The 60,948-nt window shown below is 36.8% G+C and overlaps 2 protein-coding genes across 3 annotated transcripts; both read left to right on the top strand.

Moving 5' to 3' along the window:
• The first annotated feature begins 334 nt into the window (after positions 1 to 334).
• Positions 335 to 50,334, top strand: BRWD1 (bromodomain and WD repeat domain containing 1). Of its 2 annotated transcripts, XM_030469340.1 has the most exons (41): positions 335 to 603; positions 790 to 848; positions 1,061 to 1,090; positions 1,283 to 1,342; positions 4,453 to 4,603; positions 5,811 to 5,909; positions 6,467 to 6,627; positions 7,243 to 7,464; positions 9,461 to 9,561; positions 11,121 to 11,191; positions 12,407 to 12,507; positions 13,716 to 13,756; positions 15,265 to 15,363; positions 16,741 to 16,891; positions 17,483 to 17,617; positions 19,152 to 19,280; positions 20,475 to 20,700; positions 21,396 to 21,581; positions 22,294 to 22,477; positions 23,300 to 23,390; positions 24,262 to 24,402; positions 26,345 to 26,430; positions 27,134 to 27,329; positions 28,316 to 28,432; positions 28,540 to 28,647; positions 29,010 to 29,134; positions 29,243 to 29,325; positions 29,753 to 29,864; positions 31,673 to 31,734; positions 33,644 to 33,799; positions 34,081 to 34,201; positions 34,446 to 34,571; positions 35,215 to 35,290; positions 36,479 to 36,523; positions 37,166 to 37,312; positions 38,031 to 38,183; positions 38,436 to 38,605; positions 40,493 to 40,728; positions 41,821 to 42,000; positions 42,469 to 43,446; positions 47,099 to 50,334. In XM_030469340.1, the coding sequence occupies exons 1-41, from the start codon at positions 537 to 539 to the stop codon at positions 48,244 to 48,246; spliced, it is 6,930 nt and encodes a 2,309-aa protein (XP_030325200.1). In that variant the 5' UTR covers positions 335 to 536; the 3' UTR covers positions 48,247 to 50,334. The 2 variants fall into 2 exon arrangements, with proteins under 2 accessions (XP_030325200.1, XP_030325206.1); XM_030469346.1 differs by lacking the exons at positions 335 to 603; positions 790 to 848; positions 1,061 to 1,090; ... (4 more) ...; positions 7,243 to 7,464; positions 9,461 to 9,561 and adding an exon at positions 11,059 to 11,062.
• Positions 50,335 to 51,561: 1,227 nt separating this feature from the next.
• PSMG1 (proteasome assembly chaperone 1) lies at positions 51,562 to 58,649 on the top strand. Its single transcript, XM_008497201.2, has 7 exons — positions 51,562 to 51,707; positions 51,864 to 51,964; positions 53,391 to 53,542; positions 53,935 to 53,997; positions 56,337 to 56,535; positions 57,297 to 57,433; positions 58,474 to 58,649. Exons 1-7 carry the CDS (start codon positions 51,586 to 51,588, stop codon positions 58,546 to 58,548), a joined length of 849 nt encoding a protein of 282 aa, XP_008495423.2. The 5' UTR covers positions 51,562 to 51,585; the 3' UTR covers positions 58,549 to 58,649.
• The last annotated feature ends 2,299 nt before the right edge of the window (positions 58,650 to 60,948 follow it).

Below are 60,948 nucleotides of genomic sequence, written 5' to 3'. Positions count from 1 at the left end.
TCCTCTCCCCGCCTCCCCTCCCCCTTCCTCCCTCCCTCCCTCCCATCCCGGGCGTGCCCGGCGCAGGTGGCGGCGGCGGCGCTGTGTGGCTGGTGGCGCGGCTGCGATGGCGGCGGCGGCGGCGCCGCTGAGACTGCGCTAAACGCCAGCGCAGGGGAGGGGGGAGAGGAGGAGGAGGAGGAGGAGGGAAAGGAAGGGAGGGGAGGGGAGCCGGAGCGCGAGAGCGAGCGAGGCGTCCGGCGGGGGGGAAGGGGCGGGGGCGGCTCGCGCCCGCGCGCGGAGGGGAAGGAGGGGAGGAGGAGAAGAAGAGTGGAGGGAAAGGGAGGGGGGGCGGTTGGCTGTCGGTTGGCGGTGGGGGAGGGGCGGCGCTGACAGGGGCTATGCCGAGCCGGGCCCTGCCCGCGCCTGGCGCCGCTTGAGCCCTAATCCCTGCCCGGGCAGCAACGGCCGCCGCCAGCAGCGAATTGTGCCGAGCGAGCGAGCCAGCGAACCAGTGAGTGAGTGAGTGAAGTGGCAGCCGCACGTCCGGGGCAGTCATGGCTGAGCCCCCGGCCTCCTCCAACTCCGGCGGCGGCGGCGTGTCCCTGCCGCTCATTGAATCAGGTAAAACCGCCGGGGCGCGGGCGGCCGCGGGGCCAGGGCGAGAGCTATCGCCGGTGCCGCCGCTGCCTGCCGCCATCTTCCTGACCGTGATTATGAATTACAGTCACCCCGGGGGCTTCCCCCCCTTCCCCCACAGCACCAGCCAGCTCCGGACTCATCCCCCGTCTCTCCCCGTGTCTCTTGCAGAGCTCTACTTCCTCATAGCTCGGTTCCTGACCACCGGGCCCTGTAGGAGAGCGCTGAAGGTGAGTACGGGAGTGCCGCACACTCACCTGGGCGTACTGGCTGGCACCCCTCGGCCATTCGCTGCCGCCAAGAGTATTAAAGGGGAGGTGTGAGCTGCCGGTCCCCTTATTCCTCCCCCCCTCCCCTCCCCGATCCCGTTCGCGGCAAGAGCCGCATGAGAAGCCAGAGGTTTACTCGTCCCCTGACTATTTTTTTACCTTTTTGTCCGCAGGTGCTGGTGCAGGAGCTGGAGCAGCACCAGGTCTGTGTGGGCTCCGGTGAAATCATCTTTTGATGTAGTCAAAAGTTTACTTTACTTTAAAAGTCATTCAAGTTTCGTACACTCTACTGTCTAACTTTTCCCCCTCAACATACATTGTTTTGGATGTGATGTATCTCTCTTTCCCCTTTAACCACTGCTTTTTTTTTTTTTATTTTTTTCCCCTTCATTTAGTTGCTTCCTAAAAGGTTGGATTGGCAAGGAAATGAGCATTATAGAAGTTACGAAGAATTGGTGAGATTTTTTTTTAATTAATTAGATTATAACATTATGTTAGACCCTTTATCTTTTAAAGAAGGCCCGGAGCTTTACCTTCCAGTTTCTTTCCGGCTCTGTTAAGACACTGGAGTTGTTTTGGAAGGGGCCTTTAATTTCTTTACGTTAGACTAACAAAAACGCAAGTGGTGGTTTAAATTCAGGATATTGTTTACATAGCAGAGGTGGAGCTTGGCGTTGTGCATTGGTACATGCCACTGCCTACATATAGGGGAGAACCAATCTGAAGCAAGGTTTCATTCCACAGTTTCATGAGCAAGTTTGTTACGCGTGTTTTGATTTGATGGTATTTATTTTCTGGTTGGCTTCCTTCATCAGTCCCCTTCAACAGATTAGGAAATGAAATCGCTGTTCAGAAATCAAGGGTTGGCAGTTCTGGTGCCTGAGTATGCTCTTTATCTCTTGTTACTCACTGGTCATGGCTTTGTTTCTAAATATCAGAACGATATGAGTGCTCTCTCAACAGCACATACTTTATGCCTTGTATGGCTGATACTGTTAGCTTTAAACTTGTATCCATTTCAGAAAGAAAGGCAGTCTTTCTCTTGGTGTTATATTTTACTATTTCTTAAATGGCAAAATAGATTTGGCAGTTGAATCTTGTGAAGTGATGGCCTGGTGGTTCCTGCCGAGTGTGGTTTTATTCTTCATTCTTTTAACTCATCTTGGTTTGTTTTTTTTGTTTTAGATGCATGCTTATTCTTGCTTTCCCTCCCCCTAAGATTCAGGCATTCCAGGTTAATCAACTGGCTTATCCTTTACCCATCAGTTAGTTAGATTCTCTTGTCTCTTGTGTAACACTTGAAGACCTCAAAATCATATTTTTATAGAGAAGGAATGATTTAAAAAAACAAACCAAAACATTTTCTTAATTTTTTAAATGCTCCTTAAAATGATAAGCTGGATTCCATTTCTTGTCAGTGTGGTCAGTTGAGCAAATGCTTCAGATGCTTAAATTAATGCTTCAAGTCACTAAAAGTCCTAGTCTTGTTAAACAGGAATAGTTTCAAGCTCTGACTTGAGTTTAAGAAACATGAAAGTAGTATTAAGTTTAAAAGGATTGCTTGAGTGTTGGTGTTTTGTTTTGCTGTGTTTTTTGTTGGTTGTTTTGGTTTGGGTTTTTTTTGAGATCTGACAGTAGTGCAGTTTTGTTTTGGTTTTTTACTGTGTTTATTATGCATATACAGTTGTCACATTATAATATGTGCTGCTTGTATCTCTTTCCTACATATTTTAAAAGAAAACTCTGTGGAGGTTAGCAGTCGTGCAGAATAGCCAAATTAATATACCAAAGGTTTTATTTTCTGCTTTTGAGGGGCTTTGGGAACTTCTTGTCCCACTGGTCTTGCTCTAGATTTTTAGAGATGGCAAGCAAATGCATTCATGTGATGTGATTGTTTCTTTTCCTCTCCGTTCATTATGGACTTGGAGTAAGACTTTGTTCCCCAAGTATGAGTAAAGTAGTGGTATAGTAAACTAAATTAATTGCAAGGTTTTGTATGCATGCTTCTATCAGGGTATACAGTTTAAATATGTACTTCTTGATGATGGCATACAAACAAGATGGTTTATAGTTCTTGGCATAAAGCATTATAAGCTGAGCTTTCTCTCCTGACTTTGATCTGACGCTCTATATCAATTCAAGAAGCAAAATTTATAAAGAAACCATGAAAAAGTACATTTTGTGGTAACATAAGATTCTCAGTATCAACCTTAAGCATCTGGTGAGCTGATATTGCTTGGATTTGTTTGTCTCTGTTGTGATGTTAACAATTTCACTGATACTGCTGCTCCCTCCCCCCCCCTCCATGCCCTCAAGAATACAACTGAAACCCCTGCAAGCTTTACATTACTTGAATTTTTATTATTAAAGCAAGTATTAGGCTGTGGCATAAATCATACATTCTCAATACTTCATGTGCATTTTTTAAAAACCAGATCTTACACTATAGCATATGGTATTTTTATTCCCACTCTTGTGATGACAAGATCAGCCTTTTCAGGGCTTTCCTCACCTAAGTTAAGTCAGTAGGCTAAGGGAATAGCATCACGAGCACAAGCTCGTTCTACCTGTGTTATGAGCTGTGTGGGCAAGAGGCCACATACCTGCCTTGGTGTGGCCCTCTGCCTCTCCTGGATGTACTGGCTGGTAATAGTCTGGCTGCTGAAGTGGCAATGTGGCTTCTGTGTCTAACTGGTTTTCACACAGCCAGATCAGAGAGAGGAGTAAGCATGGGACTTCTTGTGCCTGCTGATTCAGACCTCCTCAGCAGTTTAAATATATGATTCTGAGGGTTTGGTTTACTCAAGTCTGTGTAAATTCTACTTTGCATATTTAAACTTTGGTGTTACTGTGATTTATAGATGGAGAAGGATTTTTTCATTGAACTCTGGAAAAGTATAGAAGGAAAAAAATAATCAGAAACTACACACATCTCTTCTTGACTGGGACATCTGAGTGTCTGGGGGGGTGTAGTTTTAACATTGTTAGATGTAGATAGTATGGGACCCTTCTGGAAGGGGTGAATGATTGTTGTGATCCTTTTGGTTTCAGGAAATTGGGCAATCTTAAATAGTACTGGTTCTTAAAGGAAGCTATTTGCAGAGGGATTGTACTCAAACCCAATAGTTTACAGTTAACTGAACAATCACTGTGTGACTGACGAACTAGTTGCTTAAATTATTGTGCTGAATGACAACAAAATTCTCTATGATCTTGAGTTATGAGGGTTTGAATTTAATTTTTCTATTTTTAATAGTTGGGTGAATTGGGCAAAGACACTTATTCTAGGGTGCTGCACAAATGGGTGCCATATGTGTGAGTATTGCAGGCTTTCAGTAGTAAAGTATTTAGGTGAAGAGAGTAATTTTACTGCAGTTATTTTTAGTACAGTTCTCCTGTTGTTTCAGAGTACTCAGTAGATTACAGTTTAACAGAGTTGATTTTGGGCTTTAAGTTGAACTTTAAAATATTGACGCGATGTTTAATATACTTGTGAATAATGATGTTTTTAGCTTCATCTGTTCTGGATGTACCATATAGATTTTAAAACTTAAATTTCTGTCAGGTGCTGTCCAACAAACATGTGGCTCCAGACCATTTGTTACAGATTTGCAAGCGTATTGGCCCCATACTGGATAAAGAGATACCACCCAGCATTTCAAGAGTGAATTCCTTACTTGGTGCAGGGAGACAGTCATTGTTACGTACAGCAAAAGGTATGTCTTTTTATTCTTTGGAATGGGATTGATACATTTGCATAATTATATGGTGAAAACTTTAGGAATACTTGAAAATGGTGAGCTTTTACCAATATTGGCCCCCATTTCTGTGCTGTGATCTGTGTATTAATATAAAGGCATAACTATATATTGATTATTATGGAGAGAAGGTTTTAAGTTGGCATCACAAGAATTATTGTTACTCTGAGTGCTCAGGCTGCTGAACCTGACCAGTTTTCAGTGTTGCTGCAGTAAAAAGAATCATCAGGACATGGGTGCTACTCCACTTAGCATCTGCCAAAGCTTCCAGTAGTCTGTTGGCCCATGTTGATTCTGAACACAGGTAGCTGCTGTGCTGTGTTCAGTGCAAATGTGAGACAGTAACACCAGCTTTCTGAAAGGTTTCTGGCTTAATGCAAATGACAACAAAACTAGTACTTGTGAATTTGGCTTTGCCCAGAATTTAAAGGGGATTGTTGGCAATGCAATGACTTATGCATATGCTTTATTTCATAGAGTAGATTTTAGCTTTAGATTTGTCTTTTTGAATGTTTCTTGGAATTGGATGCTTATGTTTGTAGGAAGTTATGCTGGGTAGCTAGATGCTATGGTGTGGGACTTTTATGGGATACTACTTCATTTCTGGTTATCTCTCCTCAGTGCTTTATATGATGCACACTGAATGAAAATGACTGTTCAGCCATGACAATCAGGATTGCAATTATTTTTGCCTGACTGTGGCAAAATATGTCAGCATGGGAGTATTTTTTTTAAGAATTGCAGAATTGACCAGTTGAAAGGGACCTCAATCTAGTTATATGATTTCATTATAATAAATATTTAATAAATAATACTTATGAATAAGTATTCATTTGAAAATTTTAAAAAAATCTTAAATACAACTGAGAACAAGAAAGAAAAATGCAGTTGAGAAGTTTTTTGCTGCAAACTGAAGGGACATCACTGCTTGGAAATAATCTCAAAGTCTGGTGGCTGGTTGTGGGATTTTTTTCCCTTCCTGTTACTTTATTCAATGGATTTTTCTCCCCTCATGAAAAGTTTTGGGGAATTTGGTGTTCTGCTTTTTTAGTTGTTTCAACACTGTGTTTAAGATCACCTGTAGGTACGTTACTGACTGTGTTTTGGAACTGCAACTGTCTTTTAACATGTACTTAAGATGAACTTCAACCAGTTGGTTTTAAAGATTGCAGGAACACTGTTTGGAAGGGCTCTGCATTTGCTGCTCTTCACAGAGGAAGACCTCCTGAAATTCCTGTGAACTATGGGACACCCCCAAATCTTGGTAAGTTCTTTTCAGCACTTGTCAGTGCTGCTGTGAGCATACAGTGCATACCTTGATACTGGCCTTGCTACAACACTGAAAGGTGCACCTCAGAACTGCATCTGGAGGCTTATCTAGAGAACTTCATATGACTTCATTGGAGTTATGCATTGGGTACAAAGGTCTGCTTACAGCAGTAGAGACAGCAGCCCCTAGATGACATCATTTTCTTTTATAAAGCCTTTGTATTAAGTAGATAAACCTACCAAAAACACTAATTATTGTTCTTTGGATAGAAGGACTCTTTTATGATTAGAGGTACAGAAAGCCATGGGAAAATAAAGGTAACATTAAGAGCTTCTTATTTAGAGACTAAAGTTTTGGTTGGAGCAGATTTAAAATACTGTCTTTTATAGTGAAAATTGCAAATACAAAACCCCGTGACTTTATGAAATCTTAAAGTCATTTCTAATAAGTCCTTAAATAAAGCATTAAATGGAAGTTAAGTAAAATCATGTTTTAAAATAGACCTGCTTTAAACATCCGTATGTTCATTCTTTGATTTCTTTGTGTCTTAGTGGAAGTACATCGAGCAAAGCAATTAACTGGATATGCAAAATTCAGTACTTCGTTTCCAGGAAGTATGTATCAGCATGTCAAGATGCACAGACGGATTCTTGGCCATCTTTCTTCTGTATATTGTGTTGCATTTGATAGGACTGGACATAGAATATTTACTGTGAGTTGACAAAATGGTTCCAAATGTGAATATAGTTTTAGATGGATGCACGGAAAATAACTTTGAAAAGCACGTTATGCTAAAACTTCTAAAGGTGGATATCAGTGGTATTAAAATGTGGTTGATCAGCTCCACTGCTGTACTTAAATAGAACACTTTGATGTAATTAAAGGGTGGGAGCATGTAAGAAATTATACTTAGTATCTGGTCAGGTGTTGGCATGGGTGATGAAGCTTTATTCAGTGATATGGTTTGATACTAAGCATGTTCATGTTCTCTATAAAGCATCAGAAGAGAGATTGCTTTTACAGAACAGTATTTTCATTGACCTTTAATGTAGGGAATCCCCTCAAACTTATTCCAGACTTTTTGTATCAAATAGTATAGATTGTGTTGATCATGGTGCAACCCTAAACTTTAAGTTAACGCTTGTTTGGGTTTTTTTAATGTTGTTTGTATGACTTTTTCTTTCAGATTACATAGCATACAAAGTTTTAAGTAGAAGTGTAATTTAGCAAGCTTCAGAAAAGCACAGATACCTTCTTTAAAGGAAACATAAAACTTCTATCCTTAATGTATTGGGAAATTCTTACTGAGAATAGTGTTTCTTTCTAGGGCTCAGATGACTGTTTGGTAAAGATTTGGTCAACCCATAATGGCAGATTAATGGCCACGTTAAGAGGACATTCAGCAGAGATTTCTGATATGGCTGTCAATTATGAGAACACTATGATTGCAGCTGGAAGCTGTGATAAAATGATCAGAGTGTGGTGTCTGAGAACTTGTGCACCAGTTGCGGTTCTCCATGGACACACGGGATCCATTACCTCATTACAGGTAGGTTGTTTTGTGTTTTGGTGGTTGGTTGGTTGTTTGGTTTTGTGTGGTTTTGTTGTTATGGGTTTTTAATGTTTCTGCATGTTGAAGTACAAATAATGTAGATGGGTAGTAAGAAGCAGCGAGTCCACCAAACTCCAAATTTTCACTTGACAGTGTGGTATAGAAAGTTTGAAGATATAATCAAGTAGCAGAAAACAAGAAATAACATAGTCAAAAAAAAGGTGCTGTTGGCACCTGACTTCAAAAGTTAAAAGTCTGTTTTAGTAGTTGGATTTAGATTTATGGGATACTGTAAGACTAGCTAACTATCAGTTTGGTGAGAAATAACCAGTTTCCTTGGCTGCTCATTGAAATTGTGAAAAATAGTTACATGAATGCTCTGCACCAACAGAGCCTCGTATTTTTTGTGTTATAACTTCATGAGAGGGAAGGTTGGTACCTTTTCTTCTGTTTGTGGGGAAAAGTACTTTGTGGTTGCTGTTCCTAGGCTAAATGCGAGGAACTGATGTTGTGTTTGCCATGTAGGCTGGCACGTGAAGGGCAAATAACTTTTCTGTTCCTGTCAATGTGGTTTTCACATGACTGAGATGATCTCTATATGACTGCCCATGGAAATATTAAAATCTGAACTTTTAAATATTTATGTAAAAAATTGTCAAAACCACAGGAGAAAAAAACCCCAGTAATTTAAAAAAGTTTCCATGCCTCCCTGAAATTCTTGAGTATTTACTTGAAGATAATGATGAGAGACCTTCTTCACCTAAAAAAGATCACTACCTGTAGTAGTTGAGCTGTTGGAATCAGAGTTTCTGGGAAATACCATGTCCTCCTATTGTCTGTTACTGGAGATCTGATATGCTGGTTTACATGGGTGTGTGTTCTGATCCAGAATGTGATTCTTACAACCTCTGTGACATGGATATGTCTCTTAATCTCAAAAGTATAACTTATTGCAAAAGTGTAGAGATGTTGCATTAATTGTAACACTGCATTTGTAAATGTAATGTTGCATTTAAATTTGAAGGCATTGTGTTTCTTTATGTGCTCTTGATAGTCCTTTGGATTTGGTCTTGTTTTGCCTCAGTAATTCTTTACTCAACAGATAAACTAGTAGCTTATTATCCAGATTTGCTGTGTTTTCTAGTAAAACAAATAGGCTTATGTTGAGAGGTAGAGTGGCTACCTGCCAGCTTGTGAAGTTTAGTATAAAAAAAAAATATTGTGCAGTTTTCTCAAAAAAAGCTGCCTTTGATAGTATTCTTCATATTTGCAGAATTTCTGTGGCATTCATTGCACATTTTCTTTGTTTTCTAGTGGCAAAGCACGTATTTGTGGTGTTTCTTTTATTGTAGTGTTGTGGGTTTTTTTAAGTTCTTAATAATACTATAATTGCAATATGTACAATTTATGTGGCCATTTCTAATAGCAGTAATAATTGATGAACAAGTTAATAAACTTGTGACACTTGTGTTCTGTACAGTATTATGAAGGGTAGCTGTGCTCATAGCATCAAATCCATGTCTTAGAGAAGCATCCACAAGGACTTCCTATAAATTTGTGTGTACTGGGTTACACATGCTTGGGCTTTCTCATAGATGATGCCCTGCTTAATTATAGAATTTACTAAGTAAGCCTGTATAGTGAAACTTGAAACTTGCTTCTGTTTTTGCTTTGTTTTGTTTTTTGAGGGGGGTGTCCTCTGCTCATCACTTCATATGTTGACAACATGTTTAGTGAATGATTGTGATTAGTTAAGACTTCAAAAACAAAGCAGTGAATAAATTGATTTTATGCAATAAATAATTAAAACATAGACTATACACTTACTTTGAAATGTAGAGGTTATTTTGTAAACATTAATAATGAGAGTTACCAACAAGTGCATTAGCAGTTTTAGTTGAAAAATCCAAAGATTCTACAGTAATGACTTCAGAAGTTCATAAGCAGTTTTTAAATATCTGTTTCTTTATGTGTCTGATTTTACTTTATTTAGTTTAGTCCAATGGTGAAAGGCTCCATGCGATACATGGTCTCTACTGGTGCAGATGGAACTGTTTGCTTTTGGCAATGGGATACAGATTCCATGAAATTCAAGTACGTAAATAGGTTGCTGATTGATTCTATGCTGTATTATGCTTGTTTATCTAAGTTGAGTATTTTCACTAGCTAAAAACAATTGTCTTTTTGTGATAATAAATATGTGTGGAAATAATCTGTTAATTATTTTAAAATACCATCAGTAGGTATATCCTTTACAAATTTACTATACTGTTGTCCTGGGAGATTAGTCAGGAAATACATTAACGTCTTATTACACTAGAGGTAAAATATGAGGCAGATGAAATTGCTGGAAACATAAATATGTTGGAAAAGTATAATAGAGTTTTTTGTTTGTGTTTAGTTTTCAATAATTGTGTGATATTAGGAAGTTTTTTACAGATTTTCCATGCAGAGTATGGTCAGGATAGGCTTTAAGTTTTCTCTATGTGATTGTCATTTATTTGTGCCAAAAAAATTTAGATTATTTGCAGAAAAAGTAAGATCTGAGACAATCATTCTGTATCTAGTATTGTGCCATATAGTGGTAGTTAAGTATAAAATGATCCATTTTACTTTACACCAGCTTTAAAAAACAACAAAACAAACAAACAAAAATCCCACAAAAAAACAGCTAAAAAAAAAAATCCCCAGAAGGCAGCAACCAAAACCCCAAAACTAGATTATTTTTCTTTTTATTCAGATTTATGATCTTAAGGTAGTAGAGTTGCAGCAAGAGCTATCAAAGGCATAGTTTCGTCAGGAGAATCTTTTAAGGCTGTGAGTTATCTAAAGAAAGTGTTCAAACTGAATGTATAATTAATTATTCTCCTAAAATTAATTTAAAGGACTGTATGAGATGTAAGCAAAGTTTAAGCATGGGCTTAAGTTTTAGGTTCAAGTATTGGTAGATCTCAAAGCAGCACTTCCAGGATTTGGATCTCTGTACTAAGTGTCATATAAGCACAGGAAATACTGTTATACCCGAGGTTTCCTTTGATAAACAGAGAACACTCCAACAGAAAGGTGGTGGAATAGTGGGTAGAAACTTACAAAGCTTTTAAGTGGCACAGTTTGCTGATCTCTCCTTTTAATGAAGTTGTTTGTAGCTAACTCCAGGGAGGTTATGGCCATGTCAGCATGAAGAGTGTGTACGTGACTTGTAGAACAGGAAATCAGTCTTTTAAATCACCATGTACAGAATGTTGAAAAACTTTTTTTTCTACTTCTGTAAGTTTTTATGATTTTGCACATTCTGCAGTAATGGTATTTACCAGGCTTTATTACACTGTTCGTGGCTTGTAATTTGAGGGTAAGAGTTCAGTACAGTGTGGATGTGTTAGGGAGGGACTAAATCATACTGAAGGATGAGAGAGAATAAACATTCTTTGGCATGTCACCTTATGTAGCAACATGTTGCAGAAAAAGTCAGGCTGTGTGGACTTAAGATGTCATTTGTGTATGTATACAGATGTTATTGTACATATTTATGAAATACCTTTTATGCAAATGTTTGAAGAAATATACCTTTATGTTTTGAAACATTGATGAAAATCAAGTTTTGTGTGCTATGTCCTATTTCAAGATTATTTTAATTTTATTTTTTATTTTTAAAGCAATCGGCCAGTGAAATTTACAGAGAAACCTAGACCAGGAGTTCAGATGCTTTGTTCTTCATTCAGTGTAGGTAAGTATGTGTAGAGAGTTCAGCACTGTGATTCCTCTTCTCTCCTTTGATACTCTGGTTGTGACAGCTTTCAAATACCCAAAATCAGCAGCTGTGTAGTAAGTAATTGTATATATGAGTATTGTTAGCTCATGACATAATGAAATAATATGACACTTGCCTTAGCTAACACTGTAAGACTGTTGAACTAAGTGATACTATTTTCCTTTTGCCATTGGTGATTTTACAAAAGTAAAAGTAACCTGATGCTTCTTTAATTTTTATGCATCTTTACTGTTTTTTTATTTTTCTTTAATTCCTTAGTATAAGGTCAGGGATTTGCAAAATTAGTTCCCTAAGATATCGGCCAGCAGCAGTGGAAGTGGTTACTGCCAGTAGTTGGGGCCCTTGATTCTGTGTGGGTTGAGATGATCATAGATGATCATAAAGATGGTCATAAAGATAACTTCTAACTTAGGAATCCACAAATGTATCTGTAGAGGTGCTGCATTCCTGGCTTGCAGTCATCTCATTCTGATTTGGGTGACATGAGGGAAGGCTTACTGGTACCAGACAACATGAACATTAGAAGAAACTTGGGATTTCCAGAAATAAAATAGAAATCAAAGTGTAGCTTATTAACATTGTCAGCATATAGTTGTGTCAGGGTTTAGGTTTTTTTGAGGGTTTATTTGCTTGGTGGTTTGGGTTTGTTTTGTTTTGTTTTGTTTGTGGGGTTTTTTTGGGGTTTTTTTGCCTCTTGGCACCTGTAAATGCTCTCAGATCTTGGTATTGCTGCCACCACAGCTAGTGGTATACTCACACTGGTTTACTTCCCTTCTACCCAGTTTTGAAGCAGTTTACAATCCACAAATGAGACCTATGCTACAGTGAACGAGTCATCTAGATAATTCTGATGATGGCTAGCCATATTCACCATAATCAAAGCCTTCTGTGTTCAATTAGTAGTGTTAGATGTTTCAACATTCCTCTAGTTACATTTTTTTATCATTTAACACTCAGTAATCTACTTATTATGCTATTTATATTTCCTGTATCTGAGAGAACTTTCTTGGGGTTAGAAGGCCGTTTACTTCTAATTTGTTTGTCAGTGGAAGACTGTAGAAGTGACACTCCCTAGGTTGTTTTTTTGTTTTTTAAAAAAATGAGGCGTCTCAGAAATGTTGATCTGCTTTAATTCTACAGTAGCTTAATTATTGCTTGTTTTTTTTACAGGCGGTATGTTTTTAGCAACTGGCAGCACTGACCATGTCATCAGGATGTATTTTTTTGGCTCTGAAACACCTGAGAGAATAGCTGAATTGGAAAGTCATGCTGTACGTAAGAATGCTGCAAACTCACTAACAGGATAAACTTGCAACTTAATACTGCTTGAAGTGACTCAAATTTAACAGTGTTTTTTAATTGAATATTTTTAGAGCTTTTACTGAATTTAAGGGAGTCAGAATGTATTCAGAATCTTTTCAACTGGCTGTCATATATTTCTCTCATTTTAAAGCATGTGGTTTGCTCAGTTGCTTCCCTCTTACTCTGCATGCCCAGCAACCCACGTTACTATATGCAGTGTACAGGAAGTAGGTAGACTGAAAGTGTGGATTTCATTACTCAGGTTATTTACCACTTCACACCTGTTGTGTTAAGTCTTTAAGTGGGGTTATTATGTGTCCAGAATTTCATGTCAGTTCTTGACCTTTGTTCATGCCAGCAGTGATTGTGAAAGCTACTTTACTGCTTCCACGTAACAAAGTCAGCTTACTGGCTTACCGTTATTTCCCCGTGTGTTTCATGTAACTTATGCTGTCTGTACGTGCTTTCTTGATCTAATCTGTAGGAAAAGATTTTCTTACATAAAATGCTCTCAGTTTTTATTTGTGTACCTAGTCGAGTAGACTCGGTGTTCTAAGGAATCTAAGGGAAGCTTGGCTTACATTCATGTGAAGGAGGTTGAGTTGGATTTTTTTCAGCACTTGATGCACAAAGAATCTGTAGATTTATTTGAACCCTTAAAACCCTCTGAGTGGCAGTTCTTAAAAATACTGATAATTTTATTTGCCTTATGTTTTTGCTAATGCTGAATCTTAAACCATTAAAGTGTCAAGGCTTGATCAGTATGTATTTTGTATGTAGGGAAGACTTTCAGCTCTGAAGATAAACTGATCTGAGTGTGTTATCTGCTTTTCCTATAGTGATAAAATTAACTAATAGTGTATTTAAGTAGGAGCAGGAACATCAGATTCCTCTTGGCTGTAGTTGGCTTAGGATATAGGAAATGTATATTCAAATATGAGTTAATTTGCTGTCATGTTGTCAATGGACAGTTAAGTGGGACATTTTTTTCAAGCTTAAACGTGTTAATGGTTAGTGAATTCAAGTAAGTGTTTATTGGGATTGGGTCATCTTGCAGTTAAAACTGTTAGTAATATACAGTATGCAGGTTTTTCATTCAGGTTTTACTAAGCTCAGTTGTGTAAAAAATGTGTGTCCTATTAAAATAATTTCTAACAAATTGTGCTTTTTCTTACAGGACAAAGTTGACAGTATCCAGTTTTCTAACAGTGGTGATAGGTATGTTGAAAGATGCTAAAATGTTAACAAACAATACGTTATTTTGGAATAAAGAATGTATTATTCTAAATGGAGGTTTCCAGTAAGAAAATTCTATGTATTAGGAACTAAAAATTTAGGCTCATCCAGGTGACTGTACTTACATTTCAGCTCCCTGTCTCTGTTGTTAGGCAATGTCTTCGGGCTGGCTGGGTTTTTTGTTTACATGGAGGAATGTTACCACTTCTTAACATACCTGATATATTGTGGCTTCATAAACCTCCTCCTCCCCATTCTTTCCTTTCAGATTCAGGAAGTGCTGGATCAAAATAGGGAATGGGAAAACAATGCAAATTGTCTAAAATGAATTTTAGTAATTTTAGGTTTTTTTCCAGTCTGCTTTTTTTTTTTTTTTTTTGGGAAATTGACTTAAAAATTTTACTGCTGAATTAGGGGAAGGAATATCATGTAAAGCCCATTTGTACAATTTCACTCAGAGGACAGAATGGAGTCAAAATTGATCTCTGATTTGCCTGTCATTATTGAAGATTGAGATTTTAGTCTTCAGGGTAGACTTGGATCTGCAACCATAATTTGCAGTGTAATTTTTATTGGGTTTTGTCAATCTTCTTGAAAGCCAGATAACTTTCATTAAGAACACTAGTAATTTACATTCAATTCAGAAGTTTTAATTATCTTCCTTTTAAATGTGTTTAAAAATGTGTTAGGTTGCACTGGTCCATCCATGTTGCCTGCATTGAAGTACCCCCCAAAAAACCCAAAACTTTAATTTAGTGACACTTCTGTGGAAGATGTTTAAGATTTATAATTATTAAAATTAATCATAGCAAATCATGTCTTGATACAATTAGCACACAAACCTTTTTTGTGGGAGTCATATCACCTGTCTTTCAGGGTTGTGATTCATGGACTAGGGGAATTACCTTTGTATGTCTTAAAATGTTTCAGTTCCTCTCTCCAGGATTTCCATTCTGCTGCACTGATTGTTCAGCAGTTTGTGAAATGAAAGTGTGAACTGCTGTGGTTTACACCTTAGTATCTGAAAGTAGACACAGCTGTGGGTGGGAACATCTCAGATGTTTCTGTGATGATCTGGTACTGCCTCTGCTTTGGTATCTGAACTCTGCAGTTTCAGAATGGTTAATGGGGTTTTTTGTTTGGTTTTTTGTTGGTTAGTGGGTTTTTTTATTTTTTTTTTTTTTTACATTGAAATATTGTAATTGAGAAGGAGTTGGAGATTAACTTGTGAAATGAGCTTAACTTTGGGACTTTCTTCTCTGGTGGATTTAGACAGCTTTATTCATTTTTTCAGTTCAGAAAAACTCTTCCTTGGGCTTCTGCAAAAAAAGTTAATAGATAACTGCTAAGAATTATCTTGCACACAAATTTAACGTTTCGTTAATATCAGTTTTTCATTGTAACATTTTAAATTGTGATAGCATGTTAACTCTGAATATACTTGAAAGCAAATTATTTTGAAGATTAACTATTTTTAAAACTTCTCCAAGGTTCATAAGTGGCAGTAGAGATGGAACAGCTAGAATCTGGCGTTTTGAGCAAGCGGAGTGGAGGAGTATTTTGTTGGACATGTCTGATCGATTGCCAGGGTAGGTGAAGTGTTCCTTTTCTGTTGTGTTAAGTCAGAAAGTTTGAAAAACTTAGCAAGCACACTTATTTACATTCAAACTAGAGCAAGGCTTAGCAGTTTTAATGATCAAGTAGTATAGTATTTGTGGGAATGAAACGAGTCTTCTGGTGACATAGTAACTTGCTAAATTTTAGTTTGTCCTTGAATGAATGCATAAATGTTTATATAGCTTTCAAGTGTATACTGTACCAAATTAATTACATTTCTTTAAGGAACAAAAGTTGACAGGAAGTGGCATAAATCTTTATCTCAATTTCAGTTGGACACCTGATATGTGACAGGAGAGACTTTTTTTGATTAGTAAAAATAAGGTACATGATAATCTCTTCTAAGAGAGATCATGACAAGTAATAAGTAGGTTTTATCAAGAACTGATCTTTCTGATCACTTTTATATATCCTTTTGTACTTTTAAAAAGTGTTACTAGTGAAATATGTTATGGAATATGGTTTGAATAATTCATTACAGATGAAGGTCAGGGTATTATATGGCACTGAAGGTTTAGAGGATTTACAGTAGTACAGAATGCTTAGTCAATTTTTCTAGACACTAAGCAGAAATGAATTTGTAGGTGATCAGATGAGTGATAGGATAAACACAGAAAACAAACCCTGACTATAGTAGTTGATGGGAGGGAGATTGCAAACTCTTTTTATCATGCAGCCTTTAAAAAAAAAAAGTGATTTTACTAATAAAGGAGGAGGTATTAATATTTGATATTTGACGGTTGCATCTTTCTGGTTTAATTGTAATTGTGAATAACTGTGAGAGTGTCTTTGTAAGAGAGGCTACTCTTCGAATACAGATAATACTGTGTGAAAGTGTGTTTCAGAGAAAGCTCTTGACTAAGATGCTAACAAGGATGTGTTACAGTATCCTCTAAAGGAATATTTGGGAGAGAAACATAGAAATTGAGGTGAATAAAAAGTATCCATAATATGTTGTGACTAAGAAAAAAGGCTTAAATGTAGATGTCATCTTCTGTAACCGTTAGTTGAAGAGCTCCTGACTGTAAAAAATAAAATTGTTTTGCAGGAGTTTTTTTAGGAGTCTAATTGTAGAAAAGATAAGTCTCCATGAAAAAAGACAGCCTTTTTTTGCCTTGCCTCTCAAATGGGAAAGATGTTACTATGTCCAATGTAATAAGTGCACTAGACATCCAGATTTATTATTAATTGTTCCAAAAATAATGTTTATGGACTATGGCTTTAAAACAAAATTAATTTTAACTTTTCTTCCTTTGTGTGCTTGTTAATATGGGAAAAAAAGTTGTTTTTCTGTATTTTGAGATAGAAGTTGGCAAAATAAAAATATCTCATTCCTGTTCAACTTATAGTGACACATGTTCAGAAGAAGACAAATTTATGAAGCCCAAAGTAACCATGATAGCTTGGAATCAAAATGATAACTATGTTGTTACGGCTGTCAATAATCATCTACTCAAAGTTTGGAATTCCTATACAGGACAATTGCTGCATGACTTGGTGGTATGTGATTTTACTTCCTTCTTGAAGCAGAGGGCCTCCCTAGAATTGCAGTGATGTGCATGTTGAGTTCATCATTAGGTCTGATTTGTCTTGAAGTTTCTTTATGAATGAAAATGTAAATAAAGTGTTTCTTGGATTATTTTTTTTAACCTAAGCTAGCTGCCTTCTCCTGTGTTTGAACAGTCCTTCCCCTAGCTGCTCTGTTGAACTTGCATGTCCTGTGACATAATTAAAAGGTTTTGTGCTGTAATGTATTTGCCCATAGAATAATTCTCTGTTCTATGGCAAAAGCTCCATATTTCTAGAGTTCTTGATTGAATCTAGAACATTATTAGATTTAGAATGATCAAAAATCTTTCTGACTGCCTGAAGTTTTGCCCTGCTGACATACCACAGGTAGACACCCAGGTAGATAAACTATGGAATTTGCTAAATCCATGTATTTTTGAAGGCAGCTTGTAGGGGACTAGTTTTCCAGAAGTCTGCGTTTAGGGACAGGCTAATGCAGTGCTTTAGTCTCTACAGTAAATATCCTACTGACATTGATTAATGTCCTCTTGTTTGCACTTGATATGCAATTTAAAATTCTAGGGGCATGCGGATGAAGTATTTGTCTTGGAGACCCATCCTTTTGATTCCAGGATAATGCTGTCTGCGGGTCATGACGGCAACATCTTTATATGGGACGTTACCAAAGGCACAAAAACAAAGCATTATTTTAATATGGTAAGACTTTTTAATACTCCTTTTGTTTCTTAACACACAGCAGTGTGTTCACATTTTAGTGGTGCCCAGTAATAGGGCAAGGAATAATGGGTTTAAACTAGAACATAGGAAATTCCACCCCAACATGAAAAGAAACTTCTTTACTGTGAGGGTTGTGGAGTGCTGGAACAAGCTGCCTGGAGAGGTCGTGGAGACTCCTTCTCTGGGGACTTTCAAAGCCCACCTCTCTAGAGGTCCCTTCCAACCCCTAACATTCTATGATGGTTCTAGTTTAAAGAATTGTTGAGAGCACACACCACACCCTCTGTTCCTTTTGGGAAAAAAAGACCCCACCAAAAAAATGAACAACTGGAGCCCGCCAGAAAAACAAAAAAGCAAAAATTTAAGTTCATTTTTTTTCCCTGGAGCTTTTACCTTTTACTTTCTTGGTTATTGTAATGGTAGGTGCAAAGGGACTAGGAGCCAGTTTTTAACAGTTAAGTGTGTCAGAAGTGGGAGGCTGGGATTGCCTCTTATCTGCATCCATTCTCTGCTTTAATCAGATGCCTCTGGCTGGACCTTTTGCCATGCTGAGTCAGTTCACTGATCTTCTGCAAAAGCATTTGTGGCTTCCTTCCACTGCTGCTTTCTTACAGAGTTGAACCGAGTTTAATTTGGTGAGGGGCATCTTGATAAGCTTCTGAAATAAGGAAGTTAATTATGAGAATTAGCACTTGGGTGTGAGGAATGTGAGGTGTGGTGGAGCAGAGCAGGACTTTGCTTTCATCACAGTCAATGTCTGAGCTTTTTAATCTTGACCTGTTGTAAGGTGGTGTGAATAGCTAACATCAGGGCTTTTCCACTCTTTGGTACTGAAGATATTGTTGCATCTCATCTGTAATAGTAATTTTCCTTAGCTGAGATCAGGTGCCATCTAAAAAGACTGAAATGTCTCCTTTTAGACCATCATTTCAAGAGTCATATGGACATATATTTGTATTCTCAACTGTCATAAAAGTTACAATATTGTTACCATGAGCATCAGTGTACTGGGGCAGTTCTTAAAAGCTCCCATGACATTTGCTCCATTTGACAGCTCCTGATTAGCACTTTAAAATGGGATATTTTCTTTGAAACTGAAGTTATCACTCAGTGTTTGTACTAGTTTTTAAATCCTTTTCTGGTTACAGTTGATAGCAAAGTGATTTTTTTTTTCCTTTAGATTGAAGATTCTCTGTGCTTTTCTTGAAAGTGGTTTAATAAAATCAGTGTATGTTAGCTGCATTTTAAGCAGTGTACTAACAGCTAAAAATAAAAAAAAGCTTTTTTTTTCCTCCTCAATAGTAAGTTTCCATATACTCACTGCATCTTTTAAAACTGTGTGATTCACACATCAAGGGGAAAATAAATAAACTGAAGAAAAGATATTATTTGTGTTTAATAGAGGTTTTAATAGATACATGACTGCTTTTGACAGTAATTGATTTTTGATTGCTTTATTTATTGTTTGTTTAAAAAAAGATTGTCAGTTTTGAGTTTCTTTCCTTCAATCTAGATTGAAGGCCAAGGACACGGTGCTGTTTTTGACTGTAAATTTTCACCGGATGGGCAGCATTTTGCATGTACAGATTCTCATGGGCATCTGTTGATATTTGGTTTTGGCTGTAGCCGGCCTTATGAAAAGGTAAGTTCAGCTTTTTATTAGAATTGCTTATTCAAACTTGTAACTGGAACTTGTCATACTCGTTCCTCTAAAACACCAGATGTAAAAAATTTTGTATGGTTATGGGATCTAAGTACAATGGTTTCCTTGATGTCTGTGAGTTCCCTTCTATGTATGGTCCTGGCACAGCAGAAACAACCAGTGTATTACAGTCTCTGGGGAGTAGCTCCCAAGAACTTTTCTGGAATCCATTTTTATCTTCCAGACAGCTAATTTGCATGTTAATTGTTCAACCTCAAAATTACTTTTACTTCTAATTTCTGAATATAGCACAATGTTTAAAGATTGGAATGTAGCGTAAAGTTTGTTGAATTACTACATAATTCACAAAAAAGCAGACTCTATGTTAAGAGTAATTTGCTGGTTTATTTCAGTTGTTTAAAGCTGTAGTTCTTTAGGCCTTTGGTTATGTAAACCCAGAGTCACTGTAGTAGTTTGGATGAATATTTACTTTTGCTTATTTTAATCAGCACTGTCAGTTTCAAAATGTTGGAAATACGTGCATGGGATAAATTTTGCTTTTGAGATCTTATCATCCAGTTCCTTTTTGTTTGTTTTTTTTTTTGATAAATGTGTGTTTCTGTTTTGAAAAAATTATTTTCATATTGTATGGGAAATTTTTGAAAAATTTTAAAATTTATCTTTTTTGTATTTTCTTCATCCTGCTCATCACTGTTACGAGCAAAGGTTCTGACTATAATCAAATACTTGTGTAACTGTTTTCCTTCAGCTGCATGGATTTAACAGACTTTTGGTTGCAGAAAAAATTTCTGGTGGATATTCCATGATTAAGAAAGAACTTTGAGAGCTTATGTTGAACTTGAGACAATTATTTCCTTTCATGGAAACAAAGGAAACCTTTCTTAATTGTGTGGAAAAAAATAGGTGGTGTAAAATTGTCTCTGTAATGCTTCTGCTTTTAAGTTACCTTAATTGTCTGTCTCCCAAAAGCATTTTGTTTCTTGAAAAAGCACTACCAAGAATGAGAGTACTGCAGCATTCATACAGGTTAATTGTAGATATGCTTAACTCTTCTTGTTAGGAGTTTGTCCTTTTATTTTTAAGGATACTTTACATACTTTAGTGTAATTTCTTCTTCTCTGTTCCTTAGCATATTTTTCAAATTGATAACATAAAAACTGAATTTCTTTCTAGATTCCTGATCAGATGTTTTTCCACACTGACTATCGGCCGCTTATTCGAGACTCAAACAATTATGTCCTAGATGAGCAGACTCAACAGGCTCCTCATCTCATGCCCCCTCCCTTCTTAGTAGATGTGGATGGCAACCCTCATCCAACAAAATATCAAAGACTGGTGCCAGGAAGAGAGAATTGTGCAGATGAACATTTGATTCCTCAACTTGGATATGTTGCAACAAGTAAGAACAGTGTCACTAAAGACCTACATCCAGTAGTTAAGAGTTACTGTAGTAGTTCTGGATGGGAACAGTAGATACGATATAGGTGGTTTAGAAATGCCTTTATTTTCTCATAGAAGAATTGTCCTGTATTTATGTTCACTCAAGATGCTTAAAGGTGGTCCCGTGGTTAATATTTTCAACAAATGAAAAAATAAGCAGTTGTTCAAATAGATCTCTTAATTCTTTTCTGCATATACTGGCATGCACAAATTGTGTTTAATTGTAGACTCTCTAAGTGTCTCATTTGGAACAAACAATTGGTACGGGCACAGTCTCAAGTTGTGCCAGGGGAAGTTTAGGTTGGATATTAGAAAGAATTTCTTTACGGAGAGGGTGATCAGGCATTGGAATGGGCTGCCCAGGGAAGTAGTGGATTCTCCGTCCCTGGAGGTATTTAAAAAGAGACTGGATGTGGCACTCAGTGCCATGGTCTGGTAACTGCAGCAGTAGTGGATCAAGGGTTGGACTTGATGATCTCTGAGGTTCCTTCCAACCCAGCCAATTCTATGATTCTGTGGTATAAATTCAAGAATGGTTTTCATTGTGTTTGGTTGTAGAATGTCTCACTATGATGTGAACAATGAGATTAAATCATTTGCTATAGTAATTTACTTAAGTAAATCCACTCATTTTATTTGCATTACACTTGCAAGGTGATGGAGAAGTGGTTGAACAAGTTATAGGGCAACAGACAGTTGATCAGGATGAGCAAGGCATGGAGCCCAGCATCCTTGACGGCATGATTAGACAATTACAGCTACAGCAAGATCAACAATTTGGAGCTGAACAAGAATCTGCTTCAAGTGGCCCCCAAAATGGGGAAGGAACACCTAGAAGAGGTTAGTACTTGCTGGTTAATTCTTAGGCAATTTTTCTATCCCCATTTTTATTACAGTATCTGAAATATTTAAGCCAGGCTTTAATTTTGTCTCGGGAACAAGATTCCCCTAACATGGTGATATCTGGCTAAGATATTTTTGTTCATTAAAGTATTGCTACTCCTGTGATAAAATTACAAAACAAGCCTTTTACATTTCCTTTGAAAAAGCATTAGCTGTATTTCTTGTTAAGTCCTCTGTATTTGGTAGTAATTATAGAGCTACATTTATTCTCCTCTAAAGTTTGCAAAAAAAGTATTTTACTGCTATTCAAACTGGGTTCCTCTCTCCCTTCTTTGCAGATTTAAACCAGGCACTCTTCTCACCTATGTCCTTGTAGTTTCAGTTATGTAAGCTTAGATCCAGGAAAAGTGCTTTTTAGAACCTCACTCACCTCAGAGCTGCCTGAAATAGTTGGGAGAAACACCTCTGGCATATTACATGTCCTTTCACTGTATTAAAATAGCAGCAGAAATAGCTATTTAAAAAGTATATGTGCAATCTCTCTGTTTTTTCTACAGGACAGATTATTTCCTGAAAGTTATAACTACTCATATACTTTAGATGGTGGAGATAAAAAATATATAAAGCATGAAGTTCTTATCCTGTAGTAAGCAGAAAGAAAGTTCTAATTCTGTGTAGTTGGAAAAATGTTTTTATTTGCATATTTTAGCTTTTAGAAGACCAAGTTTGGACATCCAGTCTCCTCCCAACATTGGCCTGCGGCGCAGCGGGCAAGTGGAAGGTGTGCGTCAGATGCATCAGAACGCGCCACGAAGTCAGATGGCGACCGAGAGGGACCTTCAGGCTTGGAGACGAAGAGTTGTTGTACCAGAAATACCCCCCAGTTTACTCAGGTCTGTGGAGAGCTTACTGGTCTGCAGATGTGATTGGAGAGAAGGCATCATGGCGGTGTTTTCTAAATGTAGTTCTGTGAGACCTGAGATAAAACAGGATAGATGGTACAAATTAAAATAGGTCTGTGTTATAGTCAAATCCACTCAAAAACTTTTAATTGTAAATAGTTCATTGGACAAAAAAGAAAAGGGAGTTTCTCTAATTTAATAATGATGTTTTCTCCCGTATTTGAATACTTTTAGTCATCTTAAAGGACAGCTAAATTACCTAGGTTCTTGTGCTTCCTAAAATAGAGGAATGTAGGTTAGAGTCATTTATGTTACATAGATTGGAAAGATTGTGCTTTCGTGAGACTGTGGGGGTGATATGTTATGACCAGAAGCAGCCTTGAGCACTTGAAATCCTAAATTATTTAGCTTCTTCCAAAGGTACTGTCAGTATGCACCTATGAAAAGGAGAATTAATATCAATGGCTAAACATTTTTTAATGGTACAGCTGTATTTGCTGATACATATCTGAAGTGTTTAAAAAGCTTTCCACGTTTTGGGAGGTATAAAAAGGGAAAAATATGGATTAAAACCGGGATAAAAAAAGTTTATTGTAGTCTGAAATTTACAAGGAAGACTTTCTTAATACCATTTTTTTTCAAATCTGGAAATGAGATGAAATGTTCTGGGTGTTTAAGCAATAATATCTGAAATTATTAATGTAATGGAATCGGGTGTTAGGGTTTAGTTGCTAGATCCTTCAAAAGGGATGATTTAATTTTTTAGCACTGTCAAAACAGATCTAGAATTAGATTTTCATTACTTTCTTGTAGGAAGCAGGAAGAATATCGAATTGCAAAAGGGGAAGAGGAGAGGGAGCTTTATGCAACAGAGAAGAAAAAGTCATTTGAGTCATTGGAAAAGGTATGCAACAGCTTCTAGGAAAAAAGGCATTCTGTGTCCAGAGAGGAGTCATTGTTTAAAAAACGAAAGCAGGCGTTTCTGAAGGTGTGGTCTTCAAGGGTTCATGCTGATTCAGCTTCCACTTACTGCAGGACAAGGTCTGATTTATTTTTATGAATACCTAGAATTGTTTTTTCTTTCAGGAATGTTTCCTTCCATCTAAAGTATTTGCTAGCAATTTTTAAAGGCAGACTTGATTTTCAGACTGTTCTGGTTTTACTGCAGTTTCAAAGCCAGTTCTTGAAGGCTCATGAGAAAGCACTGAGGTTCGAGGTCCTGTATTTGAAGAGTTACATGCTATGTTGCTATTGCCTTGTAATTTTATTTTAATTTGTGTATGGGGCAGGTTTTCAGACTTGTCCTGTTTTGAATGTTTTTTGCTTTATCTATTTCTTGGAAGGAATCTGTACAAAGGAAAAACCTGGTTATTGTAAGATAGTGGCCTGATCTGCTGTATCTTGCAGTACAAATTAATTTGACGCAAGAACTCTCCTACATGATCCACTTAACAGGGTGTAGCCAAGGATTCCTGATCCTCTCAGAACTGCAAGTTGTATGCATTTAATGTCTGATTATGTACCTGTATTTATCAGGTAATGCTAATGGACTTGTCACTGTAGTTTATAAGGAGTAATTTCTTAGAACACCCTTAAATATTAAATTTGGAACAGCAAATCATTAGCTTACAGGAAATGAACTGAAAAGGAATTTTGACGTGATCATGCTGTGATGTGATGTGATGAAACCATTTCATTTCTTACATTCAGAAGGTTGTCTAGCCATGTATGTATTCTTAAATAACTTCATTTTTTTCACTTCCTATGTAAAACAGAGTGACTCTGAGTCTTCATTAATACAATCTAAGCGTAGACTACATAGACGGAAATATGCCAGTTACCGAACACGGAAGAACATTGAACAACTGGAGTCTTCTGATGAGGAAAGAGAGAACTGTTTTGGCTTGATAGAGCAGGTAGGTTCTCTTCATAGTTCTGTGCTTTGAATTTGAGTTCCTCAATAAGTGTAAACGTGCCTTTTTCTTTCTTGAAACAAGCAAGCAAGCTAAAGAAAACCCTCTTTTACCAGGGAATTTATTTCCATAAGCATCATTATTGCTATCACTTCTCAAACCTAGATATCTGTTGCTTTAGTAATGGGAGTCTTAGCTGTCACTTTATAAATGATGTGGCTGAATTATTTTTGCTGAGTGACTTCTAAACAAAATACACAGCCCAAGGCAAAACTGGTACACAATGCTAAGTCTGGCTAAAAGTGAAGTTTGGATTTTGGCTGCGTTGTGTTCTTTCCTGTGAAAACCTTCCAAATATGTGAATGCACCTAAAAATGGAAATTTTGCAGGTTCTTTGAGAGTGGTACAGCTTGGTAATGTACTTCTACCACAGTCTGTTTATCCTGGCTAAGTCCTTGGGGTTAAAAGAGGACTTTGAGAGTAGAAGGAGCTTTTGGCTGTTACCAGATGCTGTATATAGTGGTAGGACTGCTTGGACTACTGTTGTCCTGCCTTGCACACAAGGAAATAGTCTCAAACTGGGATAGAGGGAAGAAGTGGAAGGAGCAGAGAAGGTTTGACTTGTTGGACTGGTCACTTATATTGTTAAGAAGAATAGTGAACAAGATCAAGGATGTTCAGGAGATAATTTTGTTAGACTAAGAGTGATACTCCTTGGAACGGGACTCTCCTAGACTCTTAATTGTCTTGTGAAACAGTAGGTCACTTAGGGTGGAAGGGGACTTGTCAGGACACTTCTGGCACCTGAAAAATTCAAAGCAGACAAAATGCAGATAGGAGTATTACATGCAATGTCCTGTAAATACTACACATACTGACATACATTTGAAGTGATGTTAGATCTATTAATACTGAAACTAATAGTACTTTAGGAAGCCAAACTTAGATATAAATGGAGTTTGAGTTTGTTCTTTTTGTTTTAATCCTACAAATCATAGGATAAAAGAGAAGACCTGAATAATGAGTGTTGTCCATCCGGTACACTGTATGAACAGATCTTAGGCAGAAGGCTGTTACTTTGCTAATGACAAAAAAAAATAATCAGTTTGACTAATTCAAGCACCATCAAAATACACCTACACATTTCAATATGGAAAACATTAAGAAAAATGACATTAATATAAATTGTTGAACAATTATCAGAAAATTGCTTAAGTTGTAATCTGTTTTGATCTATCTTGACACCTCCCTTTTGCATTTACATATAAGCATGAATATACCCAATTAGTACTTGGTCAATCTGTTGGTACTAAAATCAGAAAAATCACCCAATTCTAAATGGCATAAATGGTTAGGAAATGGTTGGGGGGAAAAAAAAAATCATGGAAGTGCCACTCCTGTAAGAGAATGTACCTACAGGATGTGTGAATGGGAGATGTGATAGTTCTTGATTTGTTCCTTTTTTGGTCTTCATATTCTTCCTTTGCATTCCAGTGAGTTTGATTTTATTGTGTATTTTTCATGACCTAATTACATCATTGTGAGTCTGGAATTTGAAGGAATCAAAATCACCCATCACTTTGTTCTGATAAATGATGTGAACTGAGACTGGAGGAAAATGGAAACATCATATGGTACAGAGAGGTGTTGCTTTGTGAAGAGCGGGTGCAGTGGGTAGATCCACATGGGGCTAATAGCATATGAGTGAATATACAGAAGTTAATGATTAATAGTGATTAATCATTAATGATAAATTCCTAAGGTTAATAGGGTAAGTCGAAATCAGCTAGAAAGAAGAACTGCTTTTATTTACATTTCATCTTTTTACCTTATTTCTTCCTAACTTGATAATATGCAGACAGGAATGGGGAATGTGGTTCGTGTTTCAAACCCTTAAAACGTGTTTTGAGAAATTTGTGTACTGACTGAATATTTTTAAATTCAGGAAGCAGAAGAAAGTGAGGGCTCTGGCTCATCTGAGGAAGAGGAAGAATGGAGAAGTGACAAGAAAAGTAACAGTAATAGTTCTAGGTAAAAGCAAATAAACAAATCCTAGCTTTTACTGTAATGGCTTTTGCTTGAATTTTAGCAAGTTAAAAGCTGTATGGAAGTTCTGCTGTGCTTCATATTTTTTTAGGGTTGGTTTTTGAGGGGTTTTAGTTTTGTACTGAGTTTGTTTTGCAGTTGTTTTGTTTAATACTGCAGCAACAGTCAGTTGCTTGCTCTTACAAAAATTATTGAAAAAAAATCCTAATTTTGACAAGTTTATAATTTTATTTAGAGCTGAAGATATCTAACTTTGTAATAACTTTACTATGACTTTTTAGATACTCTTTCTAGAACTCTGCAGTAGAACAAAAAATACCAACAGAGAAAGATGGGGAAAAAAGCAAATGTGTGCTTCTGAGATTTCCAGAATTTTATCTCACGATTTTTTTAAAAATAAGATTATTGATTTTTAGAAGCCACCAGACTCGAGTTGTTTTTTTTTTAAAAAAAACACGCTTTGTATTACTGTGGTTAACAATTACTTTGAATTACTGTGGTTTAACAAAAAATTGTTAAACATCAAGTGAAGTAATTGTTCTGAAAGGTCAAAGTAATTTTAGTTTTTTGATAAAGCTTTCAACAGTAATCTGTATCTGCATCTGTTGATCTTAGGGATTTTATCATCCTGAAATACTGACAGCTTGATTCTGTTTTTACTTTTCCTGCCACCATCCACTCTGGGCAGTGATTCATCCAGTAGATACTCTGACTGGATTGCTGATACAGGAATTAACCTACAGCCTCCCGTACGGACTTCTCGTCGGAAAGCTATCAGATATTGCAGTACTTCAGAAGATGAAGTATCAGCAGAGAAATCATCTCCTCCAAAGAGGAGAAGAAGGAAAAGACGAAAAAAGCCCAAACCCAAAAAGCAGGACGAGGTATACAGTTTATATCTTCTAGTGACTCTTTAATAAATTTCTCTCTTAGGTTTTTAGACCTTGCCAATGGAAACTGTTAAAGTAGTTGTTACTACCATTGAACAAGGATATTTGTATCCCTACATGAAATGTACCCTTAATAAATCTGAGACCATTCTGCTTACATGTATGGAAAAATCTTCATCGCTAGAGAAGTAATTTTAACTTTTCAGATAAAAAGGATTCTCAAGGTTGCTGGCATTAAAGAGTAAATTAATTATCAAATAACTGTATAGAATATTAGACTAAAACCCTGTTAAACTGGTTTTAAGTAGTACATCTTCCTGAAAACTTAGGGACTATAATGTCTGTAGGTACAATGACTATTTATACTTCAGTTGAATTTTTGATTTCTTTATAAGTTAACAATAATTTGTTTTTTCAGTCAGTGATGTTTTTTAAGTTAATTTAAATAGTTACCCTTTTTTGAGTCAAAACAGGTATTTCTTGTTATTTTCTACCATAAAGGGGCAAACGTTTGGGTTTTTTTAATGCTTAGAGTAATGGTGTGTTTATAACTTCATCCTTTTCACTTTCTTTCAAGTGTTCTCAAAATTCCATTTTTTTAATATTTAATAGGTATATTTACTGTGCAGTATCTTTCATAATTTTTCATCTTTAAATAGTTTCTTGCAGCTTGATAGATTTTAATTGTGTACTGAGACCACCACTTCAAATTATAACACTGTTTCTCTTAAGACCTGCATAACAGTAATCTTGCACACTGAAATCTTCACATAAGAAAGACTTGCTTAGAATTAACACTAGAAATACAGTTACAACTCAAGCAAAGCCTTGGGAGGATTTTGTTAATAGGTTTTGGAAGTGTATATTAGTCTTTTACAAGTTAAGCTTTTGTCTGCCAAATTAAAATGGAATGAGCTATTTTGATGCCATGTCAGCAGTGTGTCCATGATGTCTAATTTTACTCTCTATTAACTGCGAAGGGTAATGCTTCAACACAAGCAGTAAACTTGGAATTGTCATATGATTGCCATCCTCCCATTTGGATAACAGACACAGCTCTTCGAAGATCCCCTTTTGTTCCCCAGATGGGTGATGAGGTAGGAATATTGGTTAAAATCTTTAAATGTTTGTGTTAGGATCATTATAGTTACTAAATATAGGCTAACATTTACTGTTTGGGATTTGTGGTCTTGGATTTTTTTAGGTAATATATTTCCGACAAGGACATGAAGCTTACATTGAAGCAGTCAGAAGAAATAACATTTATGAATTGAATCCACATAAGGAGCCATGGAGAAAAGTAGTCCTTAGGGTAAGTCTGCATTGAAGACACTGTGGGTTCAGTAATAGTAGCCTGTGAATGAAGAATTGTATTACAGCTGTTTGCAAAACATTGATTTATGAGGTAATAATGTTTCCCTAATGAAACAACAGGAGAAAGCTTCTCCAATTACCAGAGTGTCTTTGGAGTTAAGGCCAAATATAATAATATATAATAATATAATATATTTCACCTGTGTGAAAACTGCCAGGTCTGAGGCACTGAAACCTCAAATACAGTTTGAGTAGTTTTGGATGTAGTAATTTATGTGGTTGGTTAATTAATGTTAAATTAATAGTTCTGTGCCTAGTCCAGATGGTAATACTTGCTGAACTGTTTGTTCTTACCTTTAGGATCAGGAATTAGTAAAAATAGTTGGAATTAGATACGAAGTTGGTCCTCCCACATTGTGTTGCCTAAAGCTTGCCTTTATAGATCACGCCACCGGAAAACATACAGACAAATCATTTTCTATCAGGTATGTGCATCTTTATTTTTTCAGAAAAGTATTTAAAACTGCGTTTCTTTCTGAGCTTCTTCCTAAAGCCTTAAGGTATACACATGAAAGGTGTTATTTTTTATCTAGATACCATGATATGCCAGATGTTATCGACTTCCTCATATTACGTCAGTTCTATGATGAAGCACGTCAGAGGAACTGGCAAGCTTGTAAGTGTGTTTTCTAAAGATTTTGACTGATTTTGAATCAATAATTTTGTCCTTAGCTAGATGGTTCTTGTTTGGAATTACAGTGGGCTCTGTGGTAGGTAAGGTCCCCTTGCCCATTAGAAATCTGAACCTTGCTACTAAGCATTTTGAAGGGATTACCATAGATCCAAGAAACAGTTTTCAAAGTAAATACTGAGACTCTAGTGTTCCCTTGTCTTCATAGCTATGGAGCAAATTTATTTAGATTTTAGCACTTGTATTTTTTTGGTATAGTAAGTGGTCTTAAGATTTTATTGAATATCAATGGGTTTAGAACTTGTAAACAAATACAATAATCAGAATTTTTTTTTTCCCTAATTGCATGTATAAGAATGATAGTTACATAACTTTTCACAGTAGAATATCTGAGCAGACTTTTTCACTCTAGCTGACAGGTTCCGATCCATTATTGATGATGCATGGTGGTTTGGAACAGTGTTGGGTCAAGAACCCTATCAACCTCAGTATCCAGATAGTCACTTTCAGTGTTACAGTGTTAAGTAAGTATAAATAGATTTAAAACTTCTAATGTTAGTAGTGTGGGTTGCCTTTTACATAGCTAGCTTATTGGTATAAGAAAGTATAACAAATTGTTAAAATTATTTTACTTACTGTTTTATTGCTTCTTAATAGTTGGTTGCTAATCCAGCACAATGTGAATATGAAATAACTTGTGCCAACTTTTTAGTGAGTCTAATATGCTAACATTTGTTACTAACCTCATTCACGTGTGTGAATAATTTTTTGTAATGGCTAGTGCTGGAATCTCTTCCACTAAGCAGACAATCCAATTTCCAATGTACTGTAATTATTAGTATATTAAAGAAATATTAAATATTAAAGAAATAAATAACACTATCTACTTGGGAACATCATCTACCAAGCCATGGATGTTTTCTTTCTTCTCTTGCTGTGTTGCTTTACTCAGCAGCTTCATAACTAAGAAGATACAATTTCTTAGTTTCCTTAATTTCAATTTCTAATCCCTTTTGAGAGGGCAGAGGTAGATACATTTAATGTCAGATGATTATGAAGTCACTGAAGTAATCCCTGAAAAGAAAACTTTAAGAGCCATGACCTGTAGTTACCAATGCTACATTACTTATGTCACTCCTTTGTTTGTAATTATTAATTTTGCTGCTCGGTAAAATTGGCCTAGCAGACACATGTGTTCTTTACTCCCTTTGTAGCTGCTAAATTCTAAAATGTTTATATAATATTGTGCTTACTGGTAGATTCAACTGAAGACAGAAATGGTGGCAGATAGTCACTGACAGTTCTCAAAATGTCAGTTGTGTATGCAGTGGTAGCTACAAAACCCAGCAAGGTGTTGACCACCATCAGAAACAATATCAAAGACAAAAGAGCATTGCTCACTGCTTCCTAATACTTGATTGTCTTGATGCATTTTGTGTCTCAGCATCCAAAGGGAAGATGTAATGACTTTGGGAAACATACAGAGAATAGCAACTAAAAAGATGAAAAATGTGTACCAAGTGCTTTCTGAGTTAAGATTAAAAAAAAAAAAAGCAACTCTTAAAATGGAAGAGAATGTTGGACAGGGTGTGTCCATAGTCCATAAAACCATAAAGGCAGCAGGCAAAGTGAATAGAGAATTATCATTCAGCAGGTTCTGTAATGACAGAACTAGAGATGCATGTTGAAACCTGCAGGGAATTTTAAAAAGTTTGGGGTTTGGGAGTTTTTTGTTTTTTAGCATTAGGATAGTAACCTTTGGAAATACGCAGGAGGTTGTGGAAACAGTATTAGCAGGTTCAAAAAGGCAAAATGATTATTAGACAAAAGAAGCAGATACTGAAGGAAACAGGTTGGGAGGTATTCACAAACATGGCTGGAACAATGCAATGATCATGCCTGTTTTCATGTGGTATGCCTCATAGAATGAAATGTTAAAATATTAAATACTTCCTTTCTCTGAAACTTCCATGGGCTGTTTTGGTTAGTGAAAAAAAACCACTCTCCTGTGGTGTTTTTTTTTTCTATTTCACCTTTAAAGTTCTCATTTTTCTTCTTTAACTTCTTGATACAGGCTTTGTAAACTGAGTTATATATTGGGTAAGTTACATACAGCCAAAATCAGGAGCACAGTTTTAATTAAAAATTTGTTATGAACAGTGTTTCCTTTTTGCACTGTGACAGCTGATTGCTAGCTAATCCTTTTGTTTATATGTATGTTTATACAGCATATTTTTATTAATACCTAAGAATAGATGTAATTTTAATGTTTGGAGGGAATAATTCTGAATCAGCATAGCTTTAATTTTATTTTTTTAACTTGGTGATTCAGGTGGGACAATGGTGAAATTGAAAAGCTTAGTCCATGGGACATGGAACCAGTTCCTGACAATGGTAGGTAGAAACTCACTTAATAAACAGTCTAATGTGTTTCATCCTCTTTCCAGCTCCTTCTTTCATTCAGGTAGTGGGTCTTGGGTGACTGTCTTTCTTATGACTCATGCCACTAAATCATCAGAGTACAGTATCCACTGTGCACATCTACCTAACAGGTAGAACTGATGTAGTAATAGTTGTCGTTCAGATTATAGAGAATGTCAGCAGGGTGTTTTTGTGTTTAGGCAAAAAAGTTCTTAAAGACAGTCTTGCTCCAGATTTGGTGAAATATCTTCAATGTACCTATATTTTTTGCCTTTGCCATTTTGAAAGAAATTCTTCTAATATGTAGCTCTGGCCTATGCAATAAAACCTGCTACTTCCAAACACTAAATTTCAGTAACCTCTCAAGTTTCAAAAATCTAGTTTGTTGTAATACATTACAGTATAAGGGGATAGGGGAAGGATGCATATAAAATAATTTCCAGGCAGCAGATCATTACTGCTTATAGTTGAAGCCAGCTATTTATGAAGTTTGCTTGTCAAATCAAAATTAACTGTAAATGGAACAGTTGGATTCTTGGTTTATCTTAATACCGTTTTCCAGTGTTTGCCAGCACCAGCTGGGTGGAGGAAGGAGAATCTGAAGAACTGAGGGAGTAGTTACTGAATAAGCTGTCAAAAAGATTAATTCTCTCCATAACCTTTGCTAGGAGTTAGCTTACTTCCCAGATGCCAGTAAGGCATTTTTTCTTAAAAACAAGTACAGTATGCACATGTAGATATTCATAGTAGACACCTAATTAATCTTTGAGGTGTTTAGCTGGCTGCTTCAGCCATATCTTGTGATGATAAGTTCTGAAAAACAATCTGAAATAAAAATGTGAAATTGAAAATGTTGTACATTTTAGTTTTTGAAAAACAAGTACTCAGCAGGATTTTGGTTTTGCACACAAGTTTAATTGAAACACAATTTTTGCATCACCATCTGTCTCCTAACATACAAAAGCTTTTCTTGCTCTGTTAAGTGCTTAATGCTTCTCACATGTGTTACTGAGGAACAGTCATTATTGCTAGAGACTCAACTGCCTTGTGTTTGAACTTGAGTAAGGATTTGTTTCAACTGAACAAATTTTATCAATTTCTTCTGAATGCTGTATGCTATGGCTTAAGTTTTCATTTATATCAGTATGTTAATTATCACTCCTCCCTCTAGTGGATTGAAATATAAAGAATAATATTGTCAACCACTTAAGGTTGATAGCATAAAGGAACCAGAATTCTTGAAAGTGGTACACTGAAAATTTAATGACAGAGACATCCTACAGGGGAAAGATACCCCAGGATAATACATGACCTACTCAAAATAATTTTGCATGGGCCAGACTTCACTAGTCTTGGGAAGTGTGAAACTTTTCATAGAGCCAAATATCATAGCTTTTTATTTCTACTACTTCTTTGACACTATTACTCTGTCATGTATAAAACAAATATATTTTAAAATGTAAAAAAAATCACAGTTGTTAAACACGGGAAGGATGTCACAATGTAATACCTGTCTTATACATGTTTTAAGGTTGGGAGCACAAACAGACTTAGTTTAGCTAAGTTATGACCCTGTGAAGGCATGCACTTAAAACAGAAGCATATAAATAACTCTTAAGTCCTCTTTTAAACCTAGTGTTTAGATGAAATGAGGAAAGAGTCATCTGGAAATGCAGAACTGCAGAAAAGGTGAATACAGGGTATCTTTGTTGGATGCATGTTCAGTACTTCTTTTCCCTGTCTTAGCATCTAACTCCATTTTAAGGCAAGATTTTTTTGTTGGTTATGAACATATGAGTACTTAATAAGAATGAGTACCTAACAGTTTATCTTGTTTTGTGTTCTTTCTTCTTACCCTTTCCTATTTGCTGTGACTCTTCAGTTGATCAGCCTGAAGAATTAGGAGCCAGTGTTTCTGTGACTTTTGAAGAGGTGGAGAAGCTGCTGTACAAACCTGAAGAAGGGGAGTGGGGGACAAGATCTCGTGATGAAGCGTGTGAACGGATTATCAGTGGTATTGATCAGCTTCTGACTCTCGGTGAGCATGTCATCTAAGCTTTAGGTCGTTTTCTCCTAATATCACATTTATAAACAGGTCCCTGGAATATCCACGGCATCCTTAAAAAATTTTCTTTGATAAAGTACTGTAAATGTTCATACATTTTTATGTGTGGTTCTTTCTGTTTGTATTGAGATTTTTATATTTTTATGCATAATTGGCTTTATCATGAATATACATAGCAACTGAACACCTGTCTCAATTTGTAATACTCACAAAAGCCTTGAAATAACTAAATTAATCTTCCTGTTTCTTAACAGACATTTCAGCAGCTTTTGCTGGTCCGGTTGACCTGTGTACTTATCCCAAGTATTGTACTGTGATTGCTTATCCAACAGACCTCAACACTATAAGGACAAGACTTGCTAACAGGTTTTACAGGTTAGTACTAGCAATAGAAATGAGGGAGAATCTGGCCTTAAGTTTGTCCACAGTGAGATACAAACACACATAGTGTACACATACTTCTCCATGTGAATGAAAGTTTTGAGACTGGTCTAACGAGACTTTAAGTAAAGGACATCTGTCTTAACCTAACGTGGACAGAAAATTACTGAGATACAATTTTTGCAGCTTTTAAGCTTTTCAGCTTAGAATTAAAGGTGCAATGTTTCTTAATTTTAAGGAGGATCTCTGCATTGGTTTGGGAAGTGAGATACATTGAAAGCAACGCTAGGACTTTCAATGAACCGGGGAGTGCTATTGCCAGAGCTGCAAAAAAGATCACTACTCAGCTCTTAAAGTTTATCAAGTAAGTGGCACTTACTAAGTAGTGCTTGAATACTTGTACTTGGGAGTGGGAGAGTATCAGCTACTTAATAATCCTTTGTTGTGAATCATGCTTCCTTTGATTACTTTTTTTCAAACACTGCAGGATTCTTGTATACTTCTTTTTGACTATTTTCTTAACCAATGAAATATTTACAAGTTCTTTTTAAGGTCTTCCCTTAGTAGCATTGACTGGTATTTACAGCACCAAAATGTCACAATGTGAAAGTAACTCAACCTGTAAAGTAAATTGTGTGTTCTCCAGGACATGTAGAAGTTCCTCGTGTAGTTTGTCTGAGATTGACTTAGTAGGTTGAGAAGTTTATTTTGAAAAGAAGTTAGTATAGACCATCTTGTTGCAGGTAGATCAAGTGTGAAGGCTTTTTAATAATCCCTGATGCTAATTTCACCCGTCTCACTCCTTCTGAAATGCACATCATAGTGGATTACACAGTTTTTCAGATGTAGCATTACTTTGTTAATACTATAATCACCATGAGATTTTAATATTTAATTCTTAGATACTGTCATCAGTTTATGTATAGCTTTTAGTCACAGCTTGGTTTAATCTAGGAAATTATAACTATGTTTTAGCTATTCCATTAACAGATTTCATTGTATTACAGTGATCAAGACTGTACAAACATTTTTGAGCTGTGCAGCACAACTGATGATGAGCAAGATTGTCTTGATGCTGATCTGGTAAGCTCCTTTTTGTGAATACATTCCAATAATGTATGGTAGGAAAATAACGTGAGCCATCAAATATTTTTGGTAAAATTCCTGTTATGTTGTGTGTATTGACACATTTACACAGGTAACATAAACATGGAATACACCAGGAATGTGGGGAATGATGTGAAGAGATGCTTTATTAAAATAATTTTGAGTTGTTAGTACTTAAGAAGTGTAGCAAATAAACATGTTTCACTATGAGCGTGTGCCATCAGTGAGAAGTTCTTCCATAGTTTGTGAACATTTCTCAATGTATTTCTTATTTCTGAACCATGCTAATGTGCAGTAAATATTTTGAGAGTAGATGAGTAGCTATCTTTAATTGTATTTTAATGATATGTGATTTAATTATATGGCTATTTCTAAGGTCAGAATTGTCAGCTTTTAGCATTTATAAGTATATGAATGATAAGCTGTGTAACTGGTGCTTTGGCTCTCAGTTTCTCTGTGTACCACAAAAAGCATGAGGTTTGAATGCCTCATTGAGAGTTTAATAAAGTGCATTTATCTTAAATCTGATAGAGGTAAATATGCACTGTTGTTATACAGTGACTGCTGTCTGCAGTGCTGTATATTCAGTAACAGCTTAACCAAAACTGCCTACATTGATGCCTTTTTCCTGTTTTTATTGCTAACTGGGTGTTTACTAACAAGCCTTCATAAAGTTGTAATGGAGCTGCTCTCCCTTTCAGGTTAACATCTAGGGAGGAAATTACCTTGAGTCATTTTAGTTCTTTATGTCACTACTTAAGCATCACCTTAGTACTTCCATATTATAAGGTTTTTTTTTACTAAAAGTGACCTAAAAATGACATCTTTTCAGAATTTTTCATGTATTATCACTGAATTGAATTACTGATGATTTTTAGCTATTGAGGTTAAAGATAATGGGTATCTTCTCATTGCACATTCTGGGGATGGTTTTTCCTTTGTATTAAAGATGAGTTGAAGTTGGAAATCTTCAGTGGTGGTATCTAGGATGTTGCTTTTCAAGTCTCTCAAATGCTATGTGGTTATTTTTTAATATGCTTCTTTTTTTGGATAAATTAGAAAAAATAGATACTTTTACCACAGTATCAAACTAACAACACTTTAAACATCTGTTATTTTTTTTCCTTACATAACTTTTAAGTTGTTTGATTTTATTTTGTGCAGGATGATGAAAAATGTCTTCCAAGAACATCATACAGAAGAAGGAAAGTGAGTTGGCTAATCTTTACTATACATACCAAATAATTTCTGGTAGGAAAAACTGGTTAGCAGACTGCATTCAAATTCAGTGGTGCTGAGTGATGCCTAATTTTATGAAAATCATAGAACAGAATTTTTCCATTGGTATTTAGGAAGTAAGAGCTTTGCTTAAGTAGGTCTTTGCAGTTTCAGTGCTTCTGTACCAGTTTTGTATAGCTGTCTGGGAAGATCTTATTTATGAGTTTGATACCAGTACTGTTCAGTGTAGCAGTATTCAGTAATCTGTATGGTAAGTAAAAGCTGAGATGCTTGGCAAATAATATTTTGAGTGATGGATATTATTAAAATACTTTGAGAATAATTTGATATCAGAAGGTGCATTTTTTGTGTGTCATTGTTTTAAAACAAAACAAAAGAAAAACAACAAAAACCCACCTTGAAAGACAGTAAAAGAAAACTGTATAATTTGCCAAAGTTTATTAATGAAGATTAGGGAACAGTCTGCTAGTCATACAGTGCCCTATTTATTATAAAGCAGTATGCTTGGAAGTGTGTTTTTCTGCTACAGAAATAATTCCAGACAGATTATCAGATTTAGTTTGTCTTGCTGTATTTGAGTAATACTTAGTTTTCTAACTTTTTTTTTCCAAGGGACGGGGCTTTAAAAAAGGCAGAAGCATGAAAACTGGCTATGATGAAAATTCTTGGAAGAAGCAATGTATGGAACTGGTGAATTTAATTTTCCAGTGTGAAGATTCTGAACCTTTCCGGCAGCCAGTTGATTTGGATCAATATCCTGTAAGTTGTTCATATTAACCTTGTAAGATAATTTTTTTTTCCTTTTAGCCTTTGGTACCATAATAAGCTCTCTATGTTACTCTTGGACCTATTTGTTCTCTTTATGACTTTAATCCCAAACCACTGAAAAAAATTTGCTTTGCTCTGTGCCTAGAACTATGAGTTCTACTGCATCAAGATAACATCCATCAAAGTATTGACACAGAACACAAAGCAACTGAACACCAGTGATGGTGTCTACAAATATCTGTGTCCCTTAAATATGGCTTGAAACTACTTTGTTGGTTTTTTTGCTTGCTTTCTTACTGTCCATTGTAAGGAAATAATTTTAGATAAGTCTGTGTTCTTAATTAAAACTAGTCTCTTGAGGGACAATCTACAAAACCTGTTTACTAAACCTGAGCTATAAACTTGATTTGTTCCTTCCCTTAGCTGTTCATGGTATTTTTGCTAACTCTTTTTTTTTTTTTTTTTAATCTCAACAAACTTGAAGAAAACTTCTTACCAAGCATGCAAGCTTTTCCTGTGGACTGCACATCTTGAGTTTGGGTCTTGCTTCATGTTTTAAAAACATCTTGGCTTCCCTCTAATACTCATTAACAGGAGAGAAAGACAGAGCCGGTCATTTTAAGCCACCCTTAAATACAGAAATAAAATTAAAAAGAGATGTTTTTCCTTTATACCACCTTGAATCTTCTTTTTTATATGTTCTATCTAGGATTACAGACATATTATAGACACTCCAATGGACTTCGGTACAGTGAAAGAAACTCTGGAAGCTGGAAATTATGACACTCCAATGGAATTGTGTAAAGATATAAGACTAATATTTAGTAATGCAAAGTCTTATACTCCAAACAAAAAGTCAAAGGTAGCTGTTGGGGGTTTTATGACTGTCATAATGAGTTTGGAATTAGTTTATCAGTACTTTGAATAACGCTGCTGGTTAGAGCTGGGGAGAAGTTTGAGAAAAATATTTTATGTGTTCATTTCTTGCTTATTTAGTATTTAGTGTATTGTGTGCCATGCTTTTTCCATTTCTTTTCTGTACAAGTTTTAATTTTAGAAACGTTATTCTTGGATGAAAGGCTCCGTTTTTAATATCATCCTCTTTCTTACTTAGATTTATAGTATGACCTTGAGATTATCAGCACTATTTGAAGAGAAAATAAGACGAATTGTTTCAGATTTCAAAAATGGCCAGAAGCAGAATGAAAAACTACGAAGAAACCAGAGGTATACGAGAAGATTTCATAATCAAAGCTCAGCGCAGCATCCTACCAAAACGCTCAGGTAACCAAATTATGAAAATAAAGAAGTACATCACAACTGACCAATACTCATATTGACTGTTAGGTTTAGTCTGTGAAGAAGAGAATAATTGGTTTATTAAATGGTTACCTAATTCTAGTCTAAAGATTTAGTTTAACTACTTCCCTTGCAGTAGGAAAGGTGTGTGCCAAAAAAAAGGGGGTCTGTGAAACAGTGTCAAAAGAGTAGAAAGGTTGGGTCTTCCTTCTCCTTCACCCTGTTGGTTTAATATTTCAATCAGGGAGTCAGTATTTAGTGTGACTGAAATAATAAGGAATGGAACAAAGATTTACTTACTGTATATGCTAAATAAGCCTGGAGAAGAGAAGGCTCCAAGCAGACCTTATAAGCAGCCTTCCAGTACCCCAAGGGAGCCTACAGGGAAGCTGGTGAGGGTCTTTTTGTGAGGGCATGGAGTGATAGGACAAAGGGTAATGACCTTAACTTGGAAAAGAGTAGATTTAGGCTAGACATGAGGCTAGAAGAAATTCTTTCTTGTGAGTGTGGTGAGACACTGGCAGGGGTTGCCCAGGGGACCTGTGGCTGCCCCCTCCCTGGCAGTGTTCAAGGCCAGGTTGGATGGGTCTGTGAGCAACCTGATCTGGTGGGAGGTGTCCCTGCCCATACAGGGGGGTTGGAACTGGGTGATCTTTAAGGTCCCTTCCAACCAAAACCAATCTGAGAAAACAAAGCTGTGTGTATTACATCTTTCATCACATACAGAAGAAAGTCAGTCCTTACAGGATTTAGAGAAATTTTCACTTACTGTAGCATTCTTTTGGTAGCTAGATATACCTTTTCTGTTTTCAAGGAAAAGAAGTTTTGGACACAAGTGCTGGTTGGCATGATTAACTGTTCTTAATTTGCGTATGTAATGAAGTGAGACAAAACACAAAAGCTAAACAGGGTAAATCATAGAAACTGGGCTTGCATTTTTCTGCTGCTGTCCAGGCTTTCTTCTTTGGCAGTAAAAGTGTAGTAATCAAGAGTTTAAAAAAACAAAATATAACATAGGAATATATTGTTTACCCTGTTTTAAATTGTAAGAAAAAACAGCCAGTGGATTACTATTACATTTTCAAATTCTTTATGTATGCTGGATTACGCCACAGAAAATACTTGGCAATGAGCTTTACACTTTACTTGGTTCCTACTTCTTCCCAGAAAAACACATCTCAGGATAAGTGAAAAGTTTGCTTTGAAACCACACCTCTGCTTGTATCAATAATTGTATGTGACTTGTTTAGAAGTCAGTGATACTTGGCAGAACTGAGGTTTGGGACTTTTTGGGGAAGTATTTTTATGGCAGAAAATGCATATACATCTTGTGTACCTAGGTGGATACTGGAAAAACTTCTCAAGTAACTGACAATACAATAGTTCTAAATGTGAAAATAAATGAAAACAATTAACTTTTACTGAAAATGAACCTTGTTTGTGTGTCTTGAACTCAGTTTATTACAGCATATAATGCTAGGATACATACCACTTAGTTTACGTGCAATTAAAAATTCAAAAGAAATTAAGGCTCCTGTTGCAATTTCCTGGTAAACAACAGGAGGACATAACTGTCTAGAAAGTATATGGTATGAAGTTCTTTGTTTTTCATAGCAATGTGTCTCCTCATGTATAAAATCACTAGGATATTAGGCTGTTATTTTAATGAAAGTACTTAATACTTACCTTTCTCAAAGTTGATACTGTCTCACACCTTGTTACCTTGCGTATCTAACTCTTACATAAATCTAAAATCATGTGGCATACAGCTAGTTAAGCTTTCAGAGCAAAGTATTGTTAAAATAAATAATTTCCATCATTTCTCATAGTTTAACATCCTGTGTTGCTTTTACTACTTTCTCCTTTCACTAGAAATATGAAGCAGAAACCATTGAAGTCGCAGGCAAAAAATGAATCTGAGCATGAAGATTCTTTTACTCAACCTACCTCAAGCAGAGCTGCCTGTGTTGCAAGCCATAAAATGAATGCTAGCAATTACAACCACAGTTCCTCTGGTGAATCCTCTGATTCTGCATGCCTGGCATCCTTTGAAAGGAATGCAAAAGCTAGATCCACAACACTAACAAATTGTTCTGCAGTATCATCAGGTCAGAAATTGAGTTTCTTTCAGATGAGAGTTTTCATCTTGGTCTTCTCTATGAATTGTCCACTAATGTTTCCTTTTGCATTCTAAGTTGTTAAATGAGATTTGCATTGTTCATGTGAAAAAGTTTTAGATGAGATTTCTGTGTAGCTTGTTTTTGTCTAATACAGAATTTTGTGTCATTTAATGAATTTTGGACACTTCCTACATTATTGAATACTATAAAAAGGTCTGTGTGCTAAACACAGATTTTTGCTTTAAAATCCCCTAGAATGCAGGAAGTTAACTTGACTGTTACTTATGAAAAAGCTTGTACCTAAGCGGAAATCTTATCAGTAGTATGGTGTGCTGCTCAGAAGTAGAGCTGTCTTGGTTGTTAATTCATTTTATAGTTAAGTAGATGATATTTTTTTTGCAGCATTTGTGTGGAGATTCACAACAAAGCTGCATTGAGTAAGATACATGATAAGAAAAAGTTGAAAGAAAAAAATCCTCTTAAGTTTCACTAAATACTGTAATAGAAGAATAGAATTTCTTCATTTCCAGCAGCTATTCCAGAAAATTGGTTGTAGTGAATGGAAGTCTCTTATGCAAAATGGAGTGCATTTGATAAATAGTAATATACAAAAGTACAGATTATACACTTGTATATGTTACCCTAAAAAGTGTCACCCAAAGTTAGCAAATTACAAGTTCCCCAAGACATAAAAACCTTCCATACTTGGTTTTTTTTTCCCTTTACCTCACCTTCACAGAAGTTCAGCTTCTTTCAAATAATAAGAAGGAAAGTCCTGGTAAAAGAAATTTGTCATAGTAGGTTTTGTGTTGGTTTTTAGCATGTTTTTTCTCTTAAAACAACTTTGTTATTTTACTTGAAACTTAAATACAGGCTAAAGAAGCTTCCTATCACTGAGCACTGTAGAAGTAGGGAGTGGTGTATTCTGTAGGGTTGTCAGTTTCATACATGAAAGACATTAAGGCATGGCAGTGTATTGTACAATAATATGAGGAAATGTTTTCTTGATCAGCAAATTGTAGCTCTTAATTTGAAGGTAATTGTATGCTCAGAATTCTAATGACAATTTTTTTTTAATAGAAAGTGAAACAGAAGTTTCTTTGGTTTCTTCATCATCTTCATCTTCTACGAGTAGCTCAGAAGACAGCAAAGAAAGCTCTGCAACTCTTTTGTCACCTCTACTACACAATGGTGTATGTAGAAGAACAAACAGCAGTCAAAGGATAACTAGAAATCAAGCTGCTCAGAGAAAACAAATAGGTCAGGTTTGAGTAGTTTTCTTGGGAATGGCAAATAAGTTTGTTTACATATAACTGTATATAATTCTTTTTTTTAATTACTGTATATCTAAGGTACTAATTTGTTTATCTGTGGTAGTTCTACTGTTCTGAAATTACTTACATGGAACTTCTGAAAATATTTTTTTCAGTACTTAGGTGGGTAGGGCAGAAGCTGAGACTAGTGAGAGGGATTGTCTTGCAGCATTTTATATGTTAATGAGAGTAAAAGCAGTAATTCAAAGTTTTAATTTTGCAGTAGAATGAACCCAAAATTTACACTATAGTTAAATAATTTTTCTTTTGACAGACAACAAAAGTACATAACTTCCTAGTTAGGAGTGTTATTTCATTTGACATGTCTGTGGGTTGAACCTGTTCCAGATTTGACAGAACTTAAGAAGCTGCTATTTTTATATTTAAGATATTAATCAGTCCTTTTTCTTTGCAGGAACACTTCCTCAGGAGAATGGGAATACAAGAAAAACTGTCAGGAAAAGGTTATATGGAAGTGACTCTGAAAATTCGTCAGTGGTAACAGCACAGTCACTCAATAAGAGCGCTGGGAGACATAGAAAAACTCCACGCAGAAGTGCTACAGTGGCTGCTAATAAGTTAAGGCTAATGAGTGATGTGGAGGAAGAGGTTTCAAGCTCAGAAAGTATTGGCATTGGATGTAAGAATAGAAAACTGCCTCACCGAAATGCCTCAGCTGCAGCCAGGCGAATGTTACTGGAGGGGTCTGAGGATGATGTTGGCTTAAAGTCTGAAAGTGAAAAAGAAATAGAAGAGCAGCTTAGCAAAAGGAAGATTTTTTCTCTACCTGGTTCATCTGTAGCACGAAGAAAATTTGTTAGTGAATCAGAAAATGGATCTTCGGATTCTGAGATAGACACGCAGATGAAGGAGAAAAACTTGGAAAGCAATGGTCATAAGCTGTTGTGTGCAACAGTCAGCTCTGTGTCTCCCAAAAGGAAAAATCCCACCCTAGACTTTTCAGAGGAGGATTGCAAAAGCCATAATTCAGAGGATGGGAGCAGTCAAAAAGTTTTTGACCAGTCAACATCTGCACATAATAAGCCTGCAGTGAGCAACTCTGAGAATGAAATGGATTCTGAATCAGATAGATGGAATGGCAGAAAAGCAACTGGTCTGCAGCTTGCTGCTCCTTTAAAAAAAGCAAAAGTCCTGAGTGATTTAGAGGACACAGCAGAATCTGAAACAGAAGATAGAAAAGATGGGAGTATTTTCTCAGAGACCTTGGTGCCAACTAGAATTGCAAGGAGTTCAAAATCTGGACCTCGTGCCAGGTTCAATTGCTCTTCCAATACAGAATCTGAGACAGATTCCAATAACAGTAATTGCTGTGAAATGTCTTCAAAAGCAAAAAAGAGGAAGAGAAAAGGAAAAACAAAAATAATTAGAAAAGGTACTTTTTTTTTTTTTTTAAAGTTCATGCATCTAACTCTTGATACTGGCTAGGTGAAGGATCCAACATAAGATTAATGACTGGGAGGATTTGACTGTACAAAGTGCAATAGTGTTCCTTGTTTTCTAAAATAACTATAAATGGGGGAAGGAGAACTGTAAGGTATAATGATGATGGCAATGATGTCTAGAAGTCTAGACAAGTTTGGAACTGGGAGGTTAACAATGTTGAGAGAAAACTCATTGCAGTTCTATAGGATTTAGAATTCTCATTGGGTACTGGCCATTTTTGTGCAATTTTGGTGTTCTATTTCTCTGTGAAAAACTTACTAAATCATGACTAGTGTTGATATTTACAGGGGTTCAGGTGGTTTTGGCAGTTGCTGCTGTAACTACGTTATAATACTTCTAAGACATTACATGAGAAGATCTCAATAAAGCAATAACAACAGCTAACTCTGAAGGGCAGAAATTCCAGATAGTTGCAGAAACAAGATTTACTATTCCACTTGTTGAAACTTTAGTTCTTTGCTCCACTTTAGTTCTTTGCTTTTTATTTTTTCTATAATATTCTCTGTCACTCAGAAGTTTGTATGTGGTAGCTGGCGTGATTTGGAGACTTGTTTTTTCAGAGTTTTTTTTAAAGGATATCAGAATAACATTAAGATTTATTATAACAGGTTCTGTAGATTTTATGTCTTCAAATTGTTAGGGAATTAGTTCTGACTTGGAATTTGAAAGACTGTTCAGAAGTTGGCATTAAGTCTAATCCTTCCAAATGTGTCACTGAGGCAGAGCGACCAGATGACAGACTTCTAAGAACTCCTTAGGAATTTTAACTATAACTGGCTATTGAGCTCTAGTCTTACCCAGAACCACATTGCCACAGTCACTTCCTAAAACTAGGGAGGGGAATCTTTTAATTGCTTTATAAAATTTAAAAATCTTAGTTCATTGTGCTTCATATGTCAAAACTCCTGGGTCAAAACTTGGGTTTTGTTATTTTTTGAGACTAGTACCATTACTTTCAGAAGTTTTGAAAAGACTTAATATAGAAAAAAGGGAAGGTATTTGTACACAAATACTTCATCTAGTTTAGGAATCTATAGCTTTTGGAGTAGGCAATTTGTAGCATTTCCCTTACCAAATTTGTTTAACACCTCATTGTTAAGGGAAAAACCAGACTTTAATTTTTGTTTTCCTTTTTGTTTGTAAATATTTCCCATGAAAATAGAATCTCATCCTGGGTAGCCAACACTGATCCTTTACTTCAGTAAAGCTTGTCCTTTGAATGTAACATGGATTTTCTAACAGTTAATATTGTAGTGTTTTAAAGCTCAATGAAAATTTGGTTTCTCTCCTAGCCAAGTCTTTAACACGCTGGTTAAAGTGTGGCTTGTGCTGTATTGTACCTTTTGTGCCATGGGTTGAAATGTTAAATTTGTCATACATCTGTGACTTGGAGCAAAACATCTCTCACTCACATTTTGTCTCCTAAAGTTTTTTGATTTTTTTTTTTTTTTTTTTTAATTCTTATCCTTTTACTATGGCCATAGCTACTTCAGTATTCAGTGTTCATCCAACTAGGATCATAAAACCAAATTCAGCATAGTTTTCCATGTGCAGCTGGTGCCAAACATTGGCAAGTGCTAATATGTATTATTAATGAGTTGCCAAGGGCTGCAGTTGCTAATGATGATAATAACATTCTGAAATATTTTAATGAGAATCAGTAAGAAAATAAACAACATAATTTTTACTTTTAACATCTGTTTTAGCTTTAAGGGGGACTCATTTATCCTGGAGCAGTCTTACTTTGTTCAAAACGTTTAACATTCCCTCCCCTGTATAGCCACCTGAATGTTTACTTGTACACACAGCAGAATGTCAGGTTTTTTGTTTTGCCACAGTTTTTAAGCTGATGCCTTTTTTAAACTCTAAAACCTAACTAAGAAACCCTTAAGAAGGGAATCCTTTGGGTAACTATGGGGCGAGGGTGAGTATCACTAAATTTCTATGAGGCCATGAAATATCTTTTTTTTTAAAGAAATCAGTAGAGGTAAGATACAGTAATGAAGACTTGCATTGTTTGGGTCTCATGACACAGTCATTGGCCTAGAGGGATCAGGATACTGTTAATTTAGTAAAAAAGTTAATACTGTGTTTACAGCATGAGCTGGAAGAATGGTCAAAGAAAAGAATATTTAAAGACATGGGACCAAATTTGAGATTCCATTCACATGAAAGGGCCATGTGTCATTGTCTTATACAGTGTCCTGTATAGGCAAGTAACTTGAAGGCATTTTATTTTCTCTAAGTTCCCTCTGCTGTTTTCTGGAAACATTAGCTGTCCTTTATATGAACTGAGAGCTAGCTTTGGACAATGTTTGCTGTAAAACACAATATTTATTTTCCATTTCAAGTTTATATAATCTAATTTGGGATGTTACCACAGGTACATAATAATTTTTAAATTAACAGATTACCCTTTCTAGCTGACTTTTCTCCTTGGCAGCCAATAGATGTCACAATAGATGTGCTCTTAGGACAGCTTGGATTGGCTGTGATTTGCAAAACTGATGCATTTATTGCTCTTTTCTAAAGAGGCTGATAGTTAATTGGAAATAGCAACCTAGACTTGTTTTTACTTCTGAAAGTTTCTGCTGGAGTACACGTGTATTTTTATATAAAGACATACATATAGGTACATATTTATTTAATATCTATTTTAAAATATATGTGTGTATATATATATGATATAGATATATACTATGCAGTTACCCATCTTAGCATTTTATGTGGTAACTTTGCATTGGTTATTTTAAAAATAATGTATATACTACATTTAAAGTGCATAGGCTGGGCAACAGTCTTGGGAAAACTAACTTTGTAAAATACATTTCTGCTAAAATAGCAGAATTTTGTTGCTTTTTTTTGGGTCTGTGCAATTAAGTTTACTTCAAGAACCTCCACTTTTAATTTTTATAGATGCCTATGAGTAACTCTGTTTTATTTAGAAGGTAAAAGTTTAAACCACTGATCTTCATATCATCATTCGTGTGCTTTACAGATTGAATATTTCTTTTGAAATCCAGCATAAGAACCAAGTGCTATATTAAAAATAACACTGAATGGAAGATTTCACTGCTAGAGGCAATCTTACGATTTTAAGTCACTAAGAAACTGAACATTTTAAATGTTTTTATGGATGTGATTTAGAAACAGTTCTAAAATTGTTCCATTCAGGGCTTATGGCTACGTAAGATATAATCTTGTAGAGCAAAAAGGTCTGTAATGTGTAATAGTTAATTTTGAAAGTTATTCCTAGTAAGGAAATGGTAGCTTATAATGATGGAAGTACTAGTAATACAAGATAATTTGATTGCCAAGTTGGGTGGTTTACAATTTTTAACCTAGTTATTAGAATGATGCTAAAGAATGCTACTTGCAAACATTTCCATTATCTCAGAGTTAAAAGTAAAGTTAAAAGCCTGGGACTGGCTCGTTGTATTTTTAGTAAAGACTTAAGGTAAATTCTATAAAAAAAAAAAAAATGCTTCTGTCAGTCTTACTAAAGGTGGTAGTGTTTGTGCTTAAGTAATGATTTCAGGAATTTAATTACAAAAAAGAACTTTTAAATCTTTATTTTGTAGAATCAGCATTGGAGGAGGCTGGACAAAATGCAAAAGTGCTCAGGAGCAGGACATGTATCATCAACTACAAGAAACACATAAAGCTGTCTAATGTGACTGAGAAGAAAAATCCACGCAGATGTGCCACTTTGGCAGCTAATAAGATTAAGATAATGAGTGATACAAAGGAAGAATTATCAAGTTCAGAAAGTGCTTCCACAGTAAAAAAGAACAAAAGGCAGCTTCATGGCAATATGTCTGCAGCAGCCAGGAAGAAATTGATCAGCAGTTTGGAGATAGATACTTGCTTAAAGTCTGAAAATGAGGGAGAACAGCTCTCTGGCAGAAAAAAACTGCCCTGCCCTGAATCATCTGCTCCTAAAAGAAAATACATCAGTGAGTCTGAGAATGAAAAAACAGAATCTGAGGTAGAGATAAAAGTGACTCAGAAGCAGAATGACAGTAACCACAAGCAGGCACACAAAACAGGCTGTGCTGCAGCTCTTAAAAATTTTGAATGCAGCTCTTCAGAGGAGAATTCCACAAATCACAACATGGAAAATGGGAGGAACTCAGGAAGTTCTAGTCAGTCAGCTTCAGCCCACAAGCATTGTATGAGCAGCTCTGAAGAGGAGAGAGATTCTGACTTAGCTAAGCATGAAACTAATAATACCAGAGGGGTATCAAGTAAAAAATCTAGAGCTTCTTTCAAAAGATCGAAAATATTGGATGACTTAAATGAAACAGCAGAATCCGAAACAGGGGGAAAGAAAGATGAAAAAATCTCAGGATCAGAGAATGTGGAAGCACCTGGGACTGCAGGAAGTTCAAAAGCCACTTTCAATTGTTTTTCTGATTCAGACTCTGGAACTGATAACAGTATCTCTAGTGACGCCGCAGGAACAAGAAAGAGGAAAAGGAAATCAGAAACCATTAGAAAAGAAATTACCAATTCCAACTCACTTGCACCTTCCAAAAGACCCCAGCGAAGGAAACGTCGGAAACCTAACAAGGAAAATGACTCTGAAGATTTGGATTACACCAAATACAGAAGAGCAAATCGGCGTTCTAAGATCAGAACTCGGAACTGCGGCAGACGGACTGTGAGATACGACAACTGCGATGATGATGATGAGAGAGGTTTAGATGATGTAGATTGTGAAACATAACCTTAAAAGGAAAAGCCAGCCCACTTTTTTTTTTTTTTTTTAATGGTAATAGCACTAGAACTCATGACGGATGCTGGCTCTTCTTTGTCCTACATTTCAGGGAATATATTTATATTTTTCTATGAAAAAGTTATGAATGTGATTAGATGATGACTTTCTCCTTTTCATACTTTGACTTGCACTTGCCTGCCCATGTAGCAGCATTTAGCACAGATGCCAAAATGTGCCTCATTATAGGGGCAATTTTTTGTCTTTACTGGTATTTTATTACATATAGCAAGAGTTAAAAAAATGTTAAAACACTGCGCAACAGGTTAATAGCAGTATGTTGAGTATTATTGTTATGGGTGCTGCAATGGAATACTACCTAGGTCATACAACATTCAAGAACAGATTTCAAACATCTCTAATGCTGTGTAAAATGATATACAATAGTAACAGGCTTATAAATTATACTGTACACTATAGAAATCTGGCAGATGCTAGCGTTGCATCAAATAAGTAATGAATGGCCACTAGGCTAATAACTCTACAGCTTGTATGAGTACAGAGTTAAATGTTCCGTACTTCCATTGTTGATAACATGCAACTAGGACCAGTTACCAGTCAAAAAAGCATATTTGCCAATTAAAAGGGCATATCGGTGCTGGTGAAAAGAGGATTTATGCAGACAGGTAGTACTATCATCATTAATGTGACTTCTATACTGTAAACTTAAAAATATGAAATGCAGGTGAACTCTTGGGCCTAAGGGGTTTTGTGTGTTTTCTTTATAAAACAGAAAAACAAACAAAACACTTGTTCTGTTTTCTTTATGCGTGAAAAGCTTGAGGTGCAGGATTTTTACATTCCAGACCTTTTTGCTACATTTCTGTTGTTCTTCCATATTTAAACTTTTAAGTGCTTTAATGTTAGACTTCACATTGATTAAACCTTACCACTTTCTGATTATTGCAGTACATCTCCTATTTTTTAAATGTTTGAGGTGGCTGTTTTTGACAAGTAATAATACTCATGTAGAAGATGGGAGCAGATTTCTCCAGGGAAAAGTGTGTGAATTCTTGATCGGCCATGTGGCAACTACAAGAACATTTAGGCCATCTAAACCCTGACGTACTATTAATGCCTTCAGTCCAACACCAGCCACTTAGTTATCTCCACTTCTTCCCCACTCTTCACTCTAGATTTCCTCCCTCTGCTCTGCTGGTTCACTTTCTCACTCTTAAGAAGACTTGGTGTTTCCTGATTTCATCATCTAGTAAGAGATATGTTAGAATACTGTATGTATCCTAACCCAGCTAAATTAACTGAAATATCAAGTTTGTGAATTCGTTTTCCAGCAGACTGGTCTGGTAGTAGCATCTGGAAGGGTTGGGGTTTTTTGGGGGTGAAGTTAGTGCATAATTGCAGTCACTGATGCCAGAAGTGGTTGCAGAAATGGCAGTGAGTTACTGGAAAAGGGAGTCTCACATGCTGATCAGCAAGAAACACTTCCCCAGCATCACTGACATTATGTGCGTTATGTGCCAAAAGGTGTATTCACCACCATGACATTTTGGTATCTGGAATGTTACCTCGGTATAGAGAAATCTTTTTTTTTTTTTCCTACCTTTTAAAACTTCAGTATGAAGTTCAAAAATAACCTAGTTTGTATCATTCTTGCCCCAGGAATTATCTTTATTTAGAGTGCAGTCCTTATTATGACTCAGTACAATTTTTTACGTGCAAGATAACATGTTTATCTGAATTCTTTTTCTAAAATATGAACACAGTTGTGTTTAATGATGAAACTTTGAGGTGGCTTTGTGTATCATACCTTTGAGGGGCAATTTTGTTAAAAGAGAGTAAGTCAACTGCTATTTTTATATTATCCATAAACAGTATCCATAATCAGAATTAATTGTTCAGCAGCTGCCTGTGATCCAATGGAATGATAACCTTCCAGTGTAGGGATAAATACTGGTATACTAGTTCTTAAGTGAACATCAGAGTTTTTAGTAATCTTCAAGTTTAACTAAAATTGAGCTGTAGGTTTGTATTTCTCATTCAAGCTTAGATTAAAAAATACAGTTTTCTTTCCCACCCTTACTGAGATGTTGTATTCTCTGTCTTCCTGCACTCACGCACTACGTGTTCCCGAGAGCTGGGAGAAGGTTCTGGTCTCTGTATTTATGTGTAAGAGGAAATTGCTGGCCTGGGGACTGTAACACTTATCTTGTATAAGCAAAGAAAATGCTGTTTTGTATTTCCTAATTTTATACATACAGACAGGTTCCAAAGAGCCATTAGGAGGGGAAATTATTAAACTGGAAAGAGACGTTTTCACTCTTTCATCCTCCAAGAGTTAGAATTTATGTATTTATTTATTTATGTCAGTGAGCATGCTTACCTTATCAGAACTGGCTCTTTTAAACCTTGCAGAAAGCAGTTATTTCATCTGCCTGGTAAATTTAACCTGTCACCATTCTTTATTTGGTCTAGCTGTACTCAGGGAAGCAAAGTGATTTAGTAGACCTGTAAAAATAGTATCTTTATTTAAAGCTGCTTAATGCACTGCATTGGTAAGCTTTGCTTTTTCTCGAGGTGGGAAGGGGCGGGGAGTGGAGGAGGGGGTGTTTCTGTTTGTTTTAAAGCAGGACCTGAATCTGGAGAACTGAACAAGCGGATGGGCAGCAGGGACAGAGGGAAATACTCTTTATTAAAAGTGCAGGACAGAGGGGTAGAAGAATCAAATTCTTTACTATTAAAGACTTTTACAATGTACCTGTAGAAGTGGATCAAAGTAAAGCTATACCTGAAACCGTAACCTCCCTGTACGCTTATTTGCACACCTGCGCTGCCTATCACCTCCCTCTACCCCCCCAACACCAACTCCCGGTGTCCCCCGACCCCACGCCCGCCCTGCCCCGGGGCCGCAGCCCCGCCTCGTTCTTCGGTCGCGGTCCCCCAGCCTCCGTGTGGGGGTAGAGAAGCCCACGGGAATCCCGCGGGGTGTGAAGGGAGCGGGGGTGCCCCCTCCTCCATGCTGGGGGCCCTCACCTTCCCCGTTCTTCCCCCGCTACCCCAGCCTCCTAGAGCGGAACCTCCGCTGCCACCCGCGGTGGTTGGTACGGCGGCGTAGGGCAAGAGGAGGGCGGCAGGGGAGTTCGCTGCCCTCTCGCTTCTGGGCCGGAGCTCGGAAGCCGCCGGTTCGGGCAACCCGCACTCGGTACCGGCTCCCGGGGAGGTCTCCGGCGGCACTCTCTATGGTCTGCGGAACCAGAGCGTCCCCGGGCGGAGCGGAACTGGGCGGTGGCGGCGGCGGCCATACAGAGCGGCCGGGCGGGGCGAGCGGAGGAGATGGCGACTTTCTTCGGGGAGGTGGTGGTGGCGCCGTCCCGAGCCGGCGTGGACGACGAGGAGGAGGCCCGGGATGAGACACCCGAAGACCGGGAGATTCGCAGGGAGTTGGAGAAGAAAAGGTAGCGGCCCCGCGGGGCATCTCGGCTGCTCTCCTCCCCGCCATGGCGCGGCCGTCCCCTCCGCCACCGGACTCCCCAAGGGGGCCTGGTCCGGGGCTGTGCCCGAGCGTGAGTAGGGATAGGGGTAGCTCCACTTCCCTCCCCATCTTTTGCCAGGGAGATCGACGTCCTGTGGACCTGGAAGTCTGCCGAAAGCGCTGCCGACGAGCAGCTTGTGTGCTCCAAATTGATCGTAGCGATAGGACATAACGCCGCAGGTAGGTGTGAGAGCTTCCAAAAGAACGCCTGAAAATCACATTCCGGTGCTTGGGTTGTCCTTGGATGAATTGGAGAAAGCGAAGGGTTAAAAGAAAACAAGTCTACCGGGACACTCAGTTTGCTACCGCCTGTTTTTAGCGCTGATCTCAGCTGTAAAAATGACACTTAAGAGTGTCTAGATCTTCGTCTAGGAAGTGGAGCTTTAACGCAGAAAAAGCCGAAGGTGCGTCAAAAAAAAAAGATTTTGTTACATCTGCTTGTTCTTCTTATCACGATAGGGGGTGAAATGATTTATAGTTTTAGTTGAAGGGCAGAAGCAAACTATGGTTTAGATTTTAGTTGGAATGACATTGCCCTTTCCCTTACCTGTCTTTAGTTTGATGGACTGGCCCAGATTATTTCTTAATTGGCAAAAGTCACCTTCTAATAATATCAGATTGCTCAGTGTAGTCAGTGTTTTGAGATGGGAATCTGTCAAAGATGTAAAATTATGGGCCTGAAAGCTGTAGTTTCCTTATTTTTTAATGAACAGTGTTTTTATTCTTTTTTTATATTTATATTATGAATTTTTATTTATTTCAGCAGTTAGTCCTTTCATATTTTAATTCTCCACTTGTTCAACATGCCCTTATTGGAGGTGTTTATTTACTCCTAAAGGCCTAAAGTCTTGACACACCCTCTCCCCTTCCTCCACACACACTGTCCAGGCCCTTAGATAGCACTTTCTCTGTACATTTAGGTCACATCTAGATGACATCTAGATTATATCAAAATTAAATCTGCTAACCTACTTCTTCCTTGTTCAATTTTTTTATAGAGAAATAGTTACAGGTATTTTAGATGTGATTTCTGTTTAACAAGAGCTTTTGGCAGTAATTTGATCAATGAACATTTGATTAAAAATCCCTTTGCCACTAAGTTATGCATAGTCTCATCTTTACCTCCTACAGCCAGTATTATTAATATTAATAGTATTATTAGATTAGTATATACTACATAATAGTATTATAATAGTAGCATTATTATTAGTAGTTAATAGTGATGTCTTGCTCGTTCAGTGATGTATTTTGTAGTTTTAGAAATCTGTTATATCTGGTGTGTCAAGAAGTATCAGAGACATAATATTTATACCCTTGGTGTATACTAAGGGAATTAAAGTTGACTGTCATCATATAACTCGTAATAGTACATATTAGGGATGTCTGTATGTAGAACTGCTGTTTATCATATAAGTCTTGACATGCTGAGATTATGCATTCTTTGCCTTTGCTAGATTAGGTCAATAAATATATGTTGATTAAAAGTTATTCCATTTTTTTAACTTGAAATTTCAAAGGAATAATCTAAGATCGGCTATTTATTTGTAGAACTGAGATTTTGTTCTTTATAAATTAACAGTCTTTTTTTCTTTTTGTTTTTTTACAGCTTTCCTGTCTTCTTTTATTCTTGATTCTGTATGTTGGGAAGTAGTTGGAGTTGTGAAGTTGTGGAACGAGTGGTGTCGAACAACCAGTACAACAAACATCCTCCTGACAGATTCTTTCTGTTTGTTCTACAGATTAATAGCAGATCCAACAGTAAGTGGCTTTTGCCTGAATTCTTCTGTGTTTTAGCTTTCTGAAAAAGAGAGCAACCTTCATCTACCCCCTACCCTGCCTAGGCAATAAGGCATTAATTCTGGGTAAATCTCATAAAAAATATGAAGGGTCATTATGCTCACTTTAAACTGTTTGAAGTTCTGGCTTGTTAAGTTCAGTACAGAGAAGATGTATGACAGTGTGAATTCCTCAGCTTCATTGTGAATTAAAAATTCTCATTGCAATAAAATTGAAGAAGCCCAAGAAAAAACAAACGAGTTGTTCACTGCAGACACATCATCTTCATGTTGATTGCAAGCTGTTGTTGTGCTCTTTGAACCACTCGGTTATGCAACTTTTTTCTTTCTTTCTTTCTTTTTTTTTTTTTTAAGGTTTTGTTGTGCCAGTGTAGTTGTTATGTTGCTGAGGATCAACAGTTCCAGTGGCTTGAAAAGGTAAAACTGGCAAGTCAGCAAATTGGGCAATAAAATCTTTGGGGTTGGGATCTTCAACTTAAGTGTGTCCTCCTCTCTCATATTATAAACATGACAGTATTGTAAATAAGTGTTTTCCCTGTGGCTTTCTTAAGTTTTCAGATCATGCTGAATTTCCTTTCTAGATGCTTCTGGTTGTATCTGCTGTAACTTACCAACTTTGTGCATCTCATTCTTTTGGTCAGTTTCAATTCTGTTGCCCTTAGCCACTTCCCAAACATTTTTTCTTGTTTGGCTTAAATTTTCTCTGGCTTCTTTCAGCTGCATTTCAGGTGTGGGAGAATCCTTCCTTAAAAATTAATAACACAACTGCATTTGTACAGCTGCCAAAGGATCACCAGACAAACCTGTTATGAAACTCATGATGGATGGTATCTTTCCTAATGGATGTGTTCTGTTCCTCTCACAAAGAGGAGCTCTGAAGGAAGGTGCCTCCAAAGCAGTATTTGTCCCTTTTGTGTATGCTAAGTCCATCAGCCCAGCATCATTCAGGTGCTCTGCTGGGTTGTTCAGGTCCCTCCAAATATGTTGATTTTAATATGACAAAGGCAGAGGGGTAGGCTCTGGCCGTTGATTATTATTATGGATTTGGGTCACTGCTTAGCCTTAAGGGAAGCATGGCTTATTTGTTCTTGTTGTCTGTCTGCTAACCAGCCTTCTTTTAGATCTGCTCAGCCTAGACGGCCAGCTGGCCCAGACAGCACATGAGAGGGATTACTTTGTTGCAAGGGAGAAGGGTAGGAGCACGTCACTGTGAGGGAGAGAGCAGAGAAATGATGGGAAGGATAGAAAACCTGGGTAACTGCACTGAATGATACAGACATTTCAGACCTAAGTTTGTGGAAAATTAGCCTTTTGTGGTTCCTTAGCTTCCAGAAACATTTAATTTGCTTTGGTGGGGATAATGGTTCACTTCAAAGTTTAGAAGCCCTGAAACCTAAATCATTGTGGTTTTGCCATATTAGATGCATTCTTGCACTTCATTTAAACTGGGATTACAAAACAAAGATGACTGTGATTTTGCTGTCTTCTCTGTTTGTGTTTTTCCAGCTGTTTGCACATACGTGTTGTTTCAAATGTGAGTGCTTATGAACAGTAGGACTGTGGAGTTTTACCAAGTCAGTGGTCCTGAGTATTCTCAGACTCCGTGGTTACGGGTATTTTGGTATGAACAGCAGAAATGTGCTGGTAATATGCTTTTAGTGAGTTACAGACCTGTTCTGTACACTTCATAAATTGACTCACTGAGCATCTTCACAGTCTCCAGGAGTCAGATTTTCTCTTCTGTATGTGTTTTCTCAGTTAGTGATCACTGACAAAATGAAAACATGCAGACTAATGTTTCACAGTAATGCACACCAGCCAGTGCTTCCAACAAAGTAAATATATGGTAAATTGAAAGTATGTGTGCTTCTGAAAAGTTGTGTCAGTTTTATATTACAGTGGTAACATGCTGATATGAGGGAACAGTCAGCTTCCCTTTTGTGATTGGTACCATACTTAGGAACAGGCGAGTTTTTGTAATATTTACCAAAATCCCTATATCCTTATTGGTCATAAAACTGGAGAGAACACTGTACAGGGAAGGTACAGGCTTATCATGCTTCTCATTTTGATGTACATCCTTTAAAAACAGTGGAACACTGTGCAGGATGTTGGTGTTGTCTTACAGCAGGCAATATTTTGTAATATGTTTTTGTAACATATTTTGTTACATATTTTGTAAAATATGTAGCATATTTTGTAAAATGTCTTTGAAACTCTATTCTTTGAATTTGAGGAAAACTGTGGAAAAATTTAGGTTCCATCTCTCAATACTCAATTCAACTTGAATATGATTAAAGAAAATCTTAACATTTAATGTGAAGACTGTTTAAATACTGTGGAGCATCTGGGGAGCATGATTTCAGTTTCAAATGCATTACAGATGTGCAAGCTGCCTTCCTGTCTTAAGCAGCCTGGTTTTATTTGGAGTCCTTTTTCTTTCCACAGTCACCATTAGTAAAAATAGTAAGTCTGAAGGTGAATAGAAAGTGCTGACAACCTAAAGCCTCTTGAGAAAATCAACAGAGTAAATCTGTTAGCTGCTCTATTGATTTTTTTTTAATCTCCATCCCAAGAGCAATGCATGAGAAATACCTACCTGAAGGTTGTGATTCGAATTTCAATCCCACAAACCTGGATTAAATTGCAGTTTGCCATCCGCACCAAAACTGAATTAATTCAATTAATATCTTTGTGTTTTTACAGTGTTACTGTGAGAAGATAAATTTTGTTTATGTCTTTACATTTTTGTTCAGGTTTTTGGCTGCATGCGGAGGGAGGGCTTGCAAGTAACCATTCTTTCAACGTGTCCTGTAGCTGATTATAAAACTCAGGAATCCACTTTAACACTTCCATCTCCGTTTCTGAAAGCCTTGAAGACAAAAGAATTCAAAGAGCACGTCTGCTGCCCACTGCTGGAACAACCTAACATTGTTCGAGATCTTCCTGCTGCTGGTATTTTGCAATTCCAGTTATTTACAGTGCTGCTGCTGGTGGCAACACAAAAAGGGAATTTTTCCTTAACTGTGTGAACTGGTTAAGAAGGTAGCTTGGAAAATGAATTCCTAGCTGCTTGACATTTAATATGTTGCCTTGTAAAATAAGGACAAAATGCAAACCACCCATGAATCCTTTTACTTCTTAAGAGTGGGACCTAAGTACTAGCAGATTCTTCATTATAACCTCACAAAGTTTGTTGTGTGTATTGTGTTCTTTGAGCATTTTGTGACCTCAGGTAAAAGATAGATTCAGATTTATTATGTAATGTAATAGAAAGTGGAGGCTTTTCATTATAGAATATTGAATAAGTGGAAAAGCTTGTCTAGCATAAGCAAAAAGTGGATTAATTTTCTGTTAAGTTTATCTTGTTTGCACTTTGTTTTAAGCTTTTATGTTTGGTTGTTTTTAGGGGTTTTATTTTGTATTTTTTTTTCTCCAGAAGCTCATATTATTTTTGCTAACCAATAATATACAGGTCCCAGTTAGGGTATTTGCCAGGAAGAAATACCAACTGCATTTTACTAATTTTTGGTGGTTTATTTTCTTGTGCACCTGAGGAATGATGGATGGTGGTCTAGCAGTCAGCATCCTAAGTAGTTAATTCATAAACTGTTATGCTTTTGTAGTTCTGGCCAGAACAAATATGCTTTTATACACAGACCTGAGATCCCTTCTCTCCTGAATGTAACACACAATTTCTTTTGGTTTCTTTTTAGTTTTGAGTTACTGTCAAGTGTGGCACATTCCTGCTGTGCTGTATCAGTGTTACACTGATGTCATCAAACTGGACACAGTTACAGTTGAAGCCTTCAAGCCTCTGCTTTCTTCTAAAACCCTGAAAAGTTTAGTCAAGGTAAAAATTTGTATTTAAAAATTAATTGGAGGTTTGTTCTGGTCTGTTTTTCATCTCTTACATTCTGCTGTTGATTGGACACTTGATTCCACCTGAAAAGGCTGATGTGTGTAATTTACAGAAGGATGAAGCCAGAAGTGATTGCTTGTGTAGTATCTGTTGTAACATCTGTTCATAAGTTGCTTAAAAATTGTGAATCCATAGCTTTGTGCAAAAATTCATTTTGACTTTTCCAGGTCTTGTAGTGGTACTGGTAAATCAGGAAGTGATTTCTTGTGATTGGTTAAGCTAGAGTTTCCTGTTGAGGTGACTTGTGTTAAAACCATTAAGTATATTTACCTTTTTCTTACATTAATATGCAAGATGTCTGTGTTCTAGGTCTGTACAAGACCCACCTGTCTTGTACCAGATGTGAAAGCTTGTTAAGAAGTCTTATCTTCACCTATAATTTCTTTCTGGACTTAGATGACTGAATTTTTAAAGATGATTCTAAATAGTTTTGCATTAATTAAGCAGCTGAGAAATGATGGCATTATAGCTGCTACAGTGTATGTTTTCTTCTTTCTGAAATGTTTTTAATTGAATTAAGTTCGTTCAAAACACTCCATTTTTTGCCAGCTGAATTTACATTTAAATGACAGGAGAGGTTTGTGTGCGCTGAAGTATTTATTTTAGGTTTAAATGTTACAAGTTAGTTTTCATTAGCTTACAGTGGTCTGCTAGGTAAATCTAACAGACTAGTACTTAAGCATTTATTTTTAGAAGGAAAACAACAGCAAAGGTGCAGGCTCGTTCTCTCATACACAGGTGAAGAGATGAACAAATCCCATTTTATGGTTGAACTGCAGATTCTTTTGGAGGCTTCAGCAGGTCTCTGCATACATCTGTTCAGAAGGCCTGAGTTTTGTTCACAGTTAACATTTTAATCAAACTATTCAGAGTAATAAAAATTGGAATATAGGACAGTGAGACTCTGTGCTTTGGTTTTGGTTTTTTTGCCAGCAATGTAACTAATGCTTATCATCTCTTCCTCTCCCTAGGATGCATCTGAAAGCACAAAGATTTTGAAGAAACTACTGACAACCAATGAAATTCACAATAATATCTATATCTAGAGAGAACATTTTTGACACAGACTGCACAGTTTCTTCCACAGAGGACATTTTGGAATTGTAATTGTTTCCTTAAAAGTGGAATAAATTCCCGTAGATTTTTACTTCTGCACTCATTTTTGTTACTTTCAGGTTTGTCACCACAAACACATAGGTTTCTTCTGCATGGCTTGAAACACTTTCTTCTGAAGTGATTTTAGGAGAGGTATCTTGAGTTACGGAAACCAACTACATTTTCTCCTCCTGAAGGGATTAGCTTATCTGAATATATGCCTTTTATATGTAAAAGAGGAGATGCACTTAAGTACTTATGTCTTGTTTCTAATGAGAACACCTATTTTTACTTTATTTCTCAGACACAGATTTCCTAAAATTCAGTCCTCTTTAAAGATTTGTCTGTGATGAATAGACTACATCTTTTTGCATACATAATACATATAAATTTGTGTGTGTGTGTAGGAATGATACATATATATGTATACATGCTTATACATTTGTTACATATATGTAGATACAACATACATAAGGATGGTCAGTACCTTCAAAAGATTTACTAGTGGAAAGTAAGCTTGCTTTACGACTTAGTAGGAAGCAGGAATGTGGGAGCTGGTGTGAACTCCATGGAAGGGTCGTGACTTGGAGTCACTGAGTCGATCATCAGTTTGGGATGCTGCTTCCTGCAGCTGTGGGAGGAGGAGAGGTGTATCCTCACTCCTGTGCTGCAGCTCCCCTTGGCAGTGCCCTGCTGAGAGTTCCCCTTTCTTGGTGCTTTCAGCCACGGGCTGATCAGGCGGCAGAGAGGCGCGGTTGTGTTCCCTGCTGCCAGATTTCTGACAGTGGTGGGGACATCTCCCAGTGAAATGGAGTGGTAGGTGTAGGGTTTGCAGTCCTCTTCAGCAGGATTTGCCAGGGCAAACTGGTTTAATCTTTCCACTTTAAAACTCTAAATTGCTGGCAGCAGTTGGAATAGTGCAAGGTCTCTTACTCAGAGGCTGAGTTGTAGAGATCTTTAAATCACATACAGTTTATCCTTTTGGAACAGAAGGCTTACAGGTTCCAAGTTTTGAGTTTAACTTTGACTTAACACTGGATGCCCAGTAGATCTTTTTGAACAGTGTATTCTCATAACAGAACTGCCATCCCTTCAGGTTTGAAAGTGGTTGGCTAGGTCAACATCTGCTGAAACAAGTAACTCCTGGCTTCAGCAGGCCCTCTGCAACTTCTGATTCTGCACTCGCTCTGTGTCAGATTCCTCAGGAGAAGAATATTCTTGATGTGGATAGCAAGTTGTGTATCAGTTAAGACATTGATCTAAACTTCTGTTAATATAATTACAGATGAGCAAGCAACTGTTAAAGTAAGTGGTACTGTATTTTGGAACAAACTTTGAATTATGAAGACATAGTTCTGTCTGGGGTTTTTGGTTGTTTTTGTTGTTGTTTTGTTTTATTACTATTTTTTATTTCTGTTCGACATTTTAATTAAAACCTGTTTGTATGTGTGACCTGAGCTGGAGAGAGTTCCTCTCTGTGAATGAATTGTCTGTGCCATTTTCTTACATACTGAACATGTTTGGTTCATGATAAATAAAGTACATAACAAGAAATAACTTTAATAATAAAGATGCCGGTGCTTGTAAGAACTCTAAATATGCTTCTAGTACTGGTTTTATTGCTTATGGAGTTTGGAATGTTTCAAAACAGTTTTCTATTGAAGTATAATTCAGTTTTTACTACCTGGTTTTATGCTGAGGTGTGATATGCTGTGTCATAAATACCTTAAATAAAAGTGCCAAACAAAACACAGTAGTGATTTGGGAGAAGTTAAGAGAACTGATGTATTGGTCGGATGCTGCCAAGGTCAATCACTTTTGCTTCAAAGGGTGTGGTAGCTCTCCATAGCTAGAAATGTTTACTTAGGATATGTTTTGGTTTTTTTTCTGTTGGATACTATCAAGGTAGTGTTTTCACCATGAATATTTCTGTGATCCACAGTACAGATTAGTTCAGTTCTTGGTGCAGTAGTATTTCTCTCTGATATGAAACTCTAGGTCAGGGAATGTGCACACAGTACAGTCAGTAAGGCTGCTCTTCATCAGTGTCATCATCAGCATAGTGCTTAACCGTGGCAGGTTTGAGGGAGTGTGATACAATTTGTCAGGCCTCCCCATGCCTATATTTTGACCATGTCCCCCAGTACCACAAAGGTTCCAACCATTTATCTTGCTGAGTTGCAGTGACTGTTTCACACTTATGGATAACTTGTGCAATAGCATCCAGAGGTGAGTCCACCCCTCGGTCACAAGCCCATCGCTGTGTTTCATCCCTTCCTTGATGACCTGAGGTGTTACGGGCCCACGTAGCTAAAAATAGTTCACTTTTATCTTCCAAATCTATTTGGGAC

Source organism: Calypte anna, chromosome 1 (genome assembly GCF_003957555.1).
Source record: "Calypte anna isolate BGI_N300 chromosome 1, bCalAnn1_v1.p, whole genome shotgun sequence".
Taxonomy (NCBI): Eukaryota; Metazoa; Chordata; class Aves; order Apodiformes; family Trochilidae; genus Calypte; species Calypte anna.
This window is presented reverse-complemented; position numbering and strand designations above follow the sequence as displayed.

Coding starts and splice junctions, on each gene's coding strand:
- BRWD1 (XM_030469340.1), top strand. CDS start 537: ATGGCTGAGCCCCCGGCCTCCTCCAACTCCGGCGGCGGCGGCGTGTCC. Junction 35,291..36,478: donor ATTGTCTTGATGCTGATCTG/GTAAGCTCCTTT, acceptor TATTTTGTGCAG/GATGATGAAAAATGTCTTCC. Junction 40,729..41,820: donor TTGTTCTGCAGTATCATCAG/GTCAGAAATTGA, acceptor TTTTTTTAATAG/AAAGTGAAACAGAAGTTTCT.
- PSMG1 (XM_008497201.2), top strand. CDS start 51,586: ATGGCGACTTTCTTCGGGGAGGTGGTGGTGGCGCCGTCCCGAGCCGGC. Junction 53,998..56,336: donor AGTTCCAGTGGCTTGAAAAG/GTAAAACTGGCA, acceptor ATTTTTGTTCAG/GTTTTTGGCTGCATGCGGAG. Junction 56,536..57,296: donor TCGAGATCTTCCTGCTGCTG/GTATTTTGCAAT, acceptor GTTTCTTTTTAG/TTTTGAGTTACTGTCAAGTG.